The sequence below is a fragment of the Cornus florida genome, unplaced genomic scaffold (assembly GCF_030987335.1).
Source record: "Cornus florida cultivar Cherokee Brave unplaced genomic scaffold, ASM3098733v1 CherokeeBrave_3.0.0_Hap2_Chr11, whole genome shotgun sequence".
NCBI classification, from domain to species: Eukaryota; Viridiplantae; Streptophyta; class Magnoliopsida; order Cornales; family Cornaceae; genus Cornus; species Cornus florida.
In genome coordinates, this window is record NW_026775581.1 from 26,712,723 (window position 1) to 26,784,811 (window position 72,089).

Below are 72,089 nucleotides of genomic sequence, written 5' to 3' on the forward strand. Positions count from 1 at the left end.
AATAATATCCATATCGGCGAATCAACCATCTCATTTTTATGCCAGCTTGATGAGCTCCACACATACCTTCATATACATCTGCCATAATCTTTAAACCTTCAAACTTGCTAATATATTGAAATAACAAATCATCATCAGCCGATCTCCTATAAAGATCCCCATCCATAAGTACATAATCAACAACATTTCTTTTTATTTTTCGATCGGCTTCTGGAGTTGGATGTTGTAAGAACAAGATATAGGGAATCCGCCAATTATCATTTTCTAGCTCAGCGACATCAATGGCAAAGACTTCTTCTATAACTTGATTTCTTGTTTTTGCCGATAGAAGAGATCGGCGTGTAATTTTCATTATCCTTTCCTTCATACCATTTGGTACTCTGATTCCTAAAGCAGTTTGGGCTAAATCATTAGCTATTTTATTCATGGCTCTTTGTCTGTATTCTAAAGTCACACTATGAAATTGGCTGACTAATTGGGTTACCCTTGAATAGAATAGCCTTAATTGCCAATTTAAGCATCTAAAATCTTCTGAAATCTGATTAATCACCAAACTTAAATCCCCCACAATGTGGACATCTTTGACTGCCATCTCCAATAGAATTTCCAAGTCGATAATCAATGCTTCGTACTCAGCTTGATTATTTGAGCACCTGAAATCTAAAAAGAAAGAAAATGAAATTTGATTCCTTACTAGGGATATTATGGCTATACCAGCTCCTGAGCCTTCACTGGTACTAGATCCATCGAGCATTAAAGTCCAAGGGGTCAAGAATATAGCTGCCGAGTCAAGTTCATCAAACACTTATGATTCAATTTCAGGTAAAGGGTGATCGGTAAGGAAATCTGTCAATGCCCTTCCCTAAATCGCTTTTTGTGGAACATAAACAAAGTTGAACTCCATTAATGCTAGAGCCCATTTGCCGATCTGGCCTGTGATTAATGGCCTTGATAGCATATATTTTATAAGATCTGTTTGACAAACAATATAAACAAAAATAGGCAACATATATGCTCTTAATTAATTTCATTGTTGCAAAATACAAAGCCAAACACAAATTCTCAATCGGCGTATAGCTATACTCGACTGGGGTTAAGACTCGGCTGAGATAATATATTGCTTGTTCACTTCCTGCTTCGTTCTCTTGTGCCAACATACTTCCGATGGATTCTTTAGTAGCCGATAAATATAACTTCATTGGCCACTTCTTCCTCGGCAGCATCATGACAGGAGGACTCGACAAGTATTTCTTGATCTATTTAAATGCCCTCTGGTGTGTGTCATCCCATTTGAATTCTTCCATCAGCTTCAACTTGAGTAAAGGAGAAAACACATGTAACTTATCAACTGTATTGGTAATAAATCATCTGAGATAGCTCACTTGACCAAGTAATCTCTGCAATTGTTTCTTGCTTCTTGGTGCACTGGCATCAATAATTGCTTTACCTTTATTCCTATCAATCTCGATGCCCCTTTGGTGTACCAAGAAACCCAAAAATTTCCCTGCCGATACTCCAAAGACACACTTTATTGGATTCATTTTTAACTTATGGGCCCTCATTCTCTCAAAAGATGCTTTAAGATAAACCAAGTGTTCTTTTTTGTTGCTGATTTCACTACCACATCATCGATATATACTTCCACAAATTTGCTAAGCATATTATGGAAAATAAAGTTCATAACTCGCTGATATGTAGCACCAGCATTCTTCAATCCAAAAGGCATTACTACCCACTCAAAGTTCCAATCGATCTTAGACATCAGAAGGCTGTCTTTAGGATATCCTCCTCGGCTATATAAATCTGATTATAGCCTGAGTATCCATCCATAAGAGACATGATTTCATCTTTGGCAGCCACATTAATCAATTGATCGGCTATCAGCATAGGATACTCATCTTTTAGGGTTGCCAAGTTTATGTTTCGGAAATCAACACACATTCGTAATTTGCCATTCTTCTTAATAACAGGAACTACATTTGATAACCATTCGACATACCTTGTAGTTCAAATGAAACTACCCTCCAACAATTGTTTGATTTCTATCTTAAATTTATCTTCCACCTCTTGAGACATTCGGTGAGGCGGCTGTTTATATGGCTTATATCCATCTTTAATGGGCAGCCGATATTCTACCAATGCTCTGGATCAACTCGGCTTATAATTTTAGATCTACCAATGCACTGATGGAGGTTGGCCTAGGCTCTATATCAGTACCTAAGTTTACCTCCCTTAATGGATCTTGAGTTTCTGCCATGAGATCATCAAGCTTAGCTGGTGCTAATTCCAAGTCTTCTAATTGAATGGCATCCAACTTTTCACTGTCGATTTATCCAACCTTGGCAACATTAGCGAGAGAACTGGCTCTACTTTTGCTTCCTTTTCTAGCTGTTTTTCAACTATGTACGCTTGTAACCTAATGCAAGTGGCCCTAAAGGCCTACTGTCGAGCTGCTTCTTTTTCAAGTTTGGCTCCCATTAACAACATCTTCTTCAATTTTAGTAAGCCGAGGGAATTATACCTTCGGCCTAGAATTTTCCTGTTGCAGCTCACCGATTTCCCGATCAGCAAGACTTCTTCTCATAGTTGCCGATACAAGTCTCCCATCGGCTCCTGTTCCCACAAATCAAATAGGAACACATTCTTCATCGTACAAAATAGCATCCGTTGAATAAACTTTTGCCACAAATGGCTTGTCATTGGCATTCACTATTTTCACCTTGTCCCCATCCCAAAAGATCAACATCTGGAGTAATGACAATGGAATGCACATATTTGGATGAATCCAGTCACGACCTAACAATAAATTATATAAGGCCGTGGATTCAATAATAAAAAACGTCGTGAAGGATGTTCTTCCTCCAATTTTGACTTCTAAAGGAAGAATTCCTTTAGTGCTGGTTGAGCCTCCATTGAATCCATATATAGCTACATCAGTGGGAATAACATCTTTCATATTCTTGCCGAGTTTCTTTAATGTACTAGTTAGGATAACATTTAGAACTGAACCGTTATCTACCAAGACTCGGTTGACAGGTTGGCCTTCTACCCATACCTTCACATACAAAGGCCTTAATTGTTGAGCCATTGTTAACAAAGGTTTCTCAAAGACTACCTTCTTTGCCAATTCTAAAGAAAGAATTGATAACTTCTTAATCGACTGAGTTTCTTTCTCCTCGGCACTACCTTTTCCTTCTGTTTTCTCATTCTTTTCAGTATCCGCAGTTAATGCTGATGGGACCTGGAACATTGCTGGTAATAGGAATGCCATATTACAGGATATTTCATCTGGGAAACTGCCAAACTGAATTCTAAACTCATTTTTGCGTCTAGGCCACTTCGGCTGATGCTCTTCAACCTTATCCGATTGATCTTTCTCTGGAATATTGACCTACCTTTTCTATTTTCCTTTTTTCCTCAGCCCTTCTCCTTTGTTCCCTGCATTTCTGAGATCGAGTAGGGCCTCCACTCGGATGTTGCTAAACTCTAGGAAATTTTGGGTGATTGACTCGAGTCCATCTATCCTTGGTCGTACAGTTCGTACTTTATGGGAATCGGTGCCCTTTTGTACCCAAATTTCTGATTAGACTGGCGAACGTCGTTTAAAACTGGGATGTCGATACTGGGAATGGAATCGATTACATATATATTTTTACCGATCCTTCTTCTCTGCCTTTAAGTGACTTTTGCTGGAATTACCCTACCGAAGCTCTTCACTGGGCTTAATTAGGAAGGTAAGCCTTTCAAGAATCCCTTTCCTCTTTGGTTGAACCTCTATTAGCTCTTCTTCCTTAGGTTTCTGCTACCCCTTACAATTTGGGCAATAGCCATGGTTTATCAAGGCCAATTGAGCCTCTCTTAGTTGTCTCTACAATTCTGCCATCTTTTCTGGTGTCACACTTGATGAAAAAAACTCACCTGAGATCTTCTCGGCCTCCTGTCGATTTTCTCGCTTGGCTAAGCTTATCACATTAGTCAATGTGATTATAGGAAATGGATTGGTATCCACCTTCATGGTAGCTAATGTTTTCTCCGAAAATTTTAATGTACCTTCATCAATAGCTTTCTACAACATACCTCGTAAAATAGTACAATCATTAGTAGCATGGTTCCAAGAGTTATGATACTTACAATACTCTTTTCCTTTCAGGTCACTTGCTGATGGAATTTTATGCCCCTTAGGCAAAGAGATCATTTTATCGGCCATCGAGTGATCAAAGATTTGATCTATTTTTGATAAATCGAAAGAATAGATTTTCCCTGTATCAGCAACTCCTTTCCTTGCTGCCAATGTTGATGTTGTATTGCCCCTCGTGGTTGGCTTAGGTTTGATCAATGCCTCACAGATATAAGGCTTCTTGATATTGACCTCAGCAACGTCAACTTCTAATTCATCACCAATTTCTGCCGAGAACACTTCATAATTAGGGTCTTTGTAGTAACGAGGAATTCTTCCTTTCATTTTCTTTTTTAAGTATATCCTCATACCGAGTGGCCCTATCTGCTAAATCGAACAGATCTTGAAATTCAACCCCATTAAACCTTTTGCGATGTTCAATGTCCAAACCATTTAATGCTAACTTGATATACTCTGGTTCAGGCAAACTTACTCAGCACTTAAGTTTGGCCTTTCTAAATCTGGCCACGAAAGTTTCAACCGATTCGCTTGGCAACTGGGATAATCGAAATATATTTTCCAACGTTGCTTCTTTCTCTGTTCGGTAAAACTTGGTATGGAAAGCTTCTTCCATTTCATCCCACGTCTGAATAGAGTTAGCTGGTAAATTGATGTACCATTCAAATGCCCCCTAGCGAGAAAACTAAAGAATAACCTCATCCTCAACCAAGGATTGGGACCTGCTTCCCCACATTGTGCTATGAACCTTGCAATATGTTGTACTATAGAAAAGATCTCCTCACCACTGTACATAGAAAAATCAAGATATTGATAATTTATAAGCAACTCATGAGTATCGACATGGTCAGGATAAGGTTTCCTATACACAGGCCGAGCATATCTGCGTCCCTGCGCTACCTCGGCCTGTATTAGGGCTAGAATCTGAGCCCTATCGATCCCCGCATTTTGGCCTGGAGGATCATTTGGATGAAGTGGAACATATGGGTAAACCCATTCTCGTTGTGGATTTGCATTTACATGCCCCCCGGCAGCCGCCGGTGGTATTAATGGGTTAACCCTACCTTGGTTCTGATTGCCCCCTTCTTACTGATCTCTTAAAGGAAGAATCGGCTGCATCAGTAGGCGTTGCACATTCTAATTCTGTTGGTGATTTACCGGCGGCTAATATACCGGCATAGCAATTATCGCTGGGGGATCTGATAGTATCGTTGGATTACCGATCGATATGCCGATAGTTGGGAATCGGCATGCCGATAGTTGGGAATCGGCATGCCGATAGTTGGGTTCGGTAGCACAAATCCTGTCATTGTTGTTCTTGGCTCTTTAGGAATGATCACTTTTGATAAAGAAATATATTGAACTAATGACTCGTGGACATTTGAAGCTTTGGCTTGATCAGATCGGCTTTAAACAGCTAATATTTGATTTGATACTTAATCCACCTTCAAACCCATCCCATCCATTCGAGCTCCCAAAACAGGTCTCCTGGCTTTCCATTCTCTGTATGATAACTTCAAACATTTGTTTGATTGGAACATTTGATGGGAAGGATGTTTCTACTATATGGGATCCAACTTGGCCAGTTGGCTGAACTTCCTCTTCTCTTCCTCGTTTAAATTCGTTGTCTTTGAATTCTTCTTGGGAGGCATCTTTGCTATAAATTATTCACCTAGTGGGGGTCCCACCGGGCATGCAAAAAATGTTGACGCTAAAATCGGCTGACTAGAGTCGATTCTAAATTGATGTAATACAGGCGTACCAGAACCAATTATATGGTTCAAGTATAAATTGTCAACTGCAGTCCCTTTAAGAAAATTGACTTTCAGACAATGCAAAGAAAAGGGGAACAATAAAACTCCTCTTTTGAGTTCAAAATTGCCTTAATTACCAACGGGTCAGTGACTTAGCGGTATCGACCTCTTACGTCAGGGGTTCAAGTCTTAGAAGAAACATGTGTGTGTGAGTACCAACTAGGAAAAAAAAAAAAAAAATTGCCTTAATTAAAAGGACTTTTATCCGTGAATGATATATAGTAATAATTTGAGATAATAGAAAGGGGATAGAAATAGATATAGAAAGAAATAGAGGGAGAGATTTAGCGAGAAAGATAGATAGAAAGATAGAAATAGAAATAGTAAGGATGTTATTCTGGGAAAGGAGCTTGAGAAAGCAAACACAATAAATTAAAGATGTTGAGAGTGCCGGACCTCTATCACAACATGCCTCTTTGATTATTTATAGAATAAAACGTTAACAAAATCCTACACATAAGCATTCTAATTACATCAAAACACTTTATCAAATAACTAATTACTGTTTTCAAATAATAACCTACTCCTATATATAAGCATAATTATGCAATTAAATAAATAAACTAATCGATATATATTAGCAATATACTTCCTATCAATTTGTTACTTCAAGTCATCCAAACCAACTCTATCTCTAACGCTTTTGAACATAATCCATGCAAAATCCAATCCTTCTTTAACTGCAACATCATTATCCCAATTGTAGTCCAAGTTTATTATTTGATCCATGTAGAATAGTAATGGCTTTCAGCCCAAACTAATTACCACACATTTTCAACCCGCCTAATTGTAGTCCAAGCCGAATTACCAAAATGAGTGTCAACATATACATGCACATAATAAATAGTAAGAGCGTTTCTTGCACTTTTTTTTTTTTATATGGCGTTAATTTAATTTTTTTTTTTTCTTGCACTTTAACCGTATTTATATAAAAATAGCATTGATCAAGGAAAATAGACCAAAAAGGTGAAATGGATTTAGGCAGATAGCTGAATGCTACATATAATATACATTACACAGAAAAAAGTACCAAATAATTACTAAGATTAAATAAAGTTATTCACATGTTTGATATATGAATATAAAAACATATAGTATATTCTTTTTGTTAAGTAAATATAAAATACATTATATTGTGCATGCCACGAACGTGGATTCAAGGAATGGGTGAGAAAGGTCATAGCAACACATTACTTTAGATCCTTCCTTCATTTGGAGACATTATACAAAGTTAACAAAGTTTTACAAAGTTGTAGGTAAAGGGATCAAGGAGTGGTGGTGAGAGTGTAATTTCCATTTAATAGACTCTCTCTCTCTCTCCCCTCCAAATCTCAGATGATGAGGTTCAGGGATCTTATCCCTGTTGGAATAAAAGTGGGTGTTTTACCTAAAAATACCCATATGAACTGTCCAATATCAGAGAGAGAGAGAGAGAGAGAGAGAATGGTGGTTACACATTCCATGTTATCACTTGCAATCTGTCAGCTTTGACCATCAAAAATAGAATACAACAATTAATCCTCACACTCCTGGAAAAACACCAAAAGCCCCCAACAAAGAAGTGGAAAAGGAAATAAACAAAGTCAACCATATAATTTTTAATCAAAATTCTCATAGTTATTCTTTCTCAAACATGCACCCCACGTTCCCTCAACAATTCACAAAATAAACAAACATTTTGGTATCATTTGGAATTTGGGCTCTCCCCCATTTCTCCTTCGAAGCGAAAAAAACAGAACACACATTAGCATTGTCTTCTTCTTTTCCCTCCTCTTAGTCATCATCGTTTTTCAGGTGATTCTGTTGTTTCTTTCTGTAACATTTTGCTCGAATTCAAAATGGTTCGAGCACTTGATGAAGAGAAAGAAATCTACAAGTCTAGGCTGTTTCGTTACAAACAAATGCACGAGAATCCAGGGCCAAAAAACGAGACCCTTCCTCTCGACATCAGTGGCCCAATGTCAGGGTTGGATTCTTTATCGAAAACTTTGAATGATCAGCCTAAGGAGAAGAAATATGTGACTAGCCCTACCATGTTGAAAAATTTGACTGATCAGCCTAAGGAGAAGAAAACTGTGATTAATCCTACCATGTCGAAAAGACAAACGCCTAGTCGTAATGACAAGGATCCACCAAAGTCACGCGATTCAGGTGCCGGTGACCCTCAAAACAAAGAGAAGCAGCAGCCCTCAGGCAAGTCATCTCTTGTCCTGCATTTCAGAAATCCTGCAGGAATTTCTTTCAATGTTCATTAATTATCATTTAATTTGAAAAGTTCTATAAATATGAAGATTATATCCTAAATCCTCCAAAGAAATATATCTGAAACATATAGTCATGAGACAATTATTTTCCTGATAATATTGTAAATTTCGGATTTGTCATGTTAACAACAAATGTTCATAGGTCCTGAAATAGCTAAGAACTTCATTTTTCTCAACTTCAATTCAATGTTTTATTAAATAATTTATTTTTCTGCTGGTGAGTTTGGTTCTAGATATGGAGCTAATGAAGGAAAGGTTTGCAAAATTGCTTCTGGGTGAGGATATGTCTGGAGGAGGAAAGGGTGTTTCGTCCGCTTTGGCATTGTCAAATGCCATCACAAACCTAGCAGGTACTTGGATCTCTCTCTCTCTCTCTCGTCTCTTCGATTCCACAGACAATAACAATATGCTCTCTTGTCAAAGTGATGATTTCAGAATCGGTTTTAGCTCAGGAAAGAAAACATCGATTTATCTTTGTATGCTAAATCTAAAATCCGAAAGAGCCTTTTATCGGTATCATTCTGTATTTTTTTGTTTCTCTGATTGGATAGATTAAAAGTTTATATATTTCCATTGCTTCCATAGTTTTTCTCATTTTTTCCCAATTTTTTTTAAACACAAATCCAGCTTCTGTCTTCGGAGAACAAGGGAAATTAGAGCCCATGCCACCAGAGAGGAAAGCAAGGTGGAGAAGAGAAATTGATTGGCTCTTATCTGTCACTGATCATATAGTTGAATTTGCCCCTTCTAAACAAATATCGAAAGATGGAACAGAAATGGAGGTAACAATCAATCTCTCCCTCCTCCTCTTTCTCTCTCTCTCTCTATATATATGTATGTATATATATATATATATATATATATTGCAGAGGTTAAGAAATAATTTAATTTTTTGTTTTATTAGATAATGACAACACGTCAACGGACTGATCTTTGCTTGAACATCCCTGCCCTACGCAAGCTTGACGCAATGTTGCTTGTAAGAACATTGCTCTTCATAGTTTTGTACTTCTAACTTTTTCAATCCCCATAAGAACATTCGACACTAATGATACTTGTGTTTATATATATACAGGACTGTCTAGAGAACTTTAGAGACCAAACTGAGTTCTCTTACATTTCAAAAGATGCTCCTGAATCAGAGAAGAGGAAAGATGACAAATGGTGGTTACCAACTCCCAAGCTTCCGCCAAACGGTTTATCTGATGTTACTAGGAAATGGCTGAAGTATCAGAAGGATTGTGTGAACCAAGTACTCAAAGCAGCCATGGCCATTAATGCTCAAGTTCTAGCAGAAATGGAGATCCCAGAATCCTACATCGAAACTCTTCCCAAGGTAAAAGGGAAACACAAGAAAAAAAACTACAATTCCATTCAAGTTTGTATACGAAGATTAGTACCTTGATTAATTTTTCTTTGTTTTTTCTACGGTAGAATGGCAGGGCAAGCCTTGGAGACGTGATCTATAGAAGTATTACAGATGAAATATTTGATCCAGACTATTTTCTTGCAACAGTGGACTTATCATCAGACCATAAGATCCTTGACCTCAAGAACAAGATTGAGGCGTCCATAGTGATCTGGAGGAGGAAGATGACTGCTAAAGACGGAAAGTCTTCTTGGAGTTCAGCTGTGAGTTTGGAGAAGAGAGAACAATTCGAAGACAGATTAGAGACCGTCTTAATCATTCTTAAGCATCGGTTCCCAGGACTTTCACAATCTTCACTAGACATTACCAAAATCCAATATAACCGAGTAAGGACATCAGTCTTCTTCTTGGAATTCATCCTATGTTTTCATATCCGGACTAGAAACTGAGTATTTGTGAAACTTTGCGTAAGTTTGTCTCTATATCATTTCAAAAATGTTCTTGCAAAATCATATAATATATGGATTGCTAACTTATTTTATTTTCTTCTCTCTAACCTGCATTGTAATAGTTATATGATCGCCCTTTTCCCAGCAAATATGCTACATTTATGATTTTCAAAGACAGCATAAATTCTTTTGTGTTTGTTTGGTTTATATTCTAATTTTCATCTCTGATTTCTCCTTTTCCTAACACACTGATTTTTTTTTTTTCCCCCGGGTTATTATTAATTTTCTTTTAACACAGTTATAATAATCCTATCATTATATTTCTTCATGTTTTGGAACCAAACATTCATGATGTTACATTTTATTCATATTCTCAAATGTATATTGAAATTAATTGATGTTCACTTGTTGGCTGCGTAGGATGTGGGACAGGCTGTTCTGGAGAGCTATTCAAGAATAATAGAAAGCTTCGCCGTTACGGTCATGTCAAGAATAGATGATGTTCTCCATGCAGATTTTGTTGTGCGAGAGCAAAAGAGGAGCCCTGTAGAAGACTCTTCAGCAGTGAAGGAGTTCTGGAATTTGGACAACGGAGAGCTTGACTTGAAGGAACTAAAGGAGGACATCATTTTCACCAAACCTCCTAACATTTCGACAAAGAAGAAATTGACATACTTAGAGAGGCTTGAGACCTTAAGTGGTTTCAAAAGTCCCACAGGACGCCGATGGTGAAATTGTTGAAATCAACTTCATTCAAAGCAGAGAAAGAGAACGGCGGACAGAAACACCAAGACTGTGTGATGTTGGCCTTACTCGGACCCATGCAGGCTACCGTCATGGTTCCTTACTTTTGTAAATAGGGAAAAATGAGATGATTAATTGGGTTTGAAGCATTTTGAACTTGCTTTCCTCTGTCCGAAAAATCAATTTGTGGACTAAAAAAAAAAAAAATTTCTTGATTTTTCTAAATAGATGTAGAATGTTTTCCGATATCCCCATTAATGGGGTTTGTACACTAGACTACTTAAGCACACCGATCCTAGAGATAAATCACTTTTTAGTACTAAGGACTGAAGATGGCGTAGGATTGATAAGGAAACCCTAATTACCTTATTAATTAACTTCTTGACAAAGTAGGATTATCCCAGCATAGTGGGAACTTCACAAAAATGCATCATTTGTTCTCAAAGAGAATTTTGATGTTGACAGTGAAGTTAGTAACATTTGTCAGGCGCTTGCAAAATTAATTTTCGACCAATTTTGCAGCTACACACTCAAAACTAAACAGATAAAATGAACATTGTAGTGAAATAATCAAAATGTCATAATCTGAACAGAAATTCATTAGATTTAAAAGCAATACCAAAGTCACAACCAAATCGAATGTATTAGCAGAACATTTACGTAGGCTTCGAACATACTTACAAGTTGTGGAAATGATACATTTAACGCAGTAAAAAGATTAAAGGATGTGGGTTCCAAGATACTTAGATTTTGCCACGAGGTCCGAGCTTCGGTGGAAGTTGTGGGCCCTTCTTAATAGGTAGAATGTCACCTGTGGCTGTGGAGCTGAGATATGCTAGGGTTGAACCACCTCCCAGTATCAAGAATTTGAGCAACAATCCTCTCTTGGTGAAAGGAGCTGCAAATGTCTCGAAGAACTTGCTCTGAAATTGCAAATGAATATAATGAGGTATTGAGGTAAATATTTTAAATTCACATGACAATTTAGAAAGTACTGCAAGTGCTGCAAAATTAAAAAATTCACGGCAATCAAGTTGGCAACTCTAATTCAACTCTCCTAATTCTTGTTTTAGGCAAAGAAACTTTGCTGCGGGCTGTCATGGCTCACAATTCACTCTATTAAACCAAATTATGCCCATCTGAATCTGTAAGCATCGTAATTTCAAGAAGCCTGTTGATAAGATGGTCGAAGACTCGACGTACCTTTGATATTTTGGGAATTTACCAACTCGACTGCAATAAATTTGAATTGGGATAGTACTGCACTTAAAGCTTAGGGGGGAAATGATTCAGGTTACAGAGGATCTTCATGATGTGAGATAATATTTCCTCAATCAACCACAATCTTAACCCTTCATTGTCTGACCTCTCAATCTGTTTTCCATTGAGTGTCTGAGCCCTATTAGGGGCAATACTGTGAATGTGTGTGGGTTTGTTTGAACTTTCGAGGAAAATAAAAAATAAAAAATTGTCACAGAGAACTCTTAAATTGCCTATAATAAGCAATGATTTATTTTTTAATGATTTAGAACAACTTATTTTTGGCGTTAACTTAAATAAAATAATTCAGAGGTCATAGGCCTTAATTGCACACAGGGCAGTTTTAACAAGCATTCTCTTGCACTGTTTACATTTGCTCCTTTTCCCAAATTCTGTTAACTGCATATCCGACTTTATAAACAATAATCCTTGACATTCACTGGTCCCTTAATGGTCCTCCCCGGAGGAGAGGGGCTCGAGGCCCATAGTGAGTATTTGTGAGTGCATGCGAGTATTTATCTAAAAAAATAAAAATAAAAATAAAAATAAAATAAAAAGAAGAAGAAGAAGAAACATATTAAAACATGGGTGCTCATATTTTGTAGCATAAAGCATAACTACCCATCAATCATTTCTAATTTTTCCAATTATAATCTTGTTCCTCACATATACATATATTTATGTGTGTGTATGTGATACATTGATCTCAATCGAAAGAATATAGAGAGACACATACCTGGAGAGAGTTGTATGGTGAAGGTGCATCTGATCCATACAAGTCCCACTGGCCAGTGGTGTTGCCCAAATCCTCCAAATCAAAGTAAACACTCTTGTCACCATACTTAGCAACCACAGAACCAGATCTATATACAACAAAATTGAAAATTCAGTCACTAAATATATAGATATATGTAGATAGTTCATTGTGTCTTTGTTACCTATAGTTGGTGGGTTTGAAGTTCTGGCGAGATGGCTTGACATGAAGCTTAGTTCCGGTGATGGAGCTGCCGGCGAGGCCCTTGACGGCGGCGGGTTGCACGGCGGCGAAGGTTGCTAGAGATGCCATGGTCTTGGCTCCAAATTGACTATAACTAACTATTAAAATTTTCAGTTGGCAATTGGTTTGAGTGATGATGTTGCTTGGGTTTTTGATCTTTTCCATGGATTTAATGTGCCACGTGGCGAACTGGGTTTGATTGGTGAGATATTGAGTCCCATTAAGGAGGTGCCACGTGGATGATAGCTGGATAGGCCTATCCTTTTTAGATGGTCAGGGGTTGTGTGAACCCTAATGTCAATACATTGTGCAATGTAGGGCGGTGACCCTTCCAATCATCATCCTACCTAGGGTTATGTTGAGAATCCAACTATTTGATCATAGCCATCCATTTCTCCAGCAGTTTTTATCTACATTTCCATTTTTTATTTTTTATTATTATTATTTTTTTTTTTTTGTGCTAAAAATTTCCCAATGTTTAACCCAAAGAGGATTTTTTAAAAAAAAAAAAACATTGTATAACCTTTTATTGTTTGATTAAAAAAATAAAAAAGAAAATAGTTCAATTTCACAATGGACCTTTTGTTATATAATAAGTACTATTCTCTTTATTATTAAATAATTCTTTAAAGAATCAAGACACATTTTACTTAGATAGAGGATTGCATAAAAATATGATAGTGTTCATAGCAAAATTTTTAGTTTCCAAATTTACGTTGAAAAAAGTGTCACTCTTTATTACTTAATTTTAAGATGACCGTTTAAACTTTCTTCGTGGGACTTGCTTTTTCGAACATCATATCTATTAATTATTATATATATTACAACATCCTCAACAAACACAAAGGTTAATATCATATGAACAAATAACATGAACTCCAAACTAAAACTGATCTCTAATTGTTAATAAATCTACATTCCCTTCTAATCTCTCCCTCTTCTCCTGTTAAGACTTTGTAGCTTGACAGCTTCATAAAACCAGCTGAAAACCTGTTGAAAAACCACTGTTGGTTCCTTGCAAATCCAACTACATATTGTAGTGTTCTGAGATCTCTTGAGATCTCAGAATCAATCTTGAGGAGTCCTCTTCCATTTAAGACATCAAGGAAATAGCTGTTGTCGAAGGCAAAGGTCGTGGCATCATTCGTCGCAAAAGCTATGTCAGAGAGAGAAGGATTGCTGCAAATTACTTGCAGCATGGCTGTGAAGGAAGGTGACAATGTGGGATCTTCCATTGGATCCCAGAGTCGGTTTTCGAAGCTCCGGCAATGGCCTATGCCCAGAGTATGAGCCCCTGCATCTTGAGAAGTTATTCATAAACAAATACAATAAAATAGAAAAAAAAACAACAGATAGTATTAGTACTAATAGTACAACTAAAAATCAAATTGGAATGGTTATAAATAATGAGAATTATGTGATTTTAGGAGAAAATTGAAACAAAATATACATATATATTTGTTGCGACAAGCGACTATTGCAACACTCACAGCTCCTTTGTGAGGCTCATCACGAGTGATGATGTTTCAAAGTTCTTTTTGAGTGTTGCAACGGTCTGCCATCGCAATAAATAGCAGCAATCTTAAATGAATGATGGAAACGTTGCGAGTGGACGCATAAGAAATACGATATGATGATTTTACCCTTAATCGGAATAAACTTACCCTAACATTACCAATAATTAAAAAAAAGGCTACTAGTTTGCTAATATTTTCACCAAATGTTTGCCAGAGCACCTGCAGAGACTAAATGGTTCAGGTCACAAAATGTACATTAAGAAATGAAGTGAAGCATGAGTTTCATACCAATCAGTGCAACTGCATCTTCCAGACTAATGTTCTTCTGCCGAAAAATCTCTATGAATTCGTCGATTGAGATATCAGCAGCCGGAAGCTGCTTGTCAGCTCTGTCCTTGCTTGTAGATATACTATCTCTTCTTCCAGTTAAAACCTCTATATATGGTCCTCCTGTCTACAAAAAAACACAAAAAATCAAGCTACTGTAAGTCTAAATAAACCACAATTTTTGTTTTTAATTTTTCGTGAAACATTGAAAAGTTACCGAAAGAATAGCCTCCCTTGCAGCTAACTGAATTATATCAGCACAAGAAACAGTTTGAGGACAAATTGTCTCTAAAGAAGTCTTTATCTCATCAATTATCTCGAGCTTTCGTATTCCGAAATTCATGTCAGACAATGTTTCAGTTGTCAAGCTTTCTGAATCCCTAAGAAGAACTGAGCCATCACAACCCTGCAAAAGAATGTAAAAGAGGCTAAAGAGCTAATATCACAAAATGCACAAATAACAAGAAGAGGGAGCACTTAATTGAATTAATTTTTGTTCTTGAATCTCCTTAGAATGTACTTGAATCGAGAAATTATTTGATGCTTCGTAGGCTGTTAACATTAGTGTAAGAGTTCTTAATTTTTTTGGTGTGTGTGTGTGTGTACCATTTCAAGCATCATATTGATGAATGTTCCTTAGTTCAAGTGCAAACTTATAGTTTACCTAATGTTATGAAAATGTTGCAAAAATAGCACTCCTAAATGCTAATTGCTTTATCTAAGATGACTGACAAATAAATAAAAAATTATTATTATTATGCTGCATATACACAGAGCACAAACACACCCTAAGAGGAATAAAGAGAGGGATATAGAGAGATACATCTACTTGGCAGTCATGAAAAGCCAGTCTCACAAGTGCTGCACCAGTTGAAGGATCATTCAACATACTTCTTTTTATCTCCTGATTTACAATAAGCTCTGCACTAGGACATCTATCCCTATAAAAATTAATTTCAAGTCCACCAACAAATGAGCAACCCAAAACCATCACAAACACCACCACCAACATGTTGCCTCTCAATGCCATCATGATCAACCCCAAACACGGCCTTCTTTTCATACTTCAAACCCCACACACACACACACACATACATACATATATATGCAAGAAGATAGAATTCTGAGGTGTTCATTTAAAATGGAGAAGCTAGGGAGTGACATGTATATGTACACTGTTTCATGTCTCAGGAATCTAAAGATTAGTGTACTACTGACAGTCTACTGTAGTCATGCATGTTGAATGTGATTATACCATCGGGACTTTCAGTCCCTTCCCATATTTTAAGTATCAAATTTCAATGCTTATGCATTTATATCACTTGCCAGTTCTAACAGATCATTAATCATGTAACCCAAATGGGCACAACCAAGAGAAGAAGTATTCAGAAGCCCACAATTGTAAATTATATAGTTTTTGGATCCTACCAATTCAATATGTGTGTGTGTGTGTGTGTGTGTGTGTGTATTGAAGTTGAGCAAGTAAGACTAGTATTCAGAAGCCCTCAAGAATAAATAGGCTGCTGAAAGTTCTGAGGTGCCTTTGCAGATCTATGAACTGCAGGACGAGCAAAACCTAATATTACATGGAGGATTAAGGGTTGTTTATTTAGCTAGTGTAGTTTTTCAAAGTTTTAAGAGAATGTAAAACATTGTCAGGTCCATGAGATATATTTTTGTGCTGAAAGCATTAGTGGTGTACAAATGCAGTAGGATTTTGATTTTGGTTTATGAACTTACATGCCTTTCCTTTTCTACTATAATTCAAGTAATTTGATTACTATACAACGAAGTTCACTAGCTTTTGGTGCATTCAACGCATTGTGCACCGGCCGGCTCATCCGAACTATACGTATTATGCACGTACAAACGTGTGTTATGCACGTACAACTCAAATGAACTTGATATACGGTATGTCAGACATGTCCAATATTTATTCCCTTTATAACCACTAATTCTAACATTCAACAACAATCTGAGAGTCCCCTATTATATATCTTCTACTAGGTGGATCAGGAGTATATTACTTGCATACACTCAATTAGGCTTTCCTAAAATACTCATTTTGTCATTATGATCACAAACAAGGTTGGCCCTTCAAAATCTGAGAGGTATCTATCTCCCATTATCTCTTGCATTGATTTATTAGCCAAATAATTAGTTAGACCATGAATATATTAAGCTTACTAAGGACTTACAAAAGGTACTTGGAAGAAAAAAATTAAATTAAATTCTGGACCTAAATCCCCTGTAGGCTGTAGGTGTATTAAAATTGTTTAATTTTAAGTGGTTTGCATTAGATTTTGACAACAAATTTTTTCTTCCTTTTCTGGCCTTCCCTTGAATCATGCACCATTGAAATTGTCACATCAGACAAGCCCTAGTTTTGATGCACACGTGTCAAGATCAGAGATGCACCTACATCCCTATGTCACTAGAGATAATAATAGGGGAAACAGAACTCCCCAATCCAAATAGCCAATCCACACATACATTAAGAAGGCCTCGTCTCTCACTCTCTTATCCATCTCTCAAACACAACACAATGTCCCTAACCTCCTCTCTCCTTCAACTCTCCCTCGTCCCTCCATTGAAATCTCCCAAGCTCGCAACAGAATTCCTTCATGGGTCCTCACCAATCACCCTCCTCAGCAAACCCTCTACCTCTCTCTCCTCACCAAACCCTCATCCCCACACTTTCCTCCCCCCAATTCGGGCCATGAAGACGTTGCAGGGGCGAGTCGTGTGTGCCGCCAGCGACAAGACTGTGGCAGTGGAGGTGGTTCGTCTCGCTCCGCATCCCAAGTACAAGCGAAGGGTCAGGAAGAAGAAGAAGTACCAAGCTCACGACCCAGAGAACCAATTCAAAGTTGGGGACTTTGTTCAGCTTGAAAAAAGCAGACCCATTAGCAAAACCAAGACTTTCGTTGCTGTTCCGGCCCCCAAAAGGAATGCGCCGAAGCTGAAGGAGGTTGCGCCGCCGGCAGAGCTCGGTCTTGAATTGGAGTCTCAGCAAGCTTAGAGTGAGCTTTGTTGGATTTTAGCTTCAGCTACTGTGTTTGACTTTCTGTTGTTAGTTTGAGATTATGCTTTTGAAATGCTATGTGACATATACTGCGTTTTGAATTGAATTGAATGTTCGATGTTTCAGTTTGGTTGGTTTGGGTTTCAAATTGCATTGAATTACATGGTTTCAGATTGGTTGATTGTATGTGTTATTTTTGCATTTGTGGTGCTTGATATAAGTACAATTAATACCATTTCCATTTGGCGGAGGCGTTCAATCCGCCTTGTCAATGCTGAAGGTGGAGGAGTGACATGGCTTTCAAACGGCCTTGTCAATGACTAGCTTTGAGTCTTGCTCCTCATTGGGTAGTGGGGCGGTTTTTGCTCTAAGTGGGTGGCTAACACGGCACCGTGACATAGAGGTTACCACCACTCCAATTTTAATACATATCTGGATCCAGTAAATGTTTGGAATTTCTAAAGGGGTTATTCAAAGTAAAGTTTGATACTTGCCAATGAGAAATTTATGAAATTGGGTTGCATTTTTCTTAGAAGTGCAAAGTCTTCCTTTGATATTTGCTCAAAGCATAAGCAAGAGTTTAGTACTTCTGGTCTCGGTTTAGATCTGAAGATTTCATTATGTATGATACCGTGAAAGTTTGTTGACACCAAGTCACCAATATCTCCTTACTGCCTTATATAGCAGTTGTGTCTCTTTGCAAATATGGGAGATCAAAAATCCAACTTTTTTACTTTAATTTTTAGACTGTTTTTCCCACCTTTTGCCTGTCTGGACTTTGGAGAGAAAATAAACTAGTTAAGGATATGTAATACATTAATACTGAATACCCACAAACACAATCAGGCTCCGTAACATGGTCAAGCAAAGTGAGGCTGAAGGTAGAATTCATCTTCTATCAGAAGTATGTTCATATAGCTGTTTCATCTTAGGGTGTTTGCATATGTCTTTCTCAGTCTCTCAAAAAAAAAAAAAAAAAAAATTCCTTCTTTGGTGGGTGAGGGGAGGAGATTGCGTAACCCTTGCATCTCACTTGAATCACAGCCAACAATCTATTGTTGCATTCTTTTTTTGTTAAGAAGAGAAAGTACCAAATCCTTTTTTAGCCTCTGCAAGAAAATATTGCAGTTGCAGTGTTTAATGTGTTTGTTAACCTTTTGCTTGCAAAATAAAAGGGAATTTACAATCATCCTATACACTTATAAAGTTACAGAGATTGCAGTACAAGCATAATGCAGGTTAGAAAATGTGCAGGTGATCCTCATTTTCCCTACTCTCAAGGGGGTGCTACTCTTGGCATACTTCCTATAATATTTAAAGTATTTCTAAGTAGCTTGAAAAACAAATAATTTATATCTAAGTTGGACTCTTTACTATCAAAAAAACCTCGATTCCTTATGAGTGGGAATATAAAATTAGTTTTCCTTTCTGAAAAATGGTTTTACTTATCTTGGGTGGCATATGTTGGTACTTTTATGACTTCTATATGCTAAAGGTGTGCCTAGGGGTGGCAATATTTGACACGACACGTTAACACGACACAAGATAAGATAGGTAATCATTTCCATAGTTGTCATAAGATAGGTAATCATTTCCATGGAGGTTCTGTACAAATAGATATAGCATCCTGATAACCTTCCCAAATGATCCTTTTTTTATAGCATGAATGTCATACTCCAATGTCACACAAGGAGCAAAAAGAGGAGTTGTTACTACAGTTTCTGTATATCAAACTGAAGGTGACAATGTAGAGGGTGTTTGCAATAAGAAATGATGGAAAACAAAGTCTATGTAACGGTGAGGTACATATCAAAAAATTATGACTTAACTTTGTCTGGCGGCAATATCATAAATTACTTTTATAGATGTTGAAATCCCGAACCAGTTTAATAGTTAGCACCATAGCAGTCGTGCCATCATGGGCAACCTCCATAGAGAGATTACTAAGCTTTGCATCAACCTTTTCATCACTGAGCTGTTCATGTTTAACTATTCCTTCATGACTCAGAGCCTCAAAATCCCCCATTGAAGATTGCCTGGTCTATTTGGAACTTAATGTCTAGGAGGTCAGGCTTGAGCTTGATTCCACAAAGTCTCTCATGCCTCAGGCTTCAAGTAAGATAGTGTCAGAGATGTGGAAGGAAGTATGACATATTAAACTGAAGATAAGAGTGAAATAAAGTGAGAAAGCTGTCTCCAAGCTTGTGAACTGGGAGGGGCACTTTTTGTGCTCCAGGAACTAAAGAACTGAGGACATTGACTGAGAGTTCAGTTAGAGAAGGGTTCTCAACTGAGCCAGTGAGATTATATGGTTGTTGATGGAATCATTTTCAGAGTATGCTATTAGAAATGTGTATATGTGTGTAAGTGTGTTCGTGTATGTAAATAGAGTATTATCTCTTTACTCTTAAGATCATCGCCAAAAAGCTCTAGGATGAACCAAACTTCTGGATCAGTGTCGAGGGAAAATGGCTTCTTATGTAGAAAGTCTCTTGAATAGCTCAGTTGTACCCTGTATATCAATTTGTCTACAGTTCTCAGATCATTATTCTAGATTGTTTCATAGGCGAAAATAGAGCCAGAGTTCATGTTTTTTAGTACTACTGGTTGTAATACCTCGTCCCAGAGATGGACAAGGTAGGAGGAGACAAGCTCAAGCTTGTAGGCTTATGAGCGGACTTGACGCCTGTTCCCTTGGGAGCTCTGGAGATGATGGACCAAGGCCATCAAAACAATTGTAGGAGGAAGGCTTTTCCTTGGTTTAAGCCTCACATATTTAATAGCTCATAGATATGGTTCTCTAAGGAACCACCTCTCATGTTTCTATCTTGTTATGAGATCTTTATACATTCATATATTTCTCTATGTGGCATGTTTGAGGAGGAGACGCCGAGATCATTGTCAATGCATGTTGTCTGTGCAAGAGGGATGAGGAGTTCGTGAACCATCTACATTTGCACTGTTTAGTGGCTATGGAGGAATGGGATATGCTTTCTTGCCTTGTTTGGTGTCTGTTGGATTATGCCAATATCTTCGAGGAGCATGCTCGAGCTTGGAGAGGGTGTACAGTGAGCATGGCAGCTCTAGACGCTTGGAGGGTTGCTCCTTTGTGCCTTTGATGGGGTATATGGCGGGAGAGGAATAGTAAACTCCTATTTGGGCTTTTAAATTCCTTTTTTTTATTATTTGAAAACAATAAAATAAAAAATAAATAAAATAAATAAATAAAAACCACGCACCCATTTGTGAACTCGAACCCTCACCATTCCCTTTATCGATAAAGGAAACATCACTAGGCTGTATCACCACAACCTTTGGTTTTAAATTCCTGATTATATACATCATTCTTTTGGGTTAGTTGGCATTATTGTAAATATGTAAATGATATCTTGTTTTTTTGTGGATAGTATGAGATCATAGTGCCCTTGTGGCTATGTGCATTTGTATATGGGATGCACTTCCCTTTTGAGTGTCTTTTTAGGCTAATCCTTTTTAGGTAATCTTTACTTATAATATTATATTATATATATACGTGTGTGTGTGTGTGATTCTTGTATAGTTGCTTTCTCGTCTTCTCTAGATCCTTTTCAGAGTTTTTATGATAATTGACCATGCATTACCAATGTTGCGCTTTTATTTAATCTTTGCTTAAAACATATATGCATATGTGTGTGTGTCTCTGTGTGTGTGATTCCTGTATAGTTGCTTTCTCGTCCTCTATGGGACCCTTTTCAGAGAGTTTATGCACTTTTTGCTCAGTGGGCAGGCAATTTTATTAGCAGATTTAGATTCCCATTTACTTCATTTATAGTTTTTGCAGAGAATATTTTTCTTGGATTATAAGATGTTTTGAACCATTTGAAGGGCTCTCCCTTTCGCTTTTCAACTAATTCTGAGCTTATTGTGATCAAACAGCACCTCACTATTGCTATCATATTGATGTATCTTGACTTTATACCATATAGCCAGAAAAAAATTAAATAAATAAATATAATGAAGGAAAAAACATTGATATATGAAGATTGAAAATTATCTCTCTTTAGATTGAGTACAGGTATTCCTGAGCTCCATGTTTGGTTATAGAAGAAAGCCACCACTAAAAAGAACATTTTCATAACAATCAAGAGATACAAAAAATACCTATAAAAAAAAAAAAAAAAATCCCCAAAAGAAATGGAAAATAGAAGCCTTGAGTCTATGGATTTTACAGTTAATACCTATCCTATGTATCTATTAGGAATAATATCACTCATCCATATCACATTGCAAGCTAGTCTTTATATTTCTTAATGTGCATGATATAAGAGTGTTAACAGACTCCACAGACTCCATGGTAGGTTTGGCAGTGGGAGAGCTACTGGTCAGGATTTGAAATGCTATGGTGAGCAAAGATCCCCCTTCTGTGCTCTTCTCCTCTGGCTTGGAAGTTATCACCAAAGGCCTCGACTCGAGTCCGTCGGGAAGAATCGAGAAACCGGAAGGTAATATGGCAATACTGCTGGAGTCACAACCCTTCATCACAGTCTGCATGCCACTGATGTCCACAGGAGCATAGGCCACCATGGATTCATAAGCATTTGTGCAGCTATCTTGGAGCACCCACATACCGTTCTCTTTCGACTTCATTGTCTGGAATTCGAAAACGTTGATTCGAATTAGATCCAAATTTCAAACTGTGGTTTTAATTTAGGGGGTCCTTTTGATTTAGAGAGAACTCACTTGGATGGTGACTGCATTGCCTCTATCCTGTCCTTTGGCTAAGTTTGCAATGGATTCTACTGGACCTCCATTTGACATGATGTCCCACTGAAAAACACACAATCATCAGAATCATCAAAACAAATTTTCACCTCACAATGTGTGTGTGTGTGTGTGTGTGCAAAGAAGGGAAAGGGCTTAAACCTCGTTTCTGCGCGCTTCATCTCTCAGGAAATCGAACAGGACATGGTGAGAGACCGGCAACCATACAGATGAAACTGCACAAAGGATCACCCCAAGAGGTTCTCCGGGGTCATTCAAGTTCTTCCGGGAAGCTACCCTTATGTCATCCCCCGTCTTGCTTGGGACCTTGTTCCATGTATTGAAGCTTGATGCTCCGAGTGCACGACAAAAACTCCAAGTCATTCTTTGTGCCAGTTTCAGAATGCTCTTCCTCCCTGCTAGTGTGGTGACTCCTAGGGTTCGATAACGAGAGTAATCATGATCAGTTGTTGTGGCAAATTTGAACCTAGACAAAAATGTTGAAGAATTTTTGTAGGCTTACCACTTGAATCCTTGGTGGGAACATTTGTTGCCATGAAGAACACTAGGCGCTCGCATTGCAACTGCAGCGTCGCCACCCAATGCCTCGCGCCAAAAGCTAGACCGCTGTTAACAATGGAACGATACATAGTGTGGACAGTTGTTTTCTGGCATTCCAAGTGCTCTACCCAGGTCACCTGATAAGCATTGGAAGGTCATTTACTCATATTTACACAAGCAAATAGAAGAAAATTTAACAGTTGTCTCATTCATCTTATAATGTAAAACAGAGAATATATATATATATATATATATATATATATATATATATATATATATATATGTGTAAAATTACCTTGCAATGGCCATTTGTTTTATCCTCAATGATGCAACCGGATGGGCGTTTTCTGCACTTTACAAGAGATGCATCAATATTGTCTTCGACTTTGTCAACAGAGACATCAACAATTGCCCACTGATCGGCACTCAATTGCTTGCAATGTCGTACGAAATACACTTCTCTTGTTGACACCATTGGTGTGAGCATTTGCAGCTCTGCAAACATCTGCAGCCGAAAAGAAAGTAAGAACTTGGAAGGCAAACACCTATTCAACAAGGTTTTAATGATTTCACAAGTCATGATCATCCTTGCCCTTTTTAGTTTGTGTGTGTGTGTGTGTGTGCATGTCCTGGAGTTCAAACTTTAGAAATTTGACCATGATGAGACCAAATGTATGATTAACTAAATGTCTTTTACCAAATCATGCAATTATAGGCTCTCTTTCTATTGGAATTGATTAGGTATCATTGGAACCTCATCATCCATACATAACAAATTGGAAATCTATTAGTATATATAATTAGATTCATGATCAAGCATAAAACGTTTTTAAGTAAAAATTAAAAATAAAAAATAATAATAATAATTTTTTTTGAGTATTATTGATATAATCCATATCACATGCATATTGGAGAAAATCAGCAAGTTTTTACAGGTTACTCACCAATTGAACAGCACCATTCTTGTTTTGACCCTCCCCACTGCTGATAACATCCACAGTAGCTGCTTTTGAGATCATGCATGGAAACATCTCCTTCCATTGATTCTACATAACAAAGGAAGAAAATCCCAAAAAGGGTATTATAAAAACAGATTTATATATATATAGACACGCTATACAGACTAAGATGACTAGTTTTGGAGCACGTCTGTAGAGATCAAAGTATCATACATACCACATCCATGAAGCTTTGAAGTAGCCTTGGGAGATCCAGAAAGACAACCCCGGTCTCTCTTGAGGCCTCGATGGATCTTTTAGGCCTTCCATTGCTGGAATTTTCAGCAGAAAACACTTTCATGTATTCATCATAATTCAGTATCTCCCGGCCAGTCTCAACGCTGCGAAGCCAGAGAGGTTCCCCTGCACTAGCCATCTTTTTGAGCTCCTCCATTGCTTGATTCGTTATCTCCATAATTCTCGACTTCTCAAGCCCGAAAATCCCAGTGTAAAAATCTAAAGAGCTTCTGTTCTCTTGGTCATTCCCAGCTGAGCATGAGGAGGTTGTTGGTGATGCTCCGGGAGGGTATTTCCCAACAGCTACTCGGAGTTTTTCAATCTGCAAATCATACAAATACCGACTTAGCACTTCAAGGGTGCTTGAAAGTGTCTAAGGCCACACGAGCGCTTGAAAAAAACACAAAGGCCGTGACAAAGGGCCTTACAACGAATGGCTAACATATGCACAAGTGTCAACGATCCAATGGTACATATACGTTTGTTTAATGAAGATGGGTAAGAGCAATTCTTGTGCTGTTAATTTTTCACAGTACCTCGGATTTGAGTCTGGCATTCTCAATTCGGAGCTGTTGTTCTTCGGTCGTGGCAGAGGCGTCTCGGCTAGAGGTAGCAAAGCCACAATTGGGACAAGCAGCATTCTTTATGGTCTCTCTCAAGCTCTTATTTTCGTCGCGGAGTTTATCCATTTCTGTTTTCAGCAAAGAATTTTCATGGCGTTCTTGTATAGCCTGCAGTACTCATCATCCCATTTTCCATTCAAAGAACTGCTAAAAGATTCATACATATATAAAAACTACGTAATTGTTCATAGCCACACTTATTTTACCGCGAAAAACCAAACATTTAAACACAAATTGGATAGAGATTACTTGTTCACAGCCATTTCTGATTTACTAAACTATGCAGACATTAGAAATGAATAGTGTTTGGTATTAAACTCCTAATTTTTTTTTTATCGGATAACGCGAAAAACGAAACATTTGAACACAAATTGGATAGAAATGCCAACTGGTAATACCTTGATTTGCGTTCGACGATTTTGAAACCAGAACTTGACTTGCCTAGGAGCAAGGCCTAATTGTTTGCTCAGTTGCTGCCTTTGCTTCTCATCTGGATGAGGTGACTCTTTGAATAGCCTGCAAATGTGGTATATAAGCTTGAAAATTCATAAAATGTGTGTAACTTTTAACAGATATTGGAGCTTCATACACATTATATATATATAAAGCCTTCTTTGTGTGTGCATATATATCTATATATGTATATATTACTGTTTTATCATATATATATACTAAAGTTGTCAAAAGCTATATTCTTTAACTTTATAATCTTGTTTCTTAAGTCTCTGCCATCAACTTTATAACTTTCTTAAATCTATGGCATTAACTTCGTTTTTCCTTTTTAAGACTATTAAAAGTATTTGTGATCACAGATGAGAAGAGGAAAAAAAAATAATAATAATCTTATTTTTTAGCTGCTAATTAAATGGACTAATTAATTCAGAATTGAATGAAGTTAGTTTCTTGATAATCAATTACTCCGTAATTCACACACAGAACATTGTACCAGAAAAATCAAGATGCAGAACTAATGAATTGACTAAATTCAGACTTTACACCAACCATATTAAAAGCTTAATTAAAGCCAAAACTCCAAAATCTACCTGACTCAATTACAGTTGAGTTAACTCGGGCGATGTTCCGAGTCAACCCACTAACTCGCCTCAACTTGTTTCAACAAATGCATATTAGCTGATATACACAAAAAGAGATAGCAAGGAAGAGCACTCACGCTTCCATTTGTCTGATTTGTTCAGCAGTGTGTCTGTGATACTTCTTCCTCTTTTTCTTCTTGCTCTTGTCTCCGCCGCCGCCGTCGTCGTCTTGCTCTTCTTCACCGTCAAATTCGTCGTCAGAACGCGATCTCACCGGACCCGAGTTCTCACTGCTGATCTCCACCGTCCCTTCTCTCCCGCCACCACTTCCTTCATCTCCCTCCTCCACCTCCATGTCTGCCGCCGCAGCCGCCGCCGCTCCATCTCGGAAAATCCCAGCCTTCAAAACAAGAAAACAAAAATAAAATTTACACACGTATATGATGATCATACATAGATACATATACATGTATAAATATGATACATGTATAAATATATAGAGAGATTGCATCCTAAAGAATCAAAATAAATTGGGAAAAATGTTATATATGATTATATTTGTATATATATATGTGTATATATCACATAGTGTGAATGAAAAAATAAGAGGGTTTGAAGAATACGAGGGAGAGAGAGAGAGCTGGAGAAGCGAAGAAGTCTTTGGCACGAGAAGTTGGAGGATTATTGGACATGTCGACGCCCATGGCAATTCTGGGTTGTGGGTGACGAGTGGGTTGTTTTATGGGGGAAGGGCAATGGGGAGTTCTAGAGAGAGAAAGACAGAGAGGAGATGAGAGAGAAAAGTGGGGCCTGTTTAATTTAAGGGTATAAAACAAACGAATGAACCCAATGAGCTTCGTAGTGTGTTTATTTCAGAGAGAGCGCAAAAAAGGCTGGTAGGAGTTGACCGTTAGATATTGTAGAGAGGAGAGTGTAGACTAAAAGTCTCAACTAACTTTAAGCTCCAACTGTTTTTTCTGTTTTGGATTGGCTTCGGCTTTTGGTTTTTCATGGCTAAGCCTATTAGGCTCGAAAGCTAGGGCGCGTTTGTGTGCACCATTTAGGAGCCCTTTTTTTTTTTTCTTCTTTTTTCTGTCAAAGTCCCATAAACCCCCCGTTATCCACAATTTGCCTGGTGGGAGATAGAAGAGAAGATTGTGGCAATCTTGGGGTTTAAATATGTATAAGGGGTTTTGTTAGTGAGGGCCAGCATTAATAGGATTTTGACAAAGTTAGAGTTGTAATATTCTGGGGCATTCATATGTGGCTCCATGCCTCGTACCAATTTCTTTTTTTCTTTTTTTGGCAAGGCTATAAAAGCTAGATGTTAGAGGTTAGATGTTTAGACGCAGAGGGTCACACTTTAAGATTTATTAGATACACTAATTCACTGTGCTATTGAGGTTTGGTGTACAAGAATGAAATAGAGTGGGAATGGAATGAAATTGAGAATGGAATGGGAATGAGAATGGAATGGGAATGACCATTCCATTCTAGTGTTTGGTTGCAAATATGAAATGCTGCAAACATGGAATGCTGATTCTCATTCACGTGTTTCATTGAACCAAATTAAAAGTTGAAATGAAATTAATTTATATTGATATCTCCAAATTACCCTTTATCATGAATAAAAAAATTTAACTTAAAAGAAAAAAAAAATTAAGAAAAAAATTAACGTCAATTTAGGGCAAGTTGTTGAAGATTAGGGCAAGAAGGTAAGACGATGCCATGTTAAGAAGAAGGTGATCAAAAGGGGAGGCGACAGAATTCCAAATTAAAAATATTCACAGTTTTGACACAATATCATATTGCAACATGGTGGATGGGATTATGCTAATTTTTATTTGCAGTTGCAGGTGGAGGGTCTCCGGCGGCGGTGGTGAGATAGTGAGAGAGGAAGATGGATCTGTCTCTGGCGGCAGAGGAAGACAGCGGAGGGAGATGACGAAGGTGAAACCAGCACTTGGAGACGAGAGAGGCAGTTGGGTTGGGTTGGGTTGGGTTGTGTTGTGGTCTCCGACGGCGAAGGTGAGATAAGGGGTAGTGAGAGAGGAAAACGAATCTGTAGTGAGAGAGGAAGATAGCGGCGATGGTGAGACAAGGTGTAGTGAGACGAATAGGTTGGAAGAGAACAGAGATGGGTTTGATTTAGAAAAGGAATGATGAATAGGTTTTTTGATTTTTTTTTTTTTTTTTTGGTTATTCCTATTCCATGTGGGAATGGAATGCCCATTCCATTAGTATAGAGAAGGAATGATTTTGGTGGAATGACCATTCTCCAAGAATGGTGGAGAATGATGATTCCACCTTTAATAGACCACACCAAACACAAGAATGGAAAGAAAATCATTCCATTCCCTTTGATTTGATTCCATTCATCCACACCAAACATGGCCTTATACCATTAGAATAGAGGCCTTTTGGTAATTTTGAATATTAAAATTACTTCCTCTTTAACAAATTAAACTTTTTAGACGAAATGGTGATTAACGTGATACAGCAATATCTCATTTATGAAGATTAACTCTCTTTTTCGTTATGGAAGCCTATGCACCCATGGAAATGAACTTTCTCATAAAAAATCTTAAGTTAATTACAATGAAACCTATTAAGCTTTGGCAAATCTCACATAAAGAGAAATTTAGAAAATATTTTTCACTCTCACCTAAATCACTTTTTTGTCCTTGACACCCTTAAAAATATGTGAATAGAAATTTTTACCTTCATTTCTTTAATACAATTTAATTTAAAATATCATAGAATTAAAATGACCACAATGCCCCCACTAGTAACACTGACACAACCACTTCCTTTCTCCCAATACCCCTCTTTATCTCTCTCTTATTCATAATGTTTCGTCTAAAGGAAAGTCAAATAAGTAATTGGCAGGATCGCCCTCTCTCTCTAATCATAACGATCCATGTGAAGAAAAGTCAGAGAAGTAATGGCAGAAGCGTTCTCTCTCTCTCTCTCTTTTATTCATAACATTCCATCTGAAGAAAAGTCAGAGAAGTAATGGCAAGATCTAGCACAGGTGACAACATAAGAGTACTGGCAGGAGCCAGTACAGGTGATGACATAGGCTCTGGCACTGGTGCCGGAGATGGTGATTCATTATTGGTGCGTTTGTGAGTCGAGTACTAAAAAGACGTGAAAAACGGCCACCACATTTAAAAATTTATAAAAATCGCTTAATACTTATACTATATAGTATGAAGTGAGAAGAGATCATCCCAAGAGACCGCAAGCGTATTTTGGAATTAAATTCGAATTAGTAAGTCGAATGATCAAAAGAGGGGTTTTGTTTTGTTTATACTACAATTATACTAAGAAACATGCAAAAGAAGTAAGCTAAAGATGATTAAGGTGAGAAAATAAAGGGGTAGACTCTTCTACAATTTCATCCAAAACATCTACAAGACAACACTCGTCTTCATCGATAGGATGTCAACTTGCATTGAACACACTGAGTTTGACCATCATGTTGCCAAAAGAGATGTCCATAATGCCAGACCTACGTACAATTTATAGTTGCATTTGCAGTGGCAAGAAATGGCCTTCCTAAGATGATTGGAATGTGATTAATCAGATTGGAGACCAATTTGGAATCTAGTACCATAAAGTCAACTGGGAAATAGAATTTATTAACCTTGATGAGGATGTCCTCAATCATTCTCCTAGGCTTCTTAACGGATCTATCGGCCAATTGAAGTACCACCGAGGTCGGTTTCAAGTCACTCAATCCTAATTGCACATACACGGAGTAAGGGATGAGATTAACACTTGCCCCTAAATCAAGAAGAGCTCTACGAACCTCATGGTTTCTAATTACACAAGAAATGGTCGGAGCATCGGGATCTTTGAATTTAGTGGGGGTGTTATGGAGAAGAATGGAGCTCACTTGCTCCTTGAGAAACACTTTCTTAGCACTTTGTCCCTTGTTCTTCCTATTTTGTGTGCACAAGTCTTCATGAACTTTGCATATGGTGGAATATGCCTATTAGCATTTAAGAGAGGAAGGTTGATTTTAACTTGCTTGAAAACTTCCATCATGTCATGGATTTTTCTTTTTATCTCCCAAACAATGAAGTTTCTCTCAAAGCATAAAGAAATGGAGCTTTTGGCTTATACGATTTTTCAACTTGGGGAGATGATGAAGGAGAATTCTTTTTGGAACCACTTACATCCAATGAAGTAGGAATAGGATTGGAAACGAGACAGGTGTCAACACTTGGTTGCACCGGTTCACTATCTTTGTTTGGTCTTTCTACCCTATTATCAGCTTTTTTACCACTTCTCAAGGTGGTTATAGCTTACACTTGCTCATGTGGAGGGAATCCCAACGTAGGACTTACTTCCACTATATAATATGCCTTAGGATTTCTATAGGGTTGGCTAGGCAACTTGCCTTTTTCTCTTACATTCATGGAATTGGCTATTATCCCGATTTAGGATTCAAGCTTTAAGATAGATTGAGAGTGAGAGTGCAACAATTGATTGGTTGCTTCTAAGCCACCCAAGGCTACTAAAACCTTTTCCTTAAAGGTGGGATTCCTAGGAGGTGCTTGAGATTGATGAGATTACACTTGAGAATTGTAAGCTTGAGGATGAGAAAATTGATTCATATTCTGATGATGATAGGAGGATGGATGGAACTTTTGAGAATTTTCATTTCTTATATGAGGAGACACATACCTTCCTTGGAAATTTTGACTTTGTGGAAGGTTTACACCGACTCCTTGGTTTTTCTAAGAAAAGTTTGGAGTCTTACTCCATCCCGGAATATAAGCATTAGTGTAAGGATAGGCGAATGTGGTATTAACTTGTTCATGTTGCTCTCTTGAAAAGGCTTGTCTTTGGGGACAATTGGAAGCATTATAGTTGTAATTAGAACAAGTCATGCACACTTCATCTTGGGGATGAAAAGAGTAGAATGATTGGATTGCCGGTTTTTGACTCAATAAGAATTGGTCAAGTCTTTGGGTAAGAGTTTTAACTTCGGTTACAATCTCCATTGTACTCTCTACTTGACACAAATTTGAGTTGTTCCCACCCACATTGGAATTATGACTTACTTGAGAGGATTGAGATTTGTGCATTAAATTTTCGCTCATATTTTCAAAGAAGTGCCAAATGTTATCCTCATGTTTTCCAAAATATGAACCTCCACATGAAGCATCCACTATACCCTTGTGGGTATCGGATAAGCTCTCGTAGAAATATTGAACTAATTTCCATTTTGGAATGTCATCATGTGAACACTTCCTTAGCAACTCGTCCAATCTCTCATATGCTTCATGCAGAAGTTCTCCATCCCCATGGGAAAATTCCCTAATTGTGGTTCTCATTGCATTGGTTCGGCTAGCGGGGTAATACTTTTTCAAGAATTCATTTTGCATTTGAGCCCGTGAGGTTATGGTATTCACTCCTAAGTTGTTAGACCAATACATGGCCTTGCCTCGAAGAGTAAGAAGAAAGAGCATTAACTTAAGAACCTCTTCCGGGACATCCGTGATTTTCAGGGTAGAGCACACCTCAAGAAACTTATCCAAATGCTTATAAGGTTCTTCATTGTTCAACCAATAGAAAAGTGGGCACATTTGGATGATGGAGGGTTTAATTTCATAGTGATCGGCCCTAAAGTATGGCAATTAAATGTATATAGATGCATTGTACACATTAGGAGAGTAATGATCACGAATGACCATTAGGGGATTTGGAGCTTATATTTCGAGAGGAAATTGACCTAGAGGAGGATGTTGGATAAAATTAGGGTCTAGATAACCAAGATTCTCATTGAGGTTTTCCATTGGAATGATGATGATGATGAGTGGAAAGGATTGCACAAGAATTAGTCAACACACCAACAAGTATCACAAATATCAACACTTCTCCTGCACAACAACCAATCAATCAACAACAAGCTTCTACATACGTTACTCCCATACTCCTATGCTTTGAATGCAAAAAATTAATGGCCTCCACACGGGTCGATGTTTCAACAATATAAGTAGGGCCTCCACACGAGCCGATGAACAATTAAGTAAATGAGTTTAGATATACTCATAAAGGTTCTTAAGCAACTTTAATTTCCAATGATTGTTTTAAGATCAAATGTTTGTTTCCCTTAGCTCCAAGTACCTAATTGACAAGTAACTAATACGAAAACAAAAATAAAAATAAAAACAAGGATCAAAAGTGTACTAATTCCTATTTAAATTCCAAATACAACATTGGCAATCCCAGGCAACGATGCCAAAAACGTGGTGCGTTTGTGAGTCGAGTGCTAAAAAGATGTGAAAAACGGCCACCACATTTAAAAATTTATAAAAACCACTTAACACTTATACTATGTAGTATGAAGTGAGTAGGGATCGTCTCAAGAGACCGCAAGCGTATTTTGAAATTAAATTCGGATTAGTAGGTCGAATGATCAAAAGAAGGGTTTGGTTTTGTTTATACTACAATTGTACTGAGAAACATACAAAAGAAATAAGCTAAAGATGAATAAGGTGAGAGAATAAGAGAGAGGTCTTAGGGCATAGGAATCACTACTAAGCTCTTCCTCTAAACAACTAGTTTTTGACAAATTTAGGGAAATTCAATGTTGTAAACCAAGTATGTGCTAACAATTGAAACAATAAGCATGGATGACTAAACAAGTGTGAATTGTCTACTTAGGCTAGTGTGTAGTACAACCTATTAAGTGAAGACATTAACCATTCAATAAACCCACAATTGTAGCACACAACAATCTAGAGAAATGTACATCATGTGACAATGAGTATGGATCATCAAATAACAAGCATGGATTGTTTACCTATCTAGGTAAATACAATTAAACTACAACTACACTAATGACAAGGAAATTAAACTAATTAACTAAGGTTATAGAACAATCCGTCAAGCATAAGTATAACCCATCAAATCAATCACAAGTGTATTCAATAAGCACTATGCATGACCATCACTAGATTCACAATTCAAACACACATAGACATGCATCAAATTTATAGAATCTAATGTAGAGACATAACCATTCATTCCATCACACATAGACATGTAAATAAAATTGGAAGATTAATTAGAAGAATTTAATCGGAAGAATTTAATCATGAAAATTACAAGATTTATTAAATCACAATGTCAATACATTATTTACAACAAAAATTCACAAATAAGTCAAAGAACTAGAGTTTAGAGTGCAAGCCTAGGGCTTCTCCAAGCCCCAAAAATATAATCTAGCCACTCATTAATATGGTCTTGCAACCCTCATGGGCTATCTTCATAGTTGAATTCATCTCCTTCTTCTTGGTCTTCTTGGTAAAAACCCTAGAGAGAGAAAGAGTTTCCCAAAGTGTCTAATCTCCTCTAATCTTTTGCCAAGAATGTCCAACTAACCAACCTCTTTACTAAAAATGGTTAATTCCCTTATATAGGTAGCTCAAATGACACCCCAAATGGTCAGATCTTGTGCATTAGGACCTCCAAATGATTGCACCACGAGCACACCTTCAATTAGGCTTGAATTTTGTTCTGCATGATTTTTGAGGCAGTTCGATTGATCACACTGTTGCTTCGATTGATTGAAGTATGGCGGCGCATTTATTTGGATAAGAACAAAGGCTAAGATATTTATAAGGAAAATGACAAAAGTAGTTATGAGGATAAGATCAAAAGGTTCAATTAATCGAAGAAAAGTTGGATCGATCGAAAAAGAAATTTTCCTGAGGATAAGGACAAAGGCTCGATCCATCATGGCATGTTTGGAACGATCATAGTGTGATCGATCATAACAAGGTTTGATCGATCGAACAGAGACAATTTCTATCTTTTACCTTCCACTTTGCTTCATCTTTCCACTAGACTTTGGATTGCCTTCTCCAATACTCTAATTCAGCTGATATAGCTCATTTTGGGATTAAGAACCTGAAAAGGGGGAAAAACGTAAAATAAGACTAAAACAGGAAAATAAGATAGAATAAGGTCCTAATATACTCAAGATCAAGGGTTTAAATGCGCACTTTTCAGTACTTATCAATTATGAGTCAACTCCAGAGTCATTTCAATTCTACAGAGAAAAATTTCGAAAACAATTTTCACTCACAACTTAAATCACTTTTCGATCCTCGATACCATTAAAATTAAAGATGCGAATGGAGCTTTTTACCGTCATTTCTTTAAAGCATTTTAATTCAAAATACCATAGAATTTAAATGACCACAATGCCCAATTAATTACACAAACACAACCACTTTCATTCACACAATATGCCTCCCTCTCTTTCTCTCTCTTATATATTCATAATGTTCCAATTGAAGAAAAATCAAAGAAGTAATGGTAGGAGCCAGCGTAGGCGACGACAAAGACTCTGGTGGTGGTTCAAGAAATGGCTATTCGCAACGAGTCAACTCTAAAGTCATTCCAATTCTATGGATTGAAAATTTTCAAATAATTTTCACTCACACCCAAAATAACTTTTTTTTGTCCCTAACACCGTTTAATTCAAAATATCGCAAAATTGAAATGACCGCGATTCCCCAATAATTACATTGACACAACCACTTTCTTTCCCTCAATACACCACTGCCTCTGATTTAAAATCACTTTTTCATCCCCTACATCATTAAAAAGAGATGAATATACATTTTTACATTCATTTTCTTTAATGCATTTCAATTCAAAATATCATAGAATTGAAATGACCGCAATTCTCTTATTAATTACACTGACACAACGAATATCATAGAATTTAAATGACCGCAATGCCCCAGTTAATAACATTAACCCGACCACTTCTTTCTCCTAACACGCCTCTCTCTCCCCCTCATTTAAAATCACTTTTTCAATCCCTAACACCATTAAAAAATCTGAACAAACATTATTAACCACATTTCTTTAATGCATTTTAATTCAAAATATCATAAAATTGAAATGACTGCAATTCGCTCATTAATCGCACTTACACAACCAATTTATTTTCCCCAGCATGTCTCTTTCTCATTTAAAATCATTTTCCCATCCCTCACGCTGTTGAAAAGATGTGAATAGATTTTTATACCTTCATTTCTTTAACCTTTTTTAATTAAAAATATCTAGAATTGAAATGAGTGTAATTGCACTAACACAACCAATTTCTTTTCCCAAAATGTCTCTCTCTCATTTAAAATCATGTTTTCATCCTTGACACTCTTAAAAAGATGTGAGTAGACATTTTTACCCTCATTTCTTAAATGCATTTGATTTCAAAATATATATCATAGACAATGTGTTAAAAGATGTGACACAACCACATTCTTTCCCCAATTCACCCCTTTCTCTCTTTTAAAATCATATTCCCATCATTGACAATGTTTAAAAGAATTTTTTTTTTTTTCATAATTTTTCTTTGATAAAGTGGTTGTATATGTTGAGGGGCTAGTTCTCCAGCTAAGGTAGTTGCAGTTTCAATTTTTAACAAGTCATGTAGGATAATTCTCCAGTCCAACTAGGGTATTCGTGTGTAGGCTAGTTCTCCAGAGCTAAGGCAATTTCAATTTTTAACAATCCATGTACTGTACAACTAGGGTATTATTTATGTATAGCTAGTTTTCCAGCAAATGAAGTTTTTAACAATTCTCCAGCTAAGGTTCTCCAAGGGAAGGAAGTTTCAGTTTTTAACAATTCTCCAGCTAATGCAAAGTTATCTAGCTAATGTTCAAAAGATGTGAATATAAATTTTTACCTTGATCTCATTAATGCATTTTCATTAAGAAAATCATAGAATTGAAAAATAACCAGAATTCGCCCATTAATTGAGCTGACACAACCAATTTATTTTTCCCAATACGCCTATCTCTCTTATTTTAAATCATTTTTTCATCCTTTACATCATTAAAAAGATGTGAATAGACATTTTTACACTTATTTTTTAAATGCATTTTTTTTTTCAAAATATCATTAAATTGAAATGACTGCAATTTTTCTATTAATTGCACTGACACAACTATTTTTTTTCACCCAATATGCCCCTCTCCCTCTCATTTAAAATCACTTTTTCGCCCTTGACACCATTAAAAATATGTGAGTAGACATTTTTACACTCATTTCTTTAATGCATTTTATTTTAAAATATCATAAAATTGAAATGATTGCTATTCTGCCATTAATTATATTGACACAATCACTTTCTTTCCCCCAATACGCCTATCTTTCTCTCATTTAAAATCAATTTTCCATCCCTGACACTGTTAAAAGATGTGTACAAACATTTTTACCCTCATTTTTTTAATTGGTTTTAATTCAAAATATCATAGAATTAAAATGACCGCATTTCACCCATTAATTGCACTGACACTACCAATTTATTTCCCTCAATACGCTTATCTCATTTAAAATCATTTTTCCATTCCTAACGCAATTAAAAGATGTGAATGGACATTTTTACCCTCATTTCTTTAATGCATTTTTATTCAAAATATCATAGAATTGAAATGATTATAATTCGCCTATTAATTGCATTGACACAACCACTTACTTTCCCCCAAAACACCTCACTATCTCATTTAAAATCAATATTCCATCCCTGATACCTTTAATAATATGTCAGTAGAATTTTTACCTTCATTTCTTTGATGCATTTTATTTCAAAATATCAAAAAATTGAAATAACCGCAATTCCACACTAATTACACTAACACAAACAACTTTATTTCCCTCAATACACCTCTCTCTAACATTTAAAACTATTTTTCCATCCCTGATACTGTTAAAAAGATGTTAATAGACATTTTGACCCTGATCTCTTTAATGCATTTTCATTCAAAATATCATAGAATTGGAATGACCAGAATTCGTCCATTGATTGCACTTATTTTTTTTTCCCAATACACCTCTCTCTCTCTTATTTAAAATCATTTTTTCTTACCCTAACACCGTTAAAAAGATGTGAATATATATTTTTACCCTCATTTCTCTAACACATTTCAATCCAAAATATCATAGAATTGAAATGACTGTAATTCTCTCATTGATTGCACTGACACAACCACTTTCTTTCACCCAATACTCCTCTCTCTTTTAAAATTACTTCTACGTCCCATGCACCATTTAAAAGATTTGACTAAACATATTTACTGTCATATTTTTAATGCATTTTATTTTAAAGTATCATAGAATTGAAATGACCGCAATTCCCTAATTAATTACACTGACGCAACCACTTGTTTTCCTAATATGCACTTCTCTCACATTTAAAATCACTTTTCCATCCCTGACACTGTTAAAATGATGTATATAAACATTTTTACTCTCATTTCCTTAAAGCATTTTCATCCAAAATATTATAGAATTGAAATGACCGTAATTTTCCAATTAATTGACCAATTTATTTTCTCCAATACCCCTATCTCTCTCAATTAAAATCTTTTTTCCATCCCTGACACCGTTAAAAAGATGTCAATAGACATTTTTACCTCCATTTCTTTAATGCATTTTTATTCAAAATATCTTAAAATTAAAATAACTGTAATTTCCCCAATTAATTACACTGACACAACCATTTTCTTTCCCCAATACACATCTCTCTCTTATTTAAAACCACTTATCCATCAGTGACACTGTTAAAAAGATGTGAATAGACATTTTTACCCTCACCGTTTAATACATTTTAATTCAAAATATCGTATAATTGAATTGACCGCAATTCACCTATTAATCGCAGTGACACAACCACGTTATTTCCCCTACTATGCCCCTCTCTCTCTCTTATTTAAAATTACTTTTTTCGTCGTTACCACTGTTAAAAGATGAGTAGACATTTTTACTCTCATTTCTGTAATAAATTTTCATTACAAATATCATAGAATTGAAATAACCATAATTTTTCTGTTAATTGCACTAACACAACCAATTTATTTTTTCTAATACGCCTCTCAGTTTTTCTATTATTTAAAATCACTTTTTCATCCCTGACACCGTTAGAAAGATGTGAATAGATATTTTTACCCTCATTTCTTAACATATATTAATCCAAAATATTATAGAATTGAAATGACTGCAATTCTCCTATTAATTGTACTGACACAAACACTTTCTTTCACCTAATACTCCTCTTTTTTTTTCATAACTTTTACGTCCCATACACCATTTAAAAGTTGCAACTAGACATTTTTACCACCATTTTTTTAATGCAATTTATTTCAGAACATCATAAAATTGAAATGACTGCAATTCACCAATTAATTGCACAAACACAACCATTTTATTCCCCCAATATGCCTCTCTCATTTAAAATCACTTCTCCATCCCTCACACCATTAAAAAGACATGAATAGATATTTTTACACTCATTTTTTTAATGAATTTTTATTCAAATATCATAAATTTTAAATGACTACAACTTCCCCCTTAGTTATATTGATACAACCACTTTCTATACCCCAAAACGCTTTTTCTCTCTCTCATTTAAAATCACTTATCTATCCCCCAACACCATTAAAAAGATGTGAATAGGCATTTTTACCCTGATTTCTGTAATTCGTTTTGATTCAAAATATAATAGAATTGAAATGACCATAATTTACCCATTAGTTGCACTAACACAACCACTTTTTTTTTTTTTTGTTAAAAACTAAAACAACCACTTTGTTTCCCTAATACACCTCTCTCTTATTTAAAATTACTTTTTCATCCTCAACACTGTTAAAAAGATTTGAATATAAATTTTTAACCTCATTTCTTCAATGCATTTTATTTCAAAATATTATAGAATCGAAATGAGCGCAATTGCCCTATTAATTAAACAGACACAATCACTTTCTTTCCTCTAATACGCCTCTCTCACTCTCATTTAAAATCACTTCGATTCCTGATCTCGTTAAAAAAATGCGAGTTAAGATTTTTACCCTCATTTCTTTAATACATTTTATTTCAAAATGTCATAAAATTGATTGAAATGACCACAATTCCCCCATGAATTACACTGACACAACCACTTTCTTTCCCCCAATATGCCTCTCTCATTTAAAATCACTTTTCCGTCCCTGACACTATTAAATGATGTGAACATACTTTCTTACCCTCATTTCTTTAATGTATTTTAATTCAAAATATCATAAAATTTAAATAATTGCAATTTTCCAATTAATCGCACTTACACAACCAATTTATTTTCCTCAATGTGCCCCTCTCTTTCTGTTATTTAAAATCATTTTTCCATCCCTAAAACAATTAAAAGATGTAAATAGACATTTTTTACCTTCATTTCTTTAATGCATTTTAATTAAAAATATCATAAATTTGAAATGACTACAATTTGCCCACTAATTGCACTGACACGACCAATTTCTTTCCCCCCAAATTTCTCTCTTACTTAAAATCATTTTTCTGTCCCTGACACTTTTAAAAAGATGCATATAGATACTTTTACCCTCATTTATTTAATGCATTTTATTTTAAAATATTATAGAATTGAAATGACCGCGATTTTTCCATTAATTACACCAACACGGTCACTTTCTTTCCCCTGATTCGCTTCTCTCACTCATTGAAAAATCACTTTTCCATCACTTTCACTGTTACTTAGATGGTAATAGACATTTTTACCTTGATCTCTTTAATGCATTTTCATTAAAAATATCATAGAATTGAAATGACCATAATTCGCCCATTAATTGCACTGACACAACCAATTTCTTTTTCCCAATACGCCTCTTTCTCTCTCTCTTATTTAAAATCAATTTTTCATCCATGGCACCGTTAAAAAAGATGTGAATAGACATTTTTACCCTTATTTCTTTAATGTATTTTAATTCAAAACTTTATAGTAACACAACCAAAGTGATTGTGTAAGGACATGTACCTTTTTCATTTTTCAGTATTTTCTTTTTTCATTTAGTTTTCAGGATCGGGTCTGGTTGGACCGGATCGAATCAAGTGCTCGAGATTAGTTCCTGACACTTCTTTTATTTCATACTTGTGTGTTTAACCCTCGTGTCAAATTGGATTTGTGTTGTACTTGTTTATACTTTACCTTTTGGTGCTTGGGGGTATTTATGCAATTTTATTTGGTTGACATTTTCATTTTTTTTGGGTCTTTATGTAAATATCTTTTGAAGATATTTTTATTTTGGGATTTTAGTGCGATTCTATTTTGGAGATATTTTTATTTTTGGGTTTTAGTGTGATTATCTTTTAAAGATATTTTTATTCTGAGGCAATAATGCGATTCTCTTTTGAAATATTTTCAGTGGGAGACATTTGTGCAATTAACAAAAGTTAAGGAAAAGTGTCTCATTTTGGCTAAGATTCTTGTACGGGATTCTTTTTAGCATTTGTTAGGCCATGGACTCTTAGAAATGCATTTCGAACATTTTTTCCCATTTTAGGGTTTTTGACCCTGGGAGTCGCCGTATGGGTTCGGGACGAATTTTTCTGTTCGGGACTTGTTTTTCGATACCATTTCATTTGTTGTTCATTGTTTTTTATATCGGTGATTTTACGTTTACGATTTCATTCCGTTTAGCGCATTTCGACGACTTTCACTTTTCGGAGTCGCGTGGGGCACGTTCGGACGATATTTTTGGAGAAGTAGAAAAGAAGGAGGAGAGAAAGAGAAATCAGATTTTTCCTTTCTTTGGCCGCATGTTTCTTCTTATTCTTCCTCTCTTTTCCATTCTTAAATCTACCTTCCCTCTCAAGTTTTTAGCCCTTTTCCCCTTTGATTCTTCCTTCGCCGTAGAAGACTTTTATGTTAGCCTTGCTAACGACTATCTTTCCATCTGATTGGAATTTTGGTTTGTTCATTTTTGAGTTTTGGGTTTGAGCTCGGGTTTCGATTTTGATGGTGCCTTAGGAGAGTTTGTTATTCTCCTCGTTGTCCTCGATATAACCTCAGAGTTTCTTTACATTTGAAGTGGCTCCATTTTGGTGTCATTTGAGATTTTCATCTCAAATTGAGGTAGGGGTGGCTTATACTTGTAATTTGCATTTTCTTTGGGTTTTTTTGGATGTGGGGAATTGTAAAGCATGTATACTTGTTAAATGGAAATGTAAGTCTAATTGTTTACTTAGCGTATATTTTATATGTATATTGTTAATGTGTAGAAATGTTCTCATTTGTGCCTTAAGCTTACTTTGGTTTTAGAAATGTTAAGCATAATAGGAAGAGATAAAATTTTAGTACTTAGTTGTTTTATATGTAGTAATTGCCTAATCATACTTTATATAGGAATGGTATCATTATAGATATTTATGTGCATATATATTTATATGCATTTGGAGGATTTGGTTAAATGTCTACTTGTCTAATTTAGACATTATTGTAGCATTGTGATGCTTGGGTTTATTTTCATCAAACGTGGATCATGGTATGTGTGCCACTCTGGCCATGGTTCATTGTGGTTATTATTGGGTTCATGGTTTTATTTGTTTATTTAATTTGTTTATTTAGTTAATTGGCTTGCCCAATTTAATTTCTATTCAATTTGTTTGTTTATTTGTTTGAGTATGTGGGTTACATGTCAATGTGGTTTTAAGTGTTTATTTATTTGTTTGTTTATTTAATGTGGAATGGGTTGGGCTTAATGGTTTTGGGCCTAATGATTTAGTTGTGGGCTTTTGGAGGGCCTTTATGGGCTCTAGAGGAATTTAAGCCCATATGGTTTATTTTATGTATTTTATTTTATTTTATTATTGTTAGGGGTTATGTTTATATATTATATATATATTATTTAGTATTACTATTGTTTGGGTTAGCATCACAAGTATAATTAAAGAAAAAGGGAGAGGGGGTTAAGAGGCAAAGAGAGAGAAGGCAGAGCCATCAACTTAGAGCTAATAGAGTTGGAGAAGCAAGATTTGGGAGACTTACGACGTCGTTTTCTTTACGAAAACCTAAGGTAAGTTACTACTCTTCTCTTCCCTATTTGAACTAATAAATTATTCACCTTAATAACTGTAATGATCCGATCATTTCCCTCCATTCCTTTTTTTTGACATTTTTCATTTTTTCGTATTTTGTCTTTTCTCAATTTCTGTTTTCGTTGCATAACTTCACTTTTTGTGTTCGGATTTGATTCCGGCTTTGCATGCGTCTATGATTAATTGATTTTCACAAAATACGTATGTTTACTTTTATAGAAAAGCATACTAGATGTTTACTTTTCTTGTAAAGGGTATGGATGCATAGTTTCATTGAAAATATTCTTAACTTTTGGGGTTTTAGTGTAATTAAATAAAGTAATTATTTTTCGTCTTAGGAGCCATTTTGCAATTTAATTTGGAAGATATTTTGGAAAATGACCTTTTTACAATTTTTGGAAAGTGTGACAAGTGTCACACTCCCATGGAGCCACTTGTTGACATTGTGGTGGAACCATTTGGAGACTTAGTATGATGACACATGGAGGGTGGAGATTCACCCACTTGTTGGCCTAGGATAGGTGCACTTGTTGGCTTGGATAGTTGACAAGTGTAGGCTTAGGATTAAGCTTAGGATTAAGCTTAGGAATGAGCCATGGATTAGTGACAAGTGTAGGCTTCATATTTGGTCTTGTTTTATGTGTGTGTGAAGACTATGGTGTAAGATCACATAGTGAGTGAAGTGAAGGAAAAGCTTGACTTAGAACCTTTGACTTCATTTTGGCCTCCTTCCACTCACATTTAACCATAAAGCTTGGTGTACAAAAGTTTTGCCTCACCTTCCTCTTCCTAACCCTAGAAGGAAAACTTGGAATTCATTTGCTTCCCTTGGATTCAAGAGGACTAATCCTCTTGTGAGGTAAGGGGTGATTTAAGTTTATGTTCTTGTTATTTTGTGTACTTTATAGCTTGGTATGAATTGGATACACGCCTTTATTCTAAATTATAAGTTGGTAGGAAATAGCACCTTGCATGAAATTAAGCTAAGACATGATTTTTGGAAATGCCAAGACATGATTCATAACTTATATTAACTTGAAATCATTTAGAGTTGTTTTGAAATATAGAGAAATTAATTAACTAATTTAATTAATTTTCATTATATGTTTCTATGATTTAAATCAAGTTTTAAAGTAATATATGTAATGATCATGATAGGTCCCTTAACATATATTAAATTGAGTATATTTGGATGGAAAATGAAATCTAGAGAAATTAATTATTTTATTTAATTAATTTCCATCCTTGTTGTATTAATGATTTATGTATGTATTTTATATTGATTGCATGTTTAAATCATGATTTTAGACTTGTACCATATTTGTGGGATTATGTTTTCAATATTAATAATATTATTGTAGAGTGTAATGAGCCGCACAATGATGACTTAACATTTACATGCCATAGTAGTTGTGGACTTAGAGTATGTATTATGTTTCCAATATTGGTTTATGCATGGTAGGTAGTTTTTATCTTATATATATATATATATATATATATATATTCGTTGTTGCATAACATGTTGATTTTGGAAACTTGGGACGTCGTTGTTATGACTACGGTTAGGGCATGGTTCTAGTACGGGGGATTGTCCTCAGACAAGTCTAGTGCACACATAGAGAGGTTACCAGTGGGCTAGTAACCCTAAAGTAACCACGTTGTCGGTTTGATCCGGCGTGATGTCCAAGTGTCCACTTTTGTTTAATTTCGTACTTTAAATTCCAAGTTGATAACTTTGTGAGTTTACATCTTATTGTGTTGTGATGGAAGTTCCAATGTCGGTTAAACATTATGCATTGATTTACATTGAATTGCAAAGTTTGTATAAAGTTAGGTCTATGCATGTTCATTCCCTACGAGTAACTTATTTACTCACCACAAAGTTATCAGGTTGTTTTTCAGGTAAATAAACATTATTGTGGGATGCACAACACCCCTAGGCTTGCTTGACTAATTAGAGTATTTTTGTTATACTAGAATATGCACTTGTTAGCATATCATGCTTCATTTTGGTTTATTATGTCAAAAGTTATAAGCTTTGTTCAAAGGTACTTAATTAATTAATAATAATTTTCTTAGGATTAAATAAATGCTCCCCTAAGCTCACTTGTTGCATAATTTAGGATATGTATTCATCTTTTAACAATTTCTTTTTACACTTTAATTTTTCCTCATTTTTTAACAAAAAGAAACAAAGTAACATTATGTGTACTATGTATGGGTGTGAGTAACGCCAAGTAACCTTAGGTCAAAGCACTTTGAGTGCCACCTCAACAGTCAAAGTCAGAATTGATCTAGGTTGCTACAAAAATCATATTATAGTAAATCTCAATCACAAACACTTAGATAAAAGCAGACTGCCATTCGATCGAAGGACTTAGAGCCTCGATCCGACTCACAACTTGGACATCAAGCAACCTAGAGCCTCGAATATACCAAGGCCAAAGCCAGTTGATTGAAGGACCCAGAGTCTCGATCCCACTCACAACCTAGACATTGAGGGACCTAAAGCCTCGAATAAACCAAGGTTAGAGTCAGTCGATTGAAGGACCCTAAAGCCTTGAACCCACTAATAGAGCGATCCAGAGCCTTGAATAAACCAAGGCTAAAGTCAGTCGATCAAAGGACCCAAAGCCTCGATCCCACTCACAACTTGGACATGATCAAGTGATCACAACCTGAACATTAAGTGATCTAGAGCCTCGAATGTACCAAGGCCAGAACCAATCGATTGAAGGACCCAGAGCCTTGATCCTACTCACAACTTGGGCATTGAGAATGACCCAGAACCTCGAATATACGAAGGTCAAAACCAATCGATCAAATGACCCAGAACCTCAAAGCCACCCAGCCAATCGATCGAATGACCTAGCATCGATTCAACTCCTCTAGGAGCCAGACGTTGACAAAACGAAAAGTAATGGTAGGACTTTTCGAGAATACTTAGGATGCTTAAGGAATATTGGATTGGAGGATGGGACATCAATTTAAGTCCGATGGATATGGACCCAACTTAAGAAAGAGTTTAAGAAAAATCTAAAACAAAGCAAAGACCCTTACAATCACCATTAATGCTCAACCACCACCCTCTGATAAGTCGAACCTCATTTAATGAGGGCCATGCCTGCTTATGGTATTTCTGACACTCTAGTGAAAGAAAGTATGCTGATTTGACATCACATAGGTTTGAAATGGTTAAAGATAGGTATCACGGGTGGGTGCTTGCCCATTTATCCAAAAGCTCAAGCTGTTGGGTAGTGTTGCATACCCACCCATTTATACCCATGTCACTTCCCATCCGGATCCGATATGGGACAATTCTCCCCTTGTAACATTCTCCCTTACCCGAACCCACGCAACGCCCTCATTGCGGTTAGATCACCCTGCCTACCCGGGGTGATGACCCAGACGCCCTCCGAGTTAGGCGCTTGGTGTGACACAGGGTCAAGGACTAAGTCTGGTTCTAATACCAACTGTAACGGGTGGACACTTACTCATTTACCCAAAAGCTCAATCTATTATGTAGTACTGTATACCCACTCATTTATACCCATGTCACTTCCCATTCGGATCCGATATGAAACAAGTCTCCCCTTGTAACAATAGGTCACTATAACCTATGAATAAGTATGGACCTCTATCCAATTACTCCAGTTAGTAATAACCTCCATATTCAAGGCTATAAAAAGAGGGTGGAGGGAAGCATTGAAGGCGGAACTCAAAAGTTGATAACTTCATAATTTGGTCTTTCAGTTAAGTTTCCAGTATGTTTTTCCACTACCCTCACTTTGATTCCTTAAAGTTGGATTGTTCTCCTCTCCCTTATTCCATTCTCTTCTGTATCCATTACATTTGTTTAGTGTCATAACCCATATTTTACTTACTTTTGACTCGGCTGGGTATTTAGTATCTTACACTTAAGGGTGGTAAAATGGGTCAGAAACCATCAACCAACCCATATCCGTCTGTTTTTTAATGGTTGTGAGTGAACCATATTTAAGATGGGTCAAAAATAGGTTGGGTAATTTTTAACCACTTAATTTGAGAGTCAAGATGGGTTGAATATGGTTACCCATATTCAATCCATGTTCAACCCATCACATAATAGACACACAACACATATCTATTTTATATTACACTCAACTTATTTTTGGGTGGGTCGTGCGGGTTTCACGATTTTTTTTTTTTTTTTTGTCCTAACAAATATACAAATTACATTTTCCTTTTCCATGTTTGTAAGTATCAAATTTTTTAAGAAAATTTTATTTTTTAAACATCAAAATTTTGGACGGGTCAGTCGGGTTTCACGGGTAAAATATATATATATATATTTTCAAATATGGAAATTACATTTTCTTTTTCCATGTTTGTAAACATCAAAATTTTTAAGAAAATTTTATTTTTAGACATCAATATTTTGGGCAGGTCGATCAGGTATCACGGGTCAATTATAATAATAATTATTTTTTTTACAAATATGCAAATTACGTTTTCCTTTTCCATGTTTGTAAACATCAAATTTTTTAAGAAAATTTTATTTTTTAAATATCAAAATTTTGGGCGGGTCGATCGGGTTTCACGGGTCAAATTTTATTTATTTATTTAGTTTCAAATATGCAAATTACATTTTCTTTTTTCCATGTTTTTAAACATCAAAATTTTTAAGAAAATTTTATTTTTTAAACATTAAAATTTTGGGCAGGTCGTTCGGGTTTCACGGGTCAAATTATTAATATTTTTTTTTTCAAATATGCAAATTATATTTTCTTTTTCCATGTTTGTAAACATAAAAACTTTTAAGAAAATTTTATTTTTAAACATCAATATTTTGGGTGAGTCGATCGGGTTTCATGGGTCAATTTATTTATTTATTATTTATTTTTTTTACAAACATACAAATTACGTTTTCCTTTTCCATGTTTGTAAACATCAAATTTTTTAAGAAAATTTTATTTTTTAAACATCAAAATTTTGGGTGGGTCAGTCAGGTTTCACGGGTCATTTTTATTTTTTCAAATATTCAAATTACATTTTTTTTTTCCTACGTTTGTAAACATCAAAATTTTTAAGAAAATTTATTTTTTAAACATCAATATATTTGGGCGGGTTGGTCGGGTTTCACGGGTCAAATTTTTTTTTTTTTACAAATATACAAATTACATTTTCCTTTTCTATGTTTGTAAACATCAAAATTTTTAAGAAAATTTTATTTTTTAAACATCAATATTTTGGGTGGGTTGGGTAGGTTGCACGGGTCTTCTTTTTTTTTTGACAAATATGCAAATTACATTTTTATTTTCCATATTTGTAAACATCAAAATTTTTAATGGGTGCATGGCTCATAACGGGTTGACCTTATACATTTTTTACCAGTCCATTTTCAACCCATTCTGAGCGGGTTGAATATGAATCTTGACCCATATTTGACCGGCTTATTTTCAACCCAGCCCAGATCTAATCCAACCCACCCATTTGCCACCCCTACTTACACTATGCATATATTCTTTTATTTTTTAAACATCAATATCTTGGGTGGGTCGGGTAGGTTTCACGGGTTCTTTTTTTTTTTTTTTTTTTTTTTTTTTTTTTGACAAATATGCAAATTACATTTTCATTTTCCATGTTTGTAAACATCAAAATTTTTAATGGGTCCATAGGTCATAACGGGTTGACCCTATACATTTTTTACCAGTCCATTTTCAACCCATTCTGAGCGGGTTGAATATGAATCTTGACCCATATTTGACACGCCTATTTTCAACCTAGTCCAAATCTGACCCAACCCACCCATTTGCCACCCCTACTTACACTATGCATATATTCTTTTATTTTTTAGACATCAATATCTTGGGTGGGTCGGGTAGGTTTCAAGGGTCTTTTTTTTTTTTTTTTTTTTTTTTTTGACAAATATACAAATTACATTTTCATTTTCTATGTTTGTAAACATCAAAATTTTTAATGGGTCCATGGGTCATAACGGGTTGACCCTATACATTTTATACCAGTCCATTTTCAACCAATTCTGAGCGGGTTGAATATGAATTTTGACCCATATTTGACCCGCCTATTTTCAACCCAGCCCAAATCTGTCCCAACCCACCCTTATTTGCAAAACAAATATTTAAAATATTGTAATAGTTTTTTTTTAAAAAAATTATTTTGTAATTAGTAAAATGAAAATCATTTGAACATATTAACAATACTCAAAAGCATTTTCACACGCGCGCGCGCACGCATAAACAGGCCAGCGAGTTGGAAATCTAGTATAAAGTTGGGAAGATACTGGTCAGCTGCTTTTCAAAAGTAAATTCAAGAATCTTTTGATTCATTCAATTAACTTCTCTCTGTATATATATGTGTATATACATCTATATATATATTGGAAAGTGCGGTGTAGATTTTTAGAAAATCTCATAATCCACTATCAATGTAGTTTCTACCTCTCACATTTACCAATTTTTTTTTTTTTTTGTTTATTTATTTATTTATTTCTCTCTCTCTCTCTCTCTCTCTATATATATATATATATATTTATATATTGTTAAGTGAAAATTATTACAACAAACTTTCATATAAATTTACAGAGTGTTGGAATTAAACAAACCTATAGTAATTACATTTGGCCACTTTAATGAATTGAAAATCTAAAAGAGCACATTTCTTTTGGACTTGTACGTCGGCAAGTGCACAATTAATTTTCTTGAGCTTAAATGTATAAACAAATCACTTTGGATAGCCACTAGTACTTAGATCTCCTATTTTTTCCAATAATTGCACTGAAAAACACAGGTTAATTTTCACTTTTTCAGTTTTTTTTATTATTTAAAATTATATATATATAACTTTGTTGCCTGAATTGGATCATGTTTCCATGTGCTTTGCCCATTATGAAGCTAAAGGGGCCCTTTACCTTTTATTTAAACCCTAAAAATGATTATGAATATATGGGCATCTACTCTTCTTCTAAATACCTAATCTTCTCTTCTGCACATTAACTTAGAGTTTGATTTTAATCAGTTCAAAGTTCAAACTACTTTTCTATATATATATATCTCTTTACATGGTCCATAGATTTAAATTTTTTTTATTATTATAAATATTTTTTTTTGATTGACGCCGAGATTAAATAATATCATTGATTCTTTTTCTTTTTATCAGATACATAATCTCGAAGGAGCGTGTCAAGCTTGTCTAGTGGCATATTAATCTAAAATGCGAGAGGCATCAATAACCTCTTGCCATGTCGAGCTTTGCTAATCTTAAATCCAGAAATTAATTAAATATTAAATTAAAGTTGAAAGACAATTTTAGAAAATATTATACATATATATATTTGCTGATGTAAATAACTCACACATCTACTTTCAGCTCTTAAATAGGTGTGACTTGAATCATAGACAACTTAGAGAAAGATTATAATAAAATGAAATAGTATTTGCATTATACTTTATATACTTATTGCACTTCACTAGTTTTCTAAATGACATAATTATCCTTCAAATGCATTTTAAACAACTATTCATACATACTATAAAGTTCTTAGAATTTTGAGATTTAATTTCTGTCTAACAACTACCTATTGGTTTTTGGCTAGGGTTTTGAAGTGGCTCAGCTGTATTGCTGTAGCCAAGCCGAGCCATGCATATTGATAAACAGAAATACTTACCAATGAGATTCAGGTCAAACCGTACGGTCATGGCTGCTGACTCACAAAGACATGTGAAAGTGGGAGAGCTCGTGGTATCTCCAATACTTTGATTATTTTAATGTCTCTATGTGTCTGTATATCATTTAAAGATTTGAAAGAAGTGAATGCAATTAATGACTTTGCCTCCAAGCTTCCCATATATATCTATATATATATATATATATACACAGACACACACACACACACACACACACACACACACAAATATATGGGGCATACTTATAGTCCTATATCGTGAGGTGGATTCAGTTACTTCTTGATCTAATCATCCCAAACTTTGAAAAAGAAAAAAAAACTTAACAAATTTTCAGATTTCCAAAGCATGGCATCAAACACACACACACACACATCTAGGAGGCCTTTAGTTTGAATTTTCTTCTTAATTAACCAAACAACAACCAGTGTAGCTAATAATTAATAGGATGCCAATGGTGAAAGTCCACGACCAATCAAGAAAAGGAGAAAAATTTTGTTACCGCAGTTGCACAGTTCGTAATATACGTGTCCATGATAATGAACAGTTAAGTGTCTATTGCACAGTATAACAGGGGTAACAAAGTTTTTTTCTTGTAAAAGTCCACAACCAATCAAGAAAACGAGAAAAACTTTGTTACGATCATTACACAGCTTGTGTAATATATATGTAATAATGAACAGTTAAGTGTCTATTGCACAATATAATAGGCGCAACAAAGTTTTTTTTTATTTATGTGATAATGAACAGTTGAGTGTCTATTGCATAATATAATAGGCGCAACAAAGTTTTTTTTTTTTTTTTTTATAAAAAAAGTGGCCACATACTTCATTTTACAGGAAACATATTAGCACCTAGAGTTTTTTCATATGGTCAGATGTGGTGATTACTAAAAGGTTTTCAAGAACATGATAATTGTGATACTTGAAAGGACAGGATGAAGTATTCTTAAAAATATGATAATGATTCCACCCTCTAACTACTATTACCACTTGATTTTTAGCTTGAAACATTTTTTTTTTTTTACCTCTTTTCTGGTTCAAAATGTAATTGATTTTCAATTTACTTGTCTGAAGATAGGAATCTAGTTTAAGATTTTACTCTTACCATTAATTTTTAGATTGAAACTAAATTTTTTCTACAATTTTTTTTTTTTTTTTTTTTTTTTTCATTAGTTACTTAGAATGAAACGAAAGTTATCAATGTTCACGGAAGAACAATATTAACTTTGAGTCCACAAAGTATTAGCAAAAAGAATAATGAAAATATTATTGATGAATAATAATTCTGTTCTATGCTACATGTATATGTGATAAAGAAAATTTAATAGCATATGGGAAAACTATCAATCTAAAGGAATCTAAAAACAAGCTTAAAATTGAACTCTCTTTAGGATATGAAACATATATATAATTATTAAGAATGACTATATACTAAAAATAAGGATAAATCGAAATGTTAAAATAACTAACAGAAATTCTGAAATATTCAATAGTTTTTTGAAGAGTGCTAATTGCAGTCAGTTGCACATGCTACCTAAAATTACACGCTAGTTATTTAAATGTCTCTTACCATTATGAGACATTTAATATAAATTTATAGAATAAAAGTGTACTTTTAATTATTTTTTCTCTCTCTCTATATATATATATATAAACACTTAAATTCTTTTTCTTTTTTTTTTGTACTTTTTTTTTTCCTCCCCTCACACTATACACCCATGTGTATACATAGATTGAGTATATATATATACATATAAACAGCAGTTTTTTTTATTTTTATTTTTATTTTTATTTTTTATTTTTATGTGTGTGTGTGTGTATATATATATATACTATATATGGATTTATAATAGAGAGATATTGATAAGGCCGACCCTGAGATTCCCAAAATTTTGAGAGGCCTTAGGCGAATTTTCAAATACGATGTTTTTTTATACTAAGGTTTCACATGAGCAAAAAATTTATATGAGTGTAAAATTTACATTAAAATCAGTCGATAAACATATAAAATATAGTAAAGTTTAAAAGACACGAAGCAAAAATTGGTCTTAGTGCTTTATAAAGAATACAATCCAATTTACATCAAAAAATTTAAAAATATTCAACACAACTTAGTCACAAAAATCAAAATTCAACTTCATATCAAAGTAAATGTGATTGTCTTACATTTTGAGATGCAAAATTATATCTTAAGTACTCCAATCACTATCATTATTTTATTGTTTGAACTGGGTTGAGTTAAAAATTTGACAGTTGATTGTATTCATGAGTTAAAAATTTAGTTGTTTGAACTAGGCTTACTTATCTTGCATGCACGTGAGCTCAAAATTAATATAATAATAAAATAAATTAGTTTCTTCTTTAAATATAAAAAATTATTTTTTCTTTTGAAAGAAAGGGATAAAAACAAATTATTTTCACTATATAAATTATTGTATTGCGTATATAAATTGATATTATAAGTACGTGTTTATTATCATAATTTTTTTTGAAAGTTATTTATTTTCTTAAATTTACATGATATATGATTATGTATTTTCTTTCAATTATAGAAATTATGGGCTAAAATGGATGTCTTCTAATTAATTAAAAGGCTAGTTTTGTTCAATTATGGAAAGTAATGATAACTTCTAATTAATTAAAAGGCTAGTTTTGTTCAATTATGGAAAGTAATGATAACGGATACTACTCCCTTTATCCCAAATTAAATATCTCTTTTTGGTACCATGACTCACAAGTTCTCTAAAAAAGATATTTTTTTCGGGACAAAAATAATACTATAGTACATTATGGTACTAAATTTGAGGCTCTTCCAAATTGGAGGTCCTAGGCGACCACCTTGCCCCAGGATCGGGCCCGGATTTTGATTAGCAATGATTAGATCATATATATATATATATATAGTAATTCTCTACACACTCGGTATATAGGTAAAAGACAATTAAAAAAAAAAAGAATTCATAAAAAAAATAGAAATAAAATAATCATAATCTATTATGAGAATGTTATTGATATATATATCAACGGTCATATCAGGCCCTTATTTTTTAAAGGGAGGTTAAGGGTTCAAGCCTCTGTAGAAATATTTGTGTGTGAGTATCAACTATGAAAAAAAAAACACCTGTTTACATATGTATACGAATCAACACAATAATTAAAATGGCACGTTTGTCTTATAAATTTATATTTTAAATGTCCGAGAGATATTTAATTAATTAGTGTGTAATTTTAGGAATCTTAACTAATTTGTGACTCTGTAAAGACAGTTGTGTGTGCGACTGCAATTAACACTTCTCTAATTTTTTTTGTTTTACAAGAAAGGATAACACGGGAGCCTCAATCGATGAAATTCAGGCCAAAAAAAAACAAAAAAACCCATATGCTCGTGTGTATTGATCATTGGCAAAAAGATCATGTAATCACTGCCAATCCATTCTACTTTAACTCTTCTATATTTAAAACATATTCTAAGATTAATGAATTTGTAAGAATGTTTCAAATAAGAAGAATAACTCAATTTTAGGAGCCTCAAATGATGAAATTTGACCCCCAAAAAAAAAAAAAAAAATTCTGTATATCACAAGCATTGTGATCGTTGGCCCATATTTGATCGAAATAAAGACTATCTCCAAAAAATATATATTATTGTTCGTTTGGTCTTTCAACAAATATTTCCGTAATTCGTTTTAATTCAACTCGTGTATATTTGAAAACATATTTTAAGATTAATAAATTTTTAAAAATATTTCAAATATTCACAGACTTCAATCTCATTCATTAAGTGACTTGGATTTGGCGTGTAAGTCATCAAGATTTGATGCCTTTACGATGATTTATCTTTGAGCCTATCCGTGATTCACATCATGAAAACAATATTCTATGTTCGTTTGAATATGTTCTTTTCTCTTTCATTTGCTACATATGTATATATATATATTTATGCATTGGTAGTTGCGAATGGTAGATAATATGAAGCAATCACATGTACCACCAACAAACCCAATATAAATTGTATTCCTGAATGAATTTAAAGTTGCTTTTGGGTCTCTCTCTCTACTTTATTAATAATTCTATCTTCATCTTGAATCTTATATGCTACTTTTTCATCCATTAGGAAAAGGAAAAAACAAGAAGAAACCAAGTAATCAACAAGAAAGAATATTTTTGCTTGCTTTGTTTTCAAGTTTTTTTTTTTAATGGTTTCTTGTAAATCAAGTACTTTTGTGTCACAATGCATGGAAATATGAAATTGAAAGATTCAAAAACTAAGAGACAAGGTTGGGAAAGGCATGCAAATGTTGAAAAACTTTTAAGAGAGGGAAACTTAATTAATTAGAAATTTAAGGCTAGATGGAAAGGATAAAAAGCAAACAAATAGTAATTAAAAGGGCAAAAAGGAAAAGGGGTCAAAAGAAAAATAGTAAACTATAACCATAGATGGTGTTCTGTTTTAGAATATGAAGTCATGTACATTTGCTATCCATGCCATATTGGAAAATTGGCCATGAATCCACCTAGCAAATTTACGAGAAATTATTAATTACAACGGTTATTTGTGCAATGGATTCATGGGAGTCATTGGATCGTCAGTGTAGTAATGGGTCCCACTTGATTCAACGACTCTTATGCATCCGTTGCACCGGTTACAACTAATAATTTTTCTAAAAATACCCCATTCTCTCTCTCTCTAAATTAATATGCAATTAACAACACTATATTTTGATTTGTTTTTTTACATATTTTAGAAACTGTCTCACTATATCACATGATTAAATATGGAGAGTGCATGCTTTTGATCATGAAAGAATTCTCTTGTTAGCGTTGCCCAAAAAACAATCATGATTACATACACTGTATTGTTTGAAAGATAATAATTCTACACTACTTTTTAATTATTATTTTTCTCGTGAAAACACAATATTTTAGGTTTTTCTTTGCCTTTAAATATATTTTTCATCTTGTTATTGTTTAAACGGAAAAAAAATCCCCTCCAGTTACTCTTTCATTAGATGACGTTCAGTGAGCATCTAAAGATTGTGATTAACGCCACCTTCCCATTATAGTTTTATCACACCAAGTCAGCAAATCAAGAAAGAAATTTTCTTTTGTTTTATCATATGTACAAATACGACTCTATACGTTGTATTTTATATAAATTATTATACAGAATAAATTATTATACAATATATAGATTATACAGAGTATATTATTAGGGTGGGTTCTATTTTTTATTTTTATTTTTTTTTCCCTTGCAATTACGAGTTCTTCCCTTTTTTTATTCCTTTTTTTTTTTTTTTTTTTTTTTTTCACCTCTCTCCTTATATGTACACAGATATGCGCCAAGGAAATCAAGCAAAATTAGCAAATATATATACATTTTTATATATATTTCTCTATATATATGTAGACACAAATTTTGTTCTCTGCAAATAAAGACAAAATATGGGCAAAATAATAATTTATTAAATCAGAAATATTTGGAGTATAATCATTTGTAATATCTTTTACAAAAAGAATGGTCATCTGATTCGATTTCCTTTTTCTTGTTGGTTGGATCCAAGGGCTGCACGAGTTTGTTCTTGAATCACCGTGGAATTTGATGAAGAACGGCACGTCGTTGGATGTGCTTGTTGTTGATCACCGTGGGATTTGATGAAGAACGGCACATCGCTTTTGACTTCTGAGTCTCTGGACTTCTAAATCTTTGTACCTTCAATTTTTTTTGTGCCCCCTTCCTTCTTCCTCTAGGCCTCTGTTTATGGGCTTCTTGGATTAATAGGATGATGACACGTGTCATCTCATGATAAGGAAAAAAATCATAACTGGGCCGGACCGGTTATATTATGATAATTATCCTTAAAATTAATTATTCCAAATATATTTTATTAGAAATAATTAATATTTCATTTAATCATCTGGGCTGGGCTAATTAAATAATTTAAGTGGACCAAGCCTGGACCAATTAAATAACTTAATTAAACATTAGGCCCATATTTAATGGGTCCGTTTGTTAAAACCAAAGCCCACTAAATTTTAGTGTCTACAATATATATCTGCATTATTTTCCTGTAATTCTTCTTATGGTTCTGGGTTGTTTTCTGAGTTCTTGTTATTTTTTGGGTTTTGGTTTTTTCCTTTGGGGATGTTTAAATTTCAACCAATTGGGATCTATGTGTGAGGTGAAAGTCAATTCATTAAATAATAGATATGTTGTATACTTGTATATATATATATATATTAGAAGTTTGATAAATATGAATTTAACTCAATCTCCAAGTTTGGAGACGATTTTTTTTCCTGTCTAAAAAGCATGATTGATGCAAGAAAATTTCAAGTCTTTAGTATGAAATTTGAAAGGATAAACATACTATTTTCTACAATTTCACTAATTCTCATAAAAATGTGGCAATGATACAGACAAAATCACTACTATATACAATTAGACATGTTATATATATATATATTAAAAAATATATTATGTGGCGTTGGTAGGAAGACCTAGGATGTAGAAGATCATAACACGAGTGATTCGGTAGATTTGGATTCCTATATATCCACTCGTGTGGTACTTCATTATACGATATATATAAGATCCATCTGTATAGATATCATCATCTACATCCAGAAAGTCGTATGCTTTGGAAGAAGCTTGTACAGTTTGGAAGAAGTAAGTTATTGAAGCTTTGCTTTTGAATCGCACTCCTAACTTAAATAGTGCGTGGGTTGTGGGCCGCAACACGTACTTTAAAGGAAAGGAAAAAAAAATGCAATACCTAATAATGATAAAGTTACTTTATTATGATTTGGAGGTTATTATGGATTTGAATATGAAACAACCCTCATATTTGTGTGGATATACTGTATATATATTTTATGATATATATATATATATATATTTTGGTAACCAGTTTTTTTAATTTTCTAAAGTACTACAGTCTATATCATTTCATCGTAAGAGAAGTCATTTACTCAAAAACAAATATAAATGGACACCTTAATTCCAATTAATACAGTCATCAACATAGGCTGGTAAACATAATGATATTCAATTAATTAGAAATTTCAACCACTTCTCTCTCAAGATTTTTTCTTGATCAAATTAAGTTTTTTAGATCTTCTAAATTATCATACATCAAAAGAGAAGTCAAATTAATGCAAATATAAATGAGAACAACTTCCAACACAGTCATTAACATAGGCTAAGGACCACAAATGAAATTTAATTAGAAAATTTCAATCAGCAAGCTAATGGAAACTACCCCACCACATGGCTCATTGGGCCCATGACAAGTGGAAAAAATTATTCACTTTGGAATGTTTTGATATGGAAAATTGATTTAAATAGTGACACCATGATTTTAAATTAGCATAATGAATTAATTATATGAAACTTGTAAGATTATATATAATATATATATGTTTATTAAAAGGCTTTATAAAATTCTTGTATCCATATATCTTTGAGAGACAGTTAGTTGTTGAATAGTAGATGAAAATGGTGGGTTTTGGAAGACAGGTGAAAAGCTACCACAAGAGATATATTAAATTTGATGACAATGAAATTGTTGAATAAATGCTCATGAAATTATATATGGAGCAGGTTTTTTTAAAGAGACTTGATGAGTGTCTGTACACTTTCATGTCACTCATTCATGAATGCCCATTGCTTTACAATGAGGTCATCCTGTTTTAAAGAGGGAATAGATTCTCCACCTCCATTTGTCCCTTCTTAGTTATTGAACTAATTAAGAAAATTAGACCACCTCTCTCTCTCTCTATCCATATCCCGCTCCCCCTCTCCCTCTCCCTCTCTCTCTCTCTCTCTCTCTCACACACACACACACACACACACACACACACACACACACAGAGGTTAGTTGAACGAATATGACTCACGATTTCCGAGAGAGATGCTTTATATCTACATAAATCTTGAAAAATAGGTGAAGCATCCATATGGAACCAAAAAAAAATTCTCGGACATGCATAATGGATACGTATTTACTCTTTGGGTTGTATATTTAAAAAACATATTTAATAATTTAATTTTATTATATTATTACTTTAAAATATGTGAAATGTCTATATTGAAAATACTAAGTAACATAAAGAATATTAAGAAATTATTTTTAAAAAAAATTAAATTAAAAAAATCAAATAATTAATATGAATATTTACCGGTGTTCATATATCATTCTATTCAGAGATTTGACAATGGTTAAATACATTCATACTCATACCAACGCATATTACTGAGTCCATGTAATATAACTTTGCATGTATACCCAATAAATTGAATTAACTACAATTGATAAATTAAATACACATCAGCACAACCAACATTTTCTACAATCAAAGACTGTTATTGCACATAGATTCAGCTACAATTTATTTGCCCTACTTTAGTTTGGACTTGCAAAAACCTTACATAAACCTTCCATAGGGGTTATATAGAACATATGAATCTTATATGAACAAAATATTATTTTCCTTAGGATCATATGAATATATAGAAGTCATCCAAAGAAAATTCTTTTAGTGTGTGTAAGTGTTCTATATTTTCATCCTACGTGGCACGTAGAAAAGTCAAATGGACTTATTAGGTCCACATGGAACATAAGTCAAAAACACTTGGATTGGAGTAAAAACGTGACACCGAACACCTTGAGGCCCTTGCCCTCGAGTCTCAAAACCTTTGCATCGCGTCAGGTCCCCAAACCTCGAGAGGCCTTGCCCCTGAGTTATCAAATCGGTCCTGGCATCACGTCATGCCACCAAACCTCGAGAGGCCTTGCCCTCGAGTCCTCAAAACCCTTGCATCGCGCCAAGTTACTAAACCTCAAGAAGCCTTACCCTCGAATCATCAAACCTTGGCATCGTGCCAAGTCACCAAATCTCAAGAGGCCTTGCCCTTAACTCATCAAACCCTCGCATCGCGCTAAGTCACCAAAACTTGAGAGGCTTGCCCTCGAGTCCTTAAAACATTGGCATCGCGCTAAGTCACCAAACCTCGAGAGGCCTTGCCCTTAAGGTCCTCAAGACCCTGGCATCGAGCCAAGTCACCAAACCTTGAAAGGCCTTGCCCTCGAGTCCTTAAAACCCTGGCATCGTGATAGGTAACCTCGAGAGCCTTGTCGTCGAGTCATCAAACCCTGACATCGCGCCAATTTATCAAGCCTTGAAGATCTTGTCCTCGAGTCCTCAAATTTAGGCATCGCATCGGGTTACCAAACCTCGAGCGTCGTAAAAAATTTGGCTCAATCAGTACACAAGATAAATGTATGGCCTTCTCAGTTGCTTGAGACCTTTTCCTTGGGATACTTTGAAGGATCTTGGATTGGCGGATGAGAAGTCAGAATATGCTCTGCGAGTGCAAAAGAGCCTGGTCTAATGAGATGGTAGATATATGTTGTGATAGAGAGCCTTAACACCACATTTAATGCTTTGACAATATCATTATCAACTTGGCTACCATCGGTCGCGTAATGACAAAATGCATTTAATGCTAAGGATAAGAGATGTCAGCATATCGCAGGACTCGATAAGAGGAAGTGACCTATTAGGTACCTAAGACCATCATACCTACCTAGGTAGGTATAGGACAAAGGGCGAGCCATTCTATAGATCGATGGGTAATACCCAAAAGGTCCTAGGGCTATAAATATCACCCTTAGAGGAAACATAAAGACTGGACAAGCTGAAACTCTATCACATATCACATCAAACATCCATATCTCCACCATTGGTCTCATTAATCAGTCTGCTTCTCTTCCTTCATCCCGTTCACTCTATATATCCTTTATATTGTGTAAAAGATATCACCATTTTTATATGTATTTTATTGTATTACAAAAAGAACCCCTATATTGTGTTTAGTAGGAAATCTTAGTTTTATGTTTTTTAAGTCCAAATTTTATATAAAGTTTCTAGTGGAACCAGATTTTTTTGAAAGTAAACAAAAAATTGTCCATGTCCAAAGCAATCGAGTGAGGTAGAGATTATTGTTCATGTCAAGCCAAAAGCAAATTTTATGTTTCTTAAGACATATACATTTAAACAAGGGCATAGCTAGAAATTGGGGGGGTGGGCGGGGGTGGAATTTAGCATGATAAAAAAAATTCCAACTAGCAGTGCAGTAAGACAAGAAGTCAAAGAATAATAGTGTAGTAATAGTATATTAATATGTTTTCATGTCTTACTATATTATCAATGAAAACACAAAACAAAATGATTGTCAAACATGCTTTAAGTGCACAAAATTTTAGTAATAAATTTAAAAATAAGTAAATAAAAAATGAATAAGAGAGAAAATAAGGGTATCGGATATAAATCACACATTAGTGCATGGAAAAGAAATTTTTTAAGAAGAAAAAAAAATGAGAGAAGTTTGAAGAGGAAAAAAGTTAGGTTTTGATTGAAGAAGGGAAATGCAAGATTTATTTTGGAGAGAATAATAATAAATTTAAAGAAGAATAAGAGTAAGAAAAAAAAATAAATAAGGAATTAAAGAGATTTATAGGGGATGAGGGGGATATTGTATAGTTTTTTACAAATCAAATGCATAAGTAGTATGTATAATAAAACTAATGGCTAGCATGGGGCCGGGGGAGATTGTTTGGGTTGTGAACTTGTGAAAAGTATATTTGCAATATCAAAACACATAATACACACACATATATGTTGGATTTGCTCTACACAGTCAACAGGATTTGATACCAGTTGTTGTGGCGGAAACGTAAATAACAACACTGTTCGAGAAATAATCACAAACAATCACAAAGAAAAAAAACAATCACACACAAGAACACAAGATATACATGGTTCACCCAAATCTTAGTGCTACGTTCATGGAGCACACCGAACAAATTTACTATGAAAAAGATGAAGTGTTGACCTTAAAGGTCATTCAAAGACCATCTAATGATTTTGAAGATTACAAAACATTAAAAGTGTTCTCGGACTAATATTTACATTGAGCATGTAGAGCAAAAGGATCACATACGCAAAACAATTACAACCAATCAAACAAGATGAAAATATCATTTCAAGAAAAATCAAGTTTACCTCAAGCTCAAAGCAATCATATTCGACTCGAAGAAAAAGGGGTAGATAGATTGGTGAGTGATTAGGATCCTTGTCAAAGTAATTTATGAATTGATTTGAAGCTCATATCTATAGACTCATGCAAATACATTTTCATAACTCATCAAGATCTTGCATTTTAAAGAGAAATCAAAATTTTCCATTTTTTAGATCTTGTAACTGGTCAGGAAGGTCTCTCTAATCGAGTAGGTGAATAGACAGAGTACACATCTTGTGAAACCCACCTTGTAACCGATTAGGAAACATCCTCTAACCGAGTAGATGAACAAAACAGAGAGCATGTCCTGATCAATCACATCTTGTAACTAGTTAGGATGTTTATTCTAACCGAGTAGATCAATGGACAGAATGATCCATCCAATCATGACTATTCGTAACCGGTTAGGAGAATCTATGTAACCGTTTACCTTCACTTAAATAGAAGAACATTTTTCCATTACCAATGTTATAACCGGTTAAGAAGCCTATCATACTCGAGTAGTTGCTCTAAAATTGAAAAAGTTTTATAGTTGATGTAACTGGTTAGGAAGAATCCCATAACTGGTTAGATAAGATTCAATCCCATTTTTTTTTCCAGTACTTTAATGGACTTAAAGACAAATCTGAACCTCAATATAAATTGTTCCAACGGTCATTCAGTTATTTAATGCTGCGCAACCAACTCCAACAGTCATATTGGAGCAATTAATTCATCTTATCTACCTCTTCACTCTATATAAGATCAAGCATTGAAGAAGGTATGTGTATGGCTGAGAGAATATTTGAAATATCATTTAAGAGCATTTACTCTAGCAATTATTCATTCAATCATATTGGACTTGAGCTTTATTTGATTCATTTATTACTCCAGTCTTGTGAGCTTACATTTGTACATCTATCTTGAGAGAGATTCTATCTCGTATTCCAAATATATATATTGTTACAAACTTGTAAGGGTTGGTGTGACCCAAAAGAAGCCTAGGAGAAGGGTGTTCTCCTAGCAACAAAGAGAAGAAAGGGTTTGCTTTATGTAAAGGTTTGCTCTCCACCATTAAGGAGAAACTCTAGTGGATTGGGAAGTCTCAAGAGGGATCTTGAGCCGAGGAGTAGGGGTTTCCGAACCTCAAAAAAATCTCCGAGTCATTATTTGCAATTTCTTATCCCTATCTCTCTTACATTTATGCTTTGAATTATTTGTCTATCTTATTTGATTATTGCATAATTGTTAATTAGAATTTAAAGTTGCAAAATTAAAAAATTGGCCATTGACTCTATTCATCCCCCCTCTAGAGTCAATTAGTGTCTAACATGAAGAATTACAATGGAGAATTTTCTCTCAATCTCACTCAATTACTCTCTTGTATTGGCATAAATTAATCAATCACAGAACACGTATGATAATTCACTCTTCTTTTCTCCTCACTATTTTAACTACACCCTAAGATCTGATTAGAGTTGATATATATAGCCCCAAATAATTTGTCCTACAAGAAATTGCCTTTTGTAGAATCTAAAACCAATAAAGAAGTTAAAACAGTCAGAAAACTGAATTTTTCCTAAAATTCAACAGTCTTGAACCGGTACAGAAAGTGGCTACCGGTTCAACATGTCCAGAGAAGATTCCTTTATGAATTGGCTACCGGTTCCTAATGGACAGAGGCTAATCTTCAAACGTTGAACTTGTTTCTTGATCGAATATCATTAGTTGAACTGGTAGGAAACTTCTGAACCGGTTCAAACATGCCAGTAGCCAAAACATAGAAACAATTAGCTTCCCAAATCTTTTACGTAATCAACACATGATCAGACTCCACAAAAAAATACAACAATCTCCCACTTGGAGGCTGGAGCACTTGTAAACCCATTCCATCTTCTTCTCATGCATGTCCCATACATGTTGGTGCGCTTCTCTCTGTCTTCAAGCTAGAAGACCGACTGAAGCTGTGCCCAACTTCAGTTTCTCTGTGGTCACTGTCTTGGTCAACATGTCAGCTAGATTCTTGGTGCCAAGTATTTTCTCAAGTGTCAAAACCCCATTTTCTAACAAAGATCTGATGAAGTGATACCGAAGTCCTATGTGCTTAGTCTTTGAATGAAATGCTGAATTCTTTGCCAAATGTATTGCACTCTGACTAACACTGTGCAAACATTCTTCAACTATTCGAATCCCAACTTTGTTAACAAACCTTGTAACCAAATCATCTCCTCACTGGCCTCTGTCAACACCACATACTCTACCCCTGTAGTAGATAACGCTATAATCTTCTGTATTTGCGAAACCCAAATAACTGTAGTTGTACCCACCATAAACATATACCTGGTAGTACTTCTTTTGTGGTCCACCTCACCAACAAAATCTGAATTTACGTAACCATGTAGCTTCACCTCACCCCTTATAAAACATATGCATCTGTCTGTGGTACCCCGTAGATATCTCAATATCCATATCACTGCTTCCTAGTGTAGCTTGCCTGGATCCTTCATGAACCTGCTTACTACTCCCACTACATATACAATGTCTAGTCTTGTGCACGCCATAGCATAAATCAAACTTCCAATGGCTAAGGCATATGGAATTTTAGCGAAGAAGTTTTTCTCATCTCCTGTCTTTGGAAACTGATCTTAAGATAATAAGAAGTGATTATCTAAGGGAGTACTCACCGCCTTAGCATTATTCATGTTGAACCTCTTCAGAACCCATTCAACGTATTCAGCCTGAGATAACTACAAAGTACCTTTCTGCTTGTCTCTGCTAATCTTCATCCCAAGAATTTGCTTCGCTGAACTAAGATCCTTCATCTCGAATTCATTAGACAACTGCTTCCTTAATTTGCTAATTTCTTCAAAATTAGAACCTGCCACTAACATATCATCAACATAAAGTAGAAAGATAATGAAACTTGAATTAAACCTCTTGAAGTAGCAACAATGGTCAGCATTGCATTTGTTGTAGTGATGTCGCTTCATAAAATCATCAAACTTCTTGTACCATTACCTTGGGCTTGCGTCAAACCATACAAGCTTTTCTTCAACCTGCACACTAGTTTCTCTTTCCCTTTGATTGCGAAATCCTCCAGTTGTTGCATGTAAATCTCATCTTCTAGGTCACCATAGAGGAAAGTAGCAGTTTTGACATCTAACTGCCCAAGGTGAAGCCCCTCTACTGCAATAATGCTAAGAACTGAGCTAATGGTACTCAGTTTCACAACCGGAAAAAAATGTCTGTGTAGTCAATGCCTTACTTTTTCTGAAAGCCTTTGACTACCAATCTCACGTTGTATCTCTTGGGACCATCGTGTTCCTCTTTAACCTTGTACACCCATTTGTTATGAAGAGCTTTATTTCCCATGGGCAACTTGGCTAGTTCTCATGTTTTGTTGGAGATAAGGGACTTCATTTCATCTTCCATTGTAAGCTCCCACTTGCTTGCATCTTCAACCTGACATACTTCATTATAGAATTCAGGCTCACCATTATCTGTGAGCAACATATAATCCATATATTTTCGATTCGGTATATGAGGACGCGTTGACCTTTTGGGTGCAGGCTTAGGAGTTGGAATCTGCTGTGAACTATGCTCAGTGAGTTCTGGCCAAGAACCCTCATCTATCTACTCTGCAACAATGCTCTCTGGATTATCATCCAACTTAACAAACTCAGGCTTACACTGTACAGAACTAGTTGACTATGCTGCATCTCTATCTTTATACATCACATTCTCGTTGAAAACCGGATCTCTACTTCTGATGATTTTCTTGTTCTGATTATCTCAGAGTCAATAACCAAACTCATCTTTGCTATACCTAACGAAGATACATTTTAGTGACTTGGGGTCGAGCTTTCCCCTAGCATGGTCACTAATATGCGTATATGCAATACAACCAAAAACTTTCAACCATGAAAGATTTACCTCTTTGCCACTCCATACCTCTTCTGGTATTCGATGCTCCAAAGGCACCAATGGTCCACGATTAATTAGGTAGGATGTTGTATTGACTGCTTCTGCCCAAAACTATTTGGGTAGACCCGAATGTATGTGTATACTTCTGGCTCTCTCTGCCAATGTTTAATTCATCCGTTTTGTCACCCCATTCTGCTGTGGGGTTCCTTACATAGTCTTCTCTAATCTAATCTCATTATCAAAATAGAACTTCTTGAACCCAGTGTTTTCATACTCACCGCCATTGTCTGACCTCAATCTCTTGATCTTCAAACCTATCTTATTCTCCACCATGCCTTTCCACTTTTTGAACACATCAAATACCTCATATTTGTGCTTCAAAAAATAAACCTATACCTTTCTCGTGTGGTCATCAATGAAAGTCACGAAGTAGGATTTTTCACCAATGGATGAGACAGTGGCTGCCCCCAGACATATGTGTGAACTAGGTCAAGTTTCTCCTTTCTAAGATTTCTGCCACTCTTCTTGAAATTGATCATCTTCTGCTTGCCTATTATGCAACTCTCATAGAAGTCAAAATCAATTGCCCGTATGCCTGATAGTTTTCGCTTTGAGTGCATAATCTTGAGCCCCTTTTCACTCATGTGACCTAGTATCTGGTGCCAAAGGTTGTGATCTTCTCTATTTTCTGCAACTGCTATAGACCTACATGTACTGGTAGTTGTGTAGAGAGTGCCAGATTTCCTACCACGTGCAATGGTCATAGCGCCTCTGGAAACTTTCCACGAGTTTCCATTGAAAGTTGTAACAAAACATTCCTATGACAATTGTCCCACCAAAATCAGATTCTTCTTCATGTCAGGGATGTCCTTCAACTTCTAAGCTGACCCATTCAACTTGATTTACACTTCACCCTTGCCAACAACACTGCAAGGCTGATCATCACCAAGATACACTTTAGCGAGGTTACCAGTTCATAGCTATTAAATAGCTCTTTGCTTGAGATGCCATGAAAAGATGCGGCAGAATCTAAAACCCATGACTCCACCTTACTTTCCAAAGAGCATATCAATACATCATCTAATTCTTCTGAGACAACATTTGCTTTAGTTTTTCTTTCGATTATGTTCTTTGGAAGTCTGCAATCAACACTGTAATGTCCCTTCTTTCCATAATTCTAATATTCAACATCACTGAGATCTGTGGAATTTCTAGAATTTTGAGACTGTGTCCTTCCATTCCTTGACTTGGATCTCCTTCTGTTTCTATTTCTATTGTCCTTCTTCTTATTTGAACCCTTGCCTCTGCTTTCAACATTCAATGCCTAACCACTGGTGGAAACCCCTGCTGTTTGCCTTCTGATTTCTTCACTCAGAATTATGCTTACAACTTCATCAAACTTCAACTTGGTCTTTCTTACAGAGCTACTGATCGCTGTAACTGTGCCACTCCAACTCTCGAGTAACTATCCTAAAATAAGCAGTGCTCAGACCTCGTCTTTGAAGTCGATATCAACATATTCTAATTGCCCAACTATCTCTTTAAATGCATTTAGATGTTCATTGAACTTACCAATTAACTTCGACCATCTTCATGTTGAACAAGTTCTTGATCAAGTGCACCTTGTTTGCTACAGAAGGTTATTTATGCATACTAAAAAGGGCTTCTATGAGAGACTTCGTTGTCTTCTCGTTCTTGATGTTAAAAGCGACTGACTTTGACAACGTCAATCTAATGGTGCCAAGAGCCTTCTTATCAAGTAATTCCCATTCTGCATCTTTTGTATCCTTTGGCTTATTTCCCAAAGGATGGTACAAATTTTTCTGAAACAAGAGGTCTTTTATTTGCATCTTCTAGAAACCAAAGTTTGTGCCATAGAACTTCCCGATCATAGATGTGGATGTCTTATCTTCTGATGCCATTACTCCCACTCGAACAGACAGATCTAATCGAAAGACTTGCGAAATTTCGTGAAACACCTTCTGTGCCCTAAGCTCTCAACCAAAGGCTCTGATACCAGTTGTTGGAGTTGCTTTGCACAATCAGTCGGATTTGATACCAGTTGTTGTGGCGGAAACGCCAATAACAACATTGTTCGTTAAATAATCACAAGCAATCACAAAGAAAAAAAAATCACACACAAGAACACAATATATACATGGTTCATCCAAATCTTAGGGTTACGTTCATGGAGCACACCGAACAAATTCATATGAAAAAATTGAAGAATTACAATGGAGAATTTTGTCTCAATCTCTCTTAATTGCTCTCTCTTGTATTGGCACAAATTAATCAATCACACAACACCTATGATGATTTACTCTACTTTTCTCCTCACTATTTTTACCACACCTTAAGATCTTATTAGAGTTGATATGTATAGCCCTAAATAACTTGTCCTACACGAAATTGCCTTTTGTAGAATCCAAAACCGATAAGGAAGTTAAAATAGATTAGAAAACTGAATTTTCCCTAAAAATCAGCAGTCTTGAACCGATACAGGAAGTGGCTACCAGTTCAGGATGTCCAGAGAAGATTCCTTATTGAATTGGCTACCGGTTCCAATGGACAGAGGCTAATCTTCAAATGTTGAACATGTTCCTTGATTGGCTATTAGTTGTTGAATCGGTAGGAAACTTCTGAACTGGTTCAAACACGCCAGTAGCCAAAACATAGAAACAATTAGCTTCCCAAATTCTTCACGTAATCAACACGTGATTGACTCCACAAAAAAAAAAAAAAAAAAAAAAAACACACACACACACACACACAACAATATATATATATATATATATATATATATATATATATATATTCTATAATTTTAGAATACACAATTTTTCTAACTAGGGTGACAACTTGGTTATTGATTTATGTATGGTTCGCCGTATTGTCCGATACGCGACGTATCGGCCGATACACAACTTTTTTTCAAGTCCGATACGCGATTTGTATCGGCCAGTTTACACTGACTTTGACCGAGTCCGATATCGCGACCGTCACCGACGTTACGAACCATGCCATTACAAGAAACAGGTAGTTGACACAGTAACCAATGATTATAAGTTAAAAAACACCAAATATAGACATAACAACTTTTGGAAATTTTGCCATGCAACTGGGCATTTAGCTCAAGTGGTATCTCTTGCATTCCCATACGGATGGATGCCCTCGAGGGACAAGAAAATAATGCAGAGTTTTTTTTTTTCTTTCTAAATTAATTACTTGGGCCGGCTATATGAATCCAATATTTTCATGCATTATGTTCTGTCTAAGGTCAAGACCTTAATTCACTCTGGGGTGTGTTTGTGTGTACTAAATTCGAAGAAAAATACAATTGACTGAATCTATATTATATATATGTAAAAATTCTGTTAACCTGCACATAGTTTTGAAGGGTTTTGTTGAGTTTTTGGCTCAATCAGCTGTGTTTGGTTGGTCACTTCCTTGGCTCTCTCTGTTAGTTGAGCTCCAGTAATCATCATATGTTTGGTATCTGCTCAAGGCTTTGTTTCTAATAGCTTCTTCTTAAATGCTTTTCTCTGTTGTGTTCTTTTGTTGAAACTGCATGTACACCCTTTTTTTTTTTGGGTAAATTTGTAGTACCTATTTTTTTAGTGATAAAATGACTTAGTTACCAAATAAATAAAAACTATGTACTTAAATATACAAAAATAGCAAATAGTCCTAAAACATAGTAACATTGATTTTGTGTTTCTTCATTGGTATAAAAACAATTCCTATATATTTCTCAAGACTTTGTCCCCTGCACTGGACTTATTCAGATTGTCCGTGGCTACATTGTTCTCCCAAGGACTAGTAGAATGGAAATGGCGAAATTGTTGGGTCATCTCAATGAGTTCAGAAACCACACATTTCTCTGAATAATCATATTCATAGTCTGTTGGTATATATATATATTTACACATATATAGGTCCGAATAATTGATGGAAGAAACACCAAACATGGAATAATAATAGAGTTTGGTCAGAGAGAATTGTTTATGTTAGGTCAAAAACCTCACGTTTGTTTAAACACATATAAACTAAACAAAACAAATGAAACCTTCACACAATGAGAATCACATCTTTCAGCGGATTACTAGATTTCGTGTTAATGTCTGCCGTTGCCAATATAGAATCTTGGAATTGAAAATATAATAAATAAATAAATAAAAATGAAAAAATTGAAAAAGAAAGACATCTACCAGTCAACATATTATCTTTATCTATCTGTCTTTCCATGCATGGATGCAGTTCCCATATAGGTTGTCCCATTCTCTTTCGTACGTTAGATGGCTAAGATCTTTTAGGTTGTCACAAGTAGATATTGTTGTTATCCAAACACAAAATACACAAGTTTGTTAATAATTATGGTCATAAATTGCTTTTTATGTATAAAAAGTCCAGCCATTGGAATATCCTTCAAGGAACAGTGCTGAAAAAGGAGATTGTAGAGGTAGATGATGAGACCGTTCATGTGACTAAGATAATGAGCACAGAAATGAAGTGACCGAACCAGAAAATTATTTGAGGGCGGCGATTTTGAACAATTGTAAAATAAATAAATAAATAAAATTAAAGCTAATGTAAACAAGAAGCTTTATCAAAAATATAATAAGGTGTTGCTAAAATTTTAGCAAAATATATTCTAGGTGTTTAATAAAATAAAAAATTTCAAGTCGTGGTTGACACTCTTAAAAACAAGAAGTAGGAATGAGTAGAAGCTTTTTGCACTTGTGTTACAAGGGGATGTCTGTCTCACATCGGATTCGGATGGGGGAGTGATTGGGTTTAAATGAGTGGGTATGCAATACTATCCAACAGTTTAAAATTTTGGGTAAATGGACAAGTGTTCACCCGTTACAGTTGGTATTAGAGTCAGAACCCAATCCTTGATCTGATACCACGCTAAACACGCGGCTCGGAATGCGTCCAGGTGAGCCACTCGGGTAGGCAGGGTGGCCCGACCGCAACGAGACCGTTGCGAGTTAGGATGGGGGAGAATGTTACAAGGGGAGATTTGTCCCACATCGGATCCGGATGGACGACACCCTTAGCGTTTCTTTCCCTGGCAAATTTGTTAACCAAATTTTATAAAACGACAATTTTGCCATTCTTTGTATAAAATGCAATATAATATATTATTATAATATAAAAACATTGCTGACTTTTTTTTTACTAAGAGTCACTTTCTACAAACGAGTTTAGGGATGGTTAAAGCAATAAACATTCAAAGGTATATTAGTATGTAATTTACACCAAGGAAATTTTGTGGAGATTGCCCTTGCCCTGGTTGGTTCCATGGATCTCTGCAACTACTTTTCTTGGTGTCTAGCAAATCCTTGGTTGTAGACAAAAACAAGGGGCAATAAAAGCAGGAATATACGGAGCAAGGGCAGTTTTGTTAGCCATAATTAGTCCAAATGTATTCATTGAGCTGTGTTGGGTTTGCATAGCATTCAGTAAGCACCAAGGAACCAAACAGGCAGATAGCCATAAGTAGCGATATTCATATCGAAAATTTGATGTGAATTGCCTAATCGATTGATTTTTGATTAATTATTTATGTTAAATACAAATAAGTGGAAATAGTAGGTTTAACAATTCAATGTAAAATCATTTTACTTTTCTTAAAACTGATCCTAGTAAAGGTCTAAAAGCTGAATCATTATATTGAAGGGCACTACAACTTTAGCTTTCTAGATTCTCAGGATTCAAAGAACAAAGCCACAGAAAACAATGACTTGAGAAAGTTCACAAAGAAAGGAACTCGTGCCCATAGCAGGATAGAATTGGTTCCAGATAGAATGATTGGTAAAAAAGGAATTTGGTGTAGATAGAATGATTGGTAGAGCAATGTGGCGGGAAAGTTTTTTGGGGACTTGCAGTTGGTGTTATAGGCAGCCTTCAACTCAGTCTCTTATTTAATTTTTTACTTGATTATGATAATTTTTATACTCTATATTTTTAGAGTCAGCTAAAGAATTAACAGAGTTACGATATTTTCATGGCATTTGTTGTGGAATCGTCTTAGATAACCACTCTCTGCAGTGTCACTACTCGCAGCTCTCTTGTGGGGCCTACCAAGAGGGCTGTGACTGGGGAGTAGCTACAAAGTTGGGAGCAGGCAAGATTACAATTTTTTTTTTTTTTAATTTATTTATTGTGTTTTAATAGGAAATTGCTTTCCCGTACGAAGAAAATAAGCAAATTAGTGGACAAGAAAGAGAAATAACCAATAAACATTTTATGATATGAATGTAACTATTGGTCATTCACCTTTTGGATTGAATAGCAATAAATTTACATTCATTTTATGATATGAATGTAAATTTGTAGTACCTATTTTTGAGTGATAAAAATGACTTTTAGTTACCAAATAAATAAATAAATAAAACTATGTATATATATATACAGTCATATCATAAAAATTTTCATGAATAAGGACATACAGTCATATATATATAAACGCATCAATAATATGCAGTTCACCCATGCCCCCTATCCACCTATGATATGTGAATTTTATAATACTACTATAAGGAGGCAGGGGCACATCTAGAACTTTAGGTAAGGGAGGGTAAGGCTAAAATTTTGTAATAATTTTAGGTGGAGCAATAGTAATATTTTAGACGTATATATTTAAAAAAAAAAGGAAAAAATAACATGGTATATTAATAAAAAATTAAAAATTCAGGGGGGACAATTGTCCCCTCTCACTTGCTAGTAGGTCCGTCCCTGCCTGTGACTCGTGAGTAGCTACAATGTCGGGAGCGGGCAAGATTACAATTTTATTTTTTATTTTGTTTTAATAGGAAATATGCAGCTCACCCATGCCCCTTATCCACCCATGATATGTGAATTTTTAATATGTAATTCCACTATGTATCACATAGCCTTATCTCACATATTATATTTTGACATTTTAAATATTTTTTTGTGAGATATTTAATTATTTTTTTGATATTTTGACATATTTTTGATATTTTTTGTGTGATATTTAATTATTTTTTTAATTTTTTTTGTGTGTTATTTAATTATTTTGACATATTTTTAATAATAATATTTTTTTGATATTTTTGTTAGCTTTAAAATATTATTTTTAATATTTTTGACATAGCCAAAAGGATCTGCATGGAATTTTTAAGATATATTTATCAAAGAAATGAAATCAAATAAAGAAATAGCCAAAACTAATCAAGACACTCAAATTATGGATAATCAGTCACTTTTTGTCTCTTACTACTTGACTTCTTTTAAAAAAAATATTATCTATTCAGTGTGTAAAAATAATAATAATAATAATAATAAAAATAAGCTGCCACGACTTTTTAATTTTATTGTTGGTTCATTTTATTAATTTGCACTGTTGATTTATATTGTTTGTGCATATACATGAGCCATAATAATAATAAAAATAAGCTG

General features: G+C 34.9%; 5 protein-coding genes across 5 annotated transcripts; 2 read left to right on the plus strand and 3 right to left on the minus strand.

The window, feature by feature from the left end:
* The first annotated feature begins 7,724 nt into the window (after positions 1-7,724).
* Positions 7,725-10,813, plus strand: LOC132280909 (rop guanine nucleotide exchange factor 12-like). Its single transcript, XM_059782665.1, has 7 exons — positions 7,725-8,146; positions 8,436-8,563; positions 8,841-8,995; positions 9,118-9,192; positions 9,289-9,549; positions 9,648-9,968; positions 10,452-10,813. Exons 1-7 carry the CDS (start codon positions 7,788-7,790, stop codon positions 10,761-10,763), a joined length of 1,611 nt encoding a protein of 536 aa, XP_059638648.1. The 5' UTR covers positions 7,725-7,787; the 3' UTR covers positions 10,764-10,813.
* Positions 10,814-11,356: 543 nt separating this feature from the next.
* LOC132286453 (photosystem I reaction center subunit VI, chloroplastic-like) lies at positions 11,357-13,168 on the minus strand. Its single transcript, XM_059788789.1, has 3 exons — positions 12,974-13,168; positions 12,772-12,898; positions 11,357-11,698 (listed from the first exon to the last, which is right to left on the minus strand). Exons 1-3 carry the CDS (start codon positions 13,099-13,101, stop codon positions 11,519-11,521), a joined length of 435 nt encoding a protein of 144 aa, XP_059644772.1. The 5' UTR covers positions 13,102-13,168; the 3' UTR covers positions 11,357-11,518.
* Positions 13,169-13,928: 760 nt separating this feature from the next.
* LOC132280911 (peroxidase 29-like) lies at positions 13,929-15,906 on the minus strand. The gene is made up of 4 exons (XM_059782666.1): positions 15,706-15,906; positions 15,094-15,282; positions 14,838-15,003; positions 13,929-14,326 (listed from the first exon to the last, which is right to left on the minus strand). Exons 1-4 carry the CDS (start codon positions 15,904-15,906, stop codon positions 13,929-13,931), a joined length of 954 nt encoding a protein of 317 aa, XP_059638649.1.
* A 1,443-nt stretch (positions 15,907-17,349) lies between these two features.
* On the plus strand, positions 17,350-18,026 carry LOC132285244 (small ribosomal subunit protein uS17c). The gene has a single exon (XM_059787413.1). The coding sequence runs from the start codon at positions 17,422-17,424 to the stop codon at positions 17,896-17,898; it is 477 nt and encodes a 158-aa protein (XP_059643396.1). The 5' UTR covers positions 17,350-17,421; the 3' UTR covers positions 17,899-18,026.
* Positions 18,027-21,917: 3,891 nt separating this feature from the next.
* On the minus strand, positions 21,918-26,922 carry LOC132285242 (homeobox-leucine zipper protein GLABRA 2). Its single transcript, XM_059787412.1, has 11 exons — positions 26,718-26,922; positions 26,232-26,494; positions 25,459-25,576; positions 24,974-25,168; positions 24,379-24,759; positions 24,147-24,248; positions 23,498-23,707; positions 23,165-23,339; positions 22,804-23,075; positions 22,621-22,707; positions 21,918-22,530 (listed from the first exon to the last, which is right to left on the minus strand). The coding sequence occupies exons 1-11, from the start codon at positions 26,796-26,798 to the stop codon at positions 22,147-22,149; spliced, it is 2,268 nt and encodes a 755-aa protein (XP_059643395.1). The 5' UTR covers positions 26,799-26,922; the 3' UTR covers positions 21,918-22,146.
* Positions 26,923-72,089: the final 45,167 nt, after the last annotated feature.

Coding starts and splice junctions, on each gene's coding strand:
- LOC132286453 (XM_059788789.1), bottom strand. CDS start 13,101: ATGGCATCTCTAGCAACCTTCGCCGCCGTGCAACCCGCCGCCGTCAAG. Junction 12,899..12,973: donor TTCAAACCCACCAACTATAG/GTAACAAAGACA, acceptor TGTTGTATATAG/ATCTGGTTCTGTGGTTGCTA. Junction 11,699..12,771: donor CACCATACAACTCTCTCCAG/GTATGTGTCTCT, acceptor TTGCAATTTCAG/AGCAAGTTCTTCGAGACATT.
- LOC132280909 (XM_059782665.1), top strand. CDS start 7,788: ATGGTTCGAGCACTTGATGAAGAGAAAGAAATCTACAAGTCTAGGCTG. Junction 9,193..9,288: donor AGCTTGACGCAATGTTGCTT/GTAAGAACATTG, acceptor ATATATATACAG/GACTGTCTAGAGAACTTTAG. Junction 9,969..10,451: donor CCAAAATCCAATATAACCGA/GTAAGGACATCA, acceptor TTGGCTGCGTAG/GATGTGGGACAGGCTGTTCT.
- LOC132280911 (XM_059782666.1), bottom strand. CDS start 15,906: ATGGCATTGAGAGGCAACATGTTGGTGGTGGTGTTTGTGATGGTTTTG. Junction 15,283..15,705: donor TGGCTTTTCATGACTGCCAA/GTAGATGTATCT, acceptor ATTCTTTTGCAG/GGTTGTGATGGCTCAGTTCT. Junction 15,004..15,093: donor CAAGGGAGGCTATTCTTTCG/GTAACTTTTCAA, acceptor GTTTTTTTGTAG/ACAGGAGGACCATATATAGA.
- LOC132285242 (XM_059787412.1), bottom strand. CDS start 26,798: ATGGGCGTCGACATGTCCAATAATCCTCCAACTTCTCGTGCCAAAGAC. Junction 23,340..23,497: donor AAACAAATGGCCATTGCAAG/GTAATTTTACAC, acceptor AATGCTTATCAG/GTGACCTGGGTAGAGCACTT. Junction 22,708..22,803: donor ATGAAGCGCGCAGAAACGAG/GTTTAAGCCCTT, acceptor TGTGTTTTTCAG/TGGGACATCATGTCAAATGG.
- LOC132285244 (XM_059787413.1), top strand. CDS start 17,422: ATGTCCCTAACCTCCTCTCTCCTTCAACTCTCCCTCGTCCCTCCATTG.